Raw genomic sequence first — 72,089 nt, forward strand, 5'->3', positions numbered from 1 at the left:
CTTGACTGAACTTGTTTTTGAGTTATTTTAAAAGCATGTTTAGGGGTTCAAGGAGAGTAGAATATATGTGACGCCCCCACTTCTCCCAAGGGCAAACCCAAGGGTATCCGCGGGACGCCTGCCCAATTCTCGCCAGGACTCGAGACAATTCCAATTCAAATTTAAAGTCTAATACTAACAATGAAAGTCGAAATAAAGGTACGAAATCATTTCCATACATACATATTCAATTTTACATTACAATTTCAAACTTATAATCACTTTCCCCAAAATATACAACACCCAAAAGTGTCTAATCGATTACAATCAAAACAGTATTACAAAAGTGCCTCAAGTCGGCATTTCGTTAACTTCTTCTATTCTAGCTCCTGTTAAGGAAAACAAACTAATGGAATGAGCCAATAGTCAGTGAGGCCAAGAAAGTCATGCAAGCACGTAGTTCAAATATCAATAACATTTGTGCTATAAATAATGCGATAAAATCAAGTAATTCACGATTAACGATTAAACACACTTGAGTAGGATACGGGAGCTCTTAGGAGCTAATTTCCACATGCTTTGCCAATGCTCGATCCACTACCTCCACGAGTTGACACTCCGTTAATCGGATAGGTTTTGAAATCCGTAAAAGCTCCACTTACTACCTCCAGCCAACATTCTACCCTCTCGGATCCGTAACAAAACACGCACGAAAAGGGCGATACTACACGAGTATGCCGAACAAGATCTCAAGAGATAAAGTTTTGGTTTTAAGAACACGCACAAAAAAGGCGATACTCCAGGAGTATGCCGAACAAGATCTCCAAAGATCAAGTTGTGTTTTGTAATAATCCCATGGTTCATCAATCTTCTCGACCAAACCCATGCTGGCTCGAGTCGCAAGATTGGCCAATGAGATTTGGGAATCCCTATAAGTCGAGGAGGTTCACTCCACCCGACAACACGACACGCACGACAACACGACATGCAAACGTAAATGAGTATATTTTGCCGACGAGATTCACTCCAATCGACTTTGAAAATCAAGTTTAATGCAAGTAAAGTTTAAGTAAAGGAGAGCGAGTGCGATAAAGTGCACACTCGTCTCACCAAGTGATATTCACGTATATAAGCAGATAAATCAAGTAAACACAACAAGTCATGCACTTGACACTCACCAATTCAAAATAAGTGAGCGAACAAAGCTTTAGGTGTCCGCACCGAGATTCCCTTCGAAATCTCCTTGAATGTCTGGACAATTCACAGATATTTCTCACTCACAATCACGTATTAGTCAAGAAAGAAGGCACACTTAATTTGACTAGTTGATACCCCAAACACGAACCTTAACCATTCAAAACAAAGGTTCAAAAGTGAGGATTTATTAATATAGGAAAAACTAATTTTCTTCATGAAATCGGGTTTAAAATGATCAATCATTATCAAAGGGTAGAGAACAGTTTCCAAAAACTCATTTCTCATCAAGTTCAAAAATTTCAGTTTTAAGGAGCAATTTTTGAAAAAATCGTCTCTTACACTCTGTAGGTCCAAAATTAGAAAATTTGATACCGTTGGAAACTAGTTCCAAAGTACTAAAAGTTTCTAAAAGGCACATTTTTATGATTCTAAATGGAAGACATTCAAATTTCAGTTTAAAACTACTGACTTGCACTTCCAAGACAGATTCGGGGTTAGTTTTTGGCAAACTTTGAAAATTCGGAAAAATTCACAAAATGTGAACTAGACTCTAAAATTTGAAATTTAATTAGAGTTATAATCAAAGTTTAAGACACAACAAACGAAACAAGAATCGGAGTTTTGAGCACCAAGATATAGCAACTCAAAGTTGGTTCAAAATGAAGACCATTGGGCAATTTTCCAGATTTGAAACACAAATTTTGGGACTTCAGTTGGGCATCGAAATGGACTTGGAATGACACCAAATTTGGTATGATTACACTACCATATAATAGCTACTCCTCTGTCAAGTTTCATGCAAAAATTCGTACGGAAAGTCAGTTAAAAAGACCACTAAAGTTCTAGGAATTTCCAAGGTAATTCTGCCTTATGCTTCCGTTTTCCTTTTTTCAAACTTTTGGTCAATGAAATCATCTCAAACATGATTCATTTATGAATAAAAGGTCTAAGAAACATCCAACATACATTTGGTAGGTGTTTGACACCAAAAGTTTCAAATTAACAAGTCCCAATTCGAGCTAAGCCGTTCGGCTAGCCAAAACTAGGGTTTTCTATCACTGGTGCAGTTCTGTAATTTGGCAATAACTCAGTCAATTCAACTTGGAATTGGGCATGGTTGGCGGCGTTGGAAACTACATTCATAAGGATACAATTCATCAGAAGAAATCATTTTGAAATTCAGTTCATAGCTAGCTCAAATTCAAGCAACAAATCCCAGCACATCATTGACTCTCTAGCACAGGAGTGAAACAGGACAGGTAACTTTGAAGAGCAATTACGGTTGACTCAAGTCGAATCAGGGGATACATTTTACCGTTAGAAAGCTGGAAGTGTCTAGTTTCAAATGCCGTAAACGACACTCGATTTTGACTTCAGAGCAAGGCAAGGAGTTATGATCATTCAAAGTTCGCTGCCAGGTAACCCCTGTTACCCGTTTTCCAACTTTGAAAGATTTTCAAAAATGCAACTTTTACCCAACCAAATCAAATGATTTTTGGTGAAAACTTTCACACAACCTATACAACGTATCTACATTAAAATCAAGGTCATTTGGTCACAAAAAAATCGCACCAAGTGCTCTACAAAAACAGGGCAGAATTCGGCCCTTTCTCATGCAAGCTTTCCTTTGATTTTCTTTCCACTTTTTCAACTTATATCCACTAGTTTAACACTTAATCAACATAAATAACACCCAAAATCATCATATCAGTCCAACATGTTCATTGTGGAATTTCATAGAGCCCATTCAAATGATTTCCAACAAAATAAAGATACCCACATGAAGATACGAGCTTCCAAGTGAAATCTAACTCACTAGAATCAAGTTTCAAAGGTTGGATGATTTACTACCTGTTGGTTGATGAAACTCAGAAATTTCGGCCACTAAGAGCTCCAAGAAAATCGTGGAAATGATGCTCTCTTCCTAGTCCAAGTGTGTCTCCAAATTGTTAGAAGGTTGAGTGATGTTTTTGGTGTAAGGTTGGAGCAAAAATGGTGCAAAGTGGAGTTGGGTTTTCTTCTTCTTCTCCCTTGAGATGGCCAATCAGCATAGGAGAGAAAAGAGAGAGAGTTTGCTAATTGTAAAGCTTCTCTTGGAAGCTTGGTAGTTGGTGGCTTTAATTGCACAAAAGTCAACTCTCAATAGTACGTGGACGCGCGCGTTTCATGCCCGTTTTCTCTCGGGTTTGTTTCACTTGTGCACTAAACCTCTAATGTACTCTCTTTAACACTATTATTATCTACTCTTAGTAGTCCAACAATAATTTTCTAAAGTCTCTCAATTAATCGCGGGCGTTAAAATGCGAACTTCCGACTTGTGCGCGATAAAGTAAAATTTCTAAGAAATTCTTGTAACGATGATATAACTAATTAATACTAGGGTAATTAATCATAAAAATACCTATTTGAAAACTAACGCATGAGTTCTCAGATCTCCAAGGTCACTGTGCTCTCAAATCGACTATTGCCTCCAAACGCGATTTCATTAAATCTCACTAAATGAGCTTCCGAAAATTTAATTTATTAACGGGACATTTTAAAAAATATATGCAAGTCATAGTTCCATGTAAATGGTTCTAAAAGGGTTGAAATAAATTATTTGGAGAAAACAAATGATAAATATTTAAATAAGCTAGTAATATACGATAAAATAAGAAAATTTTCGGGTCCTTACATCCTCCCCTCCTTAAAAAGAATTTTGTTCTCGAAATTCACACTTAGGATAATAGTCATACCCCTTAATAGTTACGCTTATATGGTCAATCAATAACTTACACTCTGCAACCCATATCTCACAATTTTTATTCACCCAATTAACAGTCAAATTTTGATTCTAACTCATGAATCTAGGGTTTTATAAAAGTGTGTGTCGTACTATGGTCACTTAGAATCTTAACTAAACAATAGAAAACAAGAATCATACCTTCAATGACCTTAGCGGGATTGGAAACCTGCTGATAATCTAATGCATAAACCCTAACTGGTACTTTAGATCGACTTCCTCCAGCATTAGACTGTTTCGATACCGACTTGTCTGGCCGTTGAGCACTACCTCCTTCCTTTGGTATACTCGGATAGTTCGCAATCTGATGTTCAGTGCTGCCACAATACAAACACTTTCCTGATTTCTTCCAGCACTCATTCTCTGTATGGTTAGGCTTACGACAATAACCACAAATAACTTGAGGAGCCACAGCCTGACCACTTGGAGGTGTCTCCCTCGGTTGACCTCGTCCATTGTGGCCTCCTCTCGATTGAGTCCTTTTTGGTGTACTAGATGTCTCTACTCCTCCCGTTTCTTTTTCCTTTTTAGAAGGTAGGGCACCCTTATCTGCTTGTCCAAGAGAATGACTAGGAGTGCCCATTTTCTTGACATGAAAATCCTTAACTTGCAGCCTTGCACTTTCGACTCTCTGCGCCTTCTCTAGGGATTCGGTGAAAGTAGAGATTTGGGCTGCTGCTAACCCCTCTTGAATTTTCACGTTAAATCCTTGTACAAATCGTCTTATCCTTCTCCTCTCATTGGCTACCAATTTTGGGGTGTATCTAGAAAGATTAGTAAATTTTTCCTCATACTCGGCCACACTAGATGCCTCCTGCTTCATTTTTATGAATTCGTCCTCCCGTTTTTCTTGAATCAAGGGCGGGAGAAACTTCTCATTAAACTCTCTTAAAAGATTCTCCCAGATCCAAAGGGTTTGTGCTCTTTCCCATTTTTCCCTTATCATATCCCACCAAGCGCGCGCTGCACTCTCAAACTGAAAGACAGCAAAAGTTACTCGCCTCTCCTCCGCATAATTTAGGGCGGTGAAAATGTTAGTCATTCTTTCTAACAAATTCTCTGCAACCTCAAGATCAGGCTCACCAATGAATTTAGACTGGTTGAATTTCAGAAACCTCTCTAAGGATTTATCTTCCCCTCTATTCTGGCCCCCAGGTTGGTTAAGTGGTCCTGGACCCTGCCTCTTAACTAACCGTTCAAGAATATCAGTCATCCTATTAATGGCAGTAGCCATTTGGTTACCCTTTACATTCTCTTATCTTTGGGTCGGTCCAATTGCCGATCTCTGTTCATCCCCTTGAGGTTGGGCTTGCCTAGACCCTCGCTCTCGCCCACGACCTCGACCACTTTTTCGTCCGTCCATAATTCTAATGGTGCCTAGTGCAAAAATAAAAGTGATTACGCGAGAAAATACTCAAAACAAGAGTCAATCAAGAAACATTGGAAATAACAATAATTTATATTCATTAACACTTCAAAGTTCATACAAGTAGCAAGTCATGGGGGAATTACAAAAATATAGCACACAGGTACCACAAAAGTACTTTTAGTCACATACGACTAAAGTAAAGTCAAGGGTCTCAAAAGTAGGCCACACAGTCATACAAAAATACAATGGTCTTGGCACTAGCATCACCCCACCTAATTCTAACTACATCATTCAAAAGGGTCTATCACTCTGGATCTAGTCCACAGTAGGGCTACCAGGTGGAATCTCCTCCTCAAGATCCTCTTCCTGAGCCGAACTCTGAATAATGTTCCTCACCTCATCAACCAACCTACCAGTATCTGCTAGGATCCCAGAACCCCGATCTCAGACCTTCTTACCTAACCTAGTAAGTTGAGCCCTAGTCCTCTGAAACTCATCGCGGGTGACCTCAGCAGTAGCCACCTCGCCTGCCAATACCTCCTCAAGCTCGACAATCCTCTCACTCTGAGCATTCACCATCTGGCTCAGCTCCTCCACCTCCTGGAGTAGAGATCGGTTGGTATCCACCAACTGGCGTCGCTCATCATCAAGAGCAAGTACGAGGTTATTCGAGTAAGCGTACATCGTCCTACAGGGACAACGGCGAAAACAGGTGAGTAACGTACACGAGTTCGGTAGTAAATAGGCCTAAGGAGTCCCACGTGGCCATTTGCATGACCATTACCATTAGCAGCTGGTCCCCCATTTCCATTCTCCATCCCTGTAAAACAACCACAATTTTTCAGGTCAGAAACTTAAAGTCACTAACACGCTCAAACATCGCTTAAGGAATAACTAAACTATCTCATTCTTATTCTCAAAGCTAAAGTCTCTAACACATTTCCCCGAATAGATCTCTAAACCTAGACTCTTTGCCACCAAATGCCATTCAAGAACTAATTAAGTAATTCACGATTTCACGATTAATTTCCACATGCTTAAACATACTTGAGTAGGATACGGGAGCTCTCAGGAACTAATTTCCACATGCTTTGCCAATGCTCGATCCACTACCTCCACGAGTTAACACTTCATCAATCGGGTAGGTTTTGAAGTCCGTAGAAGCTCCACTTACTACCTCCAGCCAACATTCCACCCTCTCAAATTCGTAACTAAACATGCACGAAAAGGGCGATACTACACGAGTATGTCGAACAAGATCTCAAGAGATCAAATTTTGTTTTTAAGAACACGCACGAAAAGGGCAATACTCTAGGAGTATGCCGAATAAGATCTCAAAAGATCAATTTGTGTTTTGTAATAATCCTATGGTTCATCAATCTTCTCGACTAAGCCCATGCCAACTCGAGTCGCAAGATTGGCCAATGAGATTTGGGCGTCCTCATAAGTCGAGGAGGTTCACTCCACTCGACAACACGACACGCACGACAACACGATATGCACACGTAAATGAGTATATTTTGCCGATGAGATTCACTCCAATCGACTTTGAAAATCAAGTTTAATGCAAGTAAAGTTTGAGTAAAGGAGAGCGAGTGCGATAAAGTGCACACTCGTCTCACCAAGTGATATTCACATATATAAGCAGATAAATCAAGTAAACATAACAAGTCATGCACTTGACACTCACCGATTCAAAATAAGTGAGCGAACAAAGCTTTAAGTGTCCGCAACGAGATTCCCTTCGAAATCTCCTTGAGTGCCTGGACAATTCACAGATATTTCTCACTCACAATCACGTGTTAGTCAAGAAAGAAGGCATACTTAATTTGACTAGTTGATACCCTAAACACGAACCTTAACCATTCAAAATAAAGGTTAAAAAGTGAGGATTTATTAACACAGGAAAAACTAATTTCCTTCATGAAATCGGGTTTAAAATGATCAATCATTATCAAAGGGTAGAGAACAGTTTCCAAAAACTCATTTCTCATCAAGTTCAAAAATTTCAGTTTTAAGGAGCAATTTTTGAAAAAATCGTCTCTTACACTCCGTATGTCCAAAATTGGAAAACTTGGTACCGTTGGAAACTACTTCCAAAGTACTAAAAGGCACTTTTCTATGATTCTAAATGGAAGACACTCAAATTTCGGTTTAAAACTACTAACTTGCACTTCCAAGACAGATTCGGGGTTAGTTTTTGGCAAACTTTGAAAATTCGTCAAAATTCACAGAATGTGAACTAGCCTCTAAAATTTGAAATTCAATTAGAGTTACAATCAAAGTTTAAAACACAACAAACAGAACAAGAATTAGAGTTTTGAGCACCAAGATATAGCAGTTCAAAGTTGGTTCAAAATGAAAACCATTGGGCAATTTTCCAGATTTGAAACACAAATTTTGGAACTTCAGTTGGGCATTGAAATAGACTTGGAATGGCACCAAATTTGGTATGATTACACTACCATATAAGGGCTACTCCTCTGTCAAATTTTATGCAAAAATTCATACCGAAAGTCAGTTAACAAGACCACTAAAGTTTCAGGAATTTTCAAGGCAATTCTGCCTTATGCTTCCGTTTTCCTTTTTTTCAAACTTTTGGCCAATGAAATCATCTCAAACATGGTTCATTTATGAAGAAAAAGTCTAAGAAACATCCAACATACATTTGGTAGGTGTTTGACACCAAAAGTTTCAAAATAACAAGTCCCAATTCGAGCTAAGCCATTCGGCTAGCCAAAACTAGGGTTTTCTATCACTGGTGCAGTTCTGTAATTTGGCCATAACTCAGTCAATTCAACTTGGAATTGGGCATGGTTGGTTAATAACACGATTGAGAAATGAATCACGTTTCACTTACCCAAAAATTGAATCGACTTCTTATATAAAAGAAGTGCGCATTGATATCGAAATGAACTCAAGAAAAAAAAGGGAGAATATGTTGTACTTAATTTCAAGTTTGGTCAAAACTCAAAAGAACTTCTTTACTCGTATTTTCTCGCCCGTTTGTCTGCAAGCTTTTTGTATTGAAGCAAATTATTTAGAAAAGAAATGAGCTGCTAATCTTTTTTGAAAATCAATTAACTTCAATGAAACTTTTTTTTTGGCAAAACTTCAATGAAACTTTAATAGCTATTTTTGAATGAAAAAGCTATAGCTCCTACTTCCTATAGATGGATAAGGGTATTTTAAAAACAAATTTAGTGTATTGGTGTTAAAGTCTTCTTATTTGAAAATTGGTTCAAAGTATTCGTCGATTGCATCTTGTTTAGACAATATGCCGCCAATTGACTGGGAGTGTTTGGATACCTCAATTATTTCAAATAATATTTTACTTGCATCACAAATACATTTCCCAATTTACCTTTTTATATTCCCAATCATCTTTTTATCTCACATACATCACATCACAAAAAGTGCTACAGTAATTATTCCAAATAATATTTCAAATAATACACTATCCAAACAAACCCACTGGGTGCAAAGCGCAAATTGGTATAGTTTATAGGTACAATGAACACAGCCCCCCCCCCTCCCCAACCCACCCACAACAACTCCCCCAAGACAAAAAGTGTACGCAAGACCTAATAATGGGGTTTTACATTTTTACTTCTTTTTTAAGATTGCTATTTCATTTTCATCAGAAGTTCGCCAGTTTCACCCGTTCCCCCGCTTTGAGAATTCAACTGGCACAGACCATTCACTTTTCTTGCCTTTAATCCAGAGATGACAGAGTTTGAAAAGAAACCTCAATCCGAAAACAGAAAATTTTTCTTGCTATTTGCCTCTTTTCCTCCTTAAAGATTCAAGAACAGACTGAGCAGTGCAGTAAGCAATGGCTTGTACCGTGACCATTGGATTCACACCTAATGCAGTTGGAAAAACACTTGAATCAGCAAGGTATAGTCCTTCAATCTCCCATGTTTCACCAATGGGATTTGCCACCGATATCTTTGGATCCACCCCCATTCGACAACTGCCCATCTGATGAGCTGAACATATTGGTGTTGCAAGGTCCTTCAGTGATCTGGAGCTTTCTTCCTTCACAAACTTGTCAAACTCTGTGTAACTTACTTTCTTCACATTAATGCTCCTTCCTTTGAAATGCTGAGTTCCGATTTCTTCAGCTCCAGCAGATGCAAGTATCCTCAGGACTTTCTCTAGTCCTCTTTTGATATTCTCTTCATCAATCTTGTCCATATTGTAAGTTATGGAATTTGGATAGACTAGTTTCCCTGATCCTTTATCTCTTGCCAATGCAAAGACATGTGCAGTCCTGGAAAACTTGCACATTCGGTCTTTGAAATCTCGGCCTGAAGTCCAGGGCATTAGGGCTGAAAACATTCCAGGGTGAAGCGCTGGTGTTTGAATCACAGCACCATAGCCTGATCCTTCGAAATTGGCCACAACTGTTGACATTGCAGTCATTATGCCCCCTTCATAGCTTTTCTTCTCTGCTTCAGGCCATGGATCAGGCGTTGTATCAGGAAAATAGCCCCATGCCATAGCTACTGGGTGAATGTGCAAGTGCTTGCCAATGTTAGGATTTTTTAAGCCACTTTTTATCAGTAATTCAGGAGTAGAAAGAGCACCACAGGCAACAATGGTAACTTTTGACTCCACAATGCCGATTTCTTCCACTCCTTGATTCTGAAATTTGAAGGCAACCCCAACAGCATGTCTTCCTTTTTTCTTGTTTTTCCTTTTATGAAGGACTCTTATGGCTTTGCACTCTGGAAGAATCAGCCCATTGCCTGAATTGAGTAGGTCCACCAGCCATGTCTCTAAAGTACCTTTCTTTCTTCCATCTTTACAACCAAAGCAGCACCAGCCACAATAATGATCAGCTGTTGCATTTCTTGGTATAGTATTCACAGGATAGCCTAATTCCTCACACCCTTTCCTCAAAACCATGTTGTTGAACCCTTCATTTTCAATTTCAGATTGAACTCCCATTTTTTGACAGACAGCATCCAAAGCCTCCTCATATAATTTACTATCAAATAATTCCAGTTCATAGCTTTCACTCCATTCTTTGATTACATGGGGAGGCGTTCGAATTGACGATGACCAATTCACAGCAGATCCTCCACCTACTGTTGATCCAGCAAGAAATATAACATCCATTCTTTCGGTTGCCAAGAAACCACTCCCAAGGTACATTTGATCCATTGTAGATCCTTCAAGAAGCGAAAGATTGGTTCTTGCAAAATAATTACCTTTTTCTAAGACAAGAGTCTTGTAGCCTGCTTTTGCAAGTATACCAGCCACAACTCCTCCACCAGAGCCAGAACCAACTACAACAGCATCACATTTGATCCTGAAAGATGGCCTATTGTACTTTGACTTTGCATTCTTCAAATGAGATGATGCGGAAACAGCAAACCCTGCATTTTGCAATCTCTCAAAGACAAATTGTTTAGGTCTGTCAAGATTAACAATCCCTTTGTATAGAGGTCCAAACAACTCTTCTGCACTTGCTTCGTCTTGTTTTTGGTCTTCTGCTGACTCAAACATTTGTTTTAATGTTTTAATACGTTGAGTTTGTCTTTTGAAGTCTGGATCAGGTCCACAATATCCAATTGCTTTCCAAGACAGATTTTCCTCCTTGTCATCCACCTGAAAATGGTAACGATTGGTATAATTTATATTCTGCACTTGCATAATCAAGACCAACGAGAAACATATGGTTCCAGGGAGGCAAAATTCACATCCCATCATATTGAAACACAGCATTGTTAACAAGATTACCCAGTCTTGTCTAGACATTAGAAAATGAATCTGGTGCATACGCTGTTATAAGTTCCAAAAAAGAAAAATCTAAATTTCTTCAATCAAGTGCTTCAAAGTTTCAATGGTCTTTTTTGTACCTCTACTCGTTTGCCATCTTTGAAGCAAACCAATAGAGGAAAAAACATGTTATGGAGGGAAGGGGGAGGGGAAATGGCTATCTATACGCATCTGTGCACAAATCTTCTCGTATAGGAAGTACTCAGGCCTTTGCCTAATATATTGTAATACATTTGTAACAATATTTACAAATCAATGAAAGATGTCAGTTTGAACACAAAAAAAAAAAAAAAAAAAAAGGAACCGAATCAATCTCGAGTGATATACTATTCATACTTATCAAGCTTTTAAACTTGAATTCGAGTTAGACGCGCTTATTATATTAACTTACACGTGCTTGAGTCTAAGCTCGACTGATCTTAGATGATCTTAGTTTAATCAAGTTTAATCGAAGTTAAGCAATATCTAATTTTATTTATAACTTGCACTTAAGGGATAAAACAGCATTTTACATTAATAAATTTAAAAAAAATCATGTATCTGAGGCTTAATCATGTAATCAGCCCACCGTTATGTAACTCACTAGTATTTGTTTTCCGACATACTACTGGTGTTTGGAAATGCTAGCGCACAAATACTTACATTAGATGCCCTAAAATATTCTAACTTAGAGTCATGAGGAGACCGGGATAGAGAGAGATTCATGGGTGTAGTCCAGGAGGTGTGTAAAATATAACAACAAACTGCATTGCACTTTCTCAATATTTATTTATATAAGTCCGATAATTTGTTCAAACCTTGCAGATTTAATAACTAATGAACAAGGAAACAAAAAAGTTAAAATTGATGTTGGTGTAGCATAATATCTGAAAATCATAAAAATTAAAAGGTACCCAGATTTTTGTGATTGATTTTGCACACACACACAAATGTGTGTGTGTATATATATTTGTATTTTTGTTAAGAGAAAATATTGTCGAATTCACTTAGGCATAAATTTCATATTATTAACTTACTCCCATAATTTATTAATGATGATAGTATTGGACAAGATTATAGAGGATTTCCAAATTTTATATTTTTTTTCTAAAGAGGATCAATGATAGTTCCTTAATTACCCCTTGATGAATCAAACCACTGATTTATCAATTACAGGTAAAGCGTCTTACCAATTAAACTGCATTTCATTGTGATTTACAAACTTTATATGCTATCTCATTGTTTGTTGATTTGGCATAATTGTACAATCTGTACCTTTTACTAGTGTTTTGAAACTCGAAGTGGGCTTTGACTTGACCAAAGTCAAGGGTAAGTGGGCTTTGACTAGTATTAAGAGCCAAATGCCATCAATATGATGTCATAAATATGTTAATTAAAATTTTATTATATTATATGCTAGAATACATAAAAATATATTGTTAACATGAATAAAAACATTAATTTAATTTCTTAAGTTTAATTTCGAAATATTTTATAATTCAATATCCTTTAAACCTAACTTAAATATGATGTTTGGAAGCTTTAAATATGAATTAATCAGCTCAGCACTAAATTTCTATGACCTATTTGAAAATGTAAAGAAATTAAACCTACAAATGAAAATTTAGAAAGCTTATAGGAATAATTATAATTAGAATTAATCTTTTCTACACCGACACTATATACATTATCAGTATTGGATGAATGACAACTATGCAAAAGTTGAATTTTAATTTGAATTTAAAATTCAATTTTTGCACACATGTCATGAATCTAACAATGATAGTATATGCACTATCAATGTATATAAAATTTACTCTTATAGTTATCTAGGGGACAGCTTGAATAATGAAAAAGCTATAGATGGATGTTGAATTATTAAATTTATGAGTAAATCTTATATACACTGATAATGCATATATTATCACCGTTGGATTCATGACACATGTGCAAAAATTGAATTTCAAATTCAAATTTTGCATAGTTATCATTCATCCAACGTTGACAATATATACACTATCAGTATAAGAAATATTAATACTAAATTTATTTACTTGTTTTAAGAAGTTCCTGACGTGCTGTACAGCTCATTTCCCTTTCCGTCTTCGTCTTCTCTGCCCTTCGTCTTCCATTTTTTTTCCTTAACTTTTAAACCTTTGCCTTGTCTACATCCTTTGCCAAAAGTAACTTCATATCATCCATTATTTACATTCTTTTTTAATTTCAAAAATTAAATCAGTTTTTCTTTTCCTTTCTATTCCTTTTCATTTTCACATTTTCATGTTCGATGTGTAGCAATCTTTGCTTGAGAGATGATTAAGCATTTTTTTTATTATTTATTTTTTGCTTCAAGAGCATTTAGGAATATAAAAAGCCAAAAAAAATCAGCCAAAAAAAAGTCACCAAAAAAGAAAAAGTGAGGAAAACTGATTTTCAGTGGGTATATCATTCCGGTCCAACCCCTTTTTTGACTGGGTTTGATCAAAATTTTCACAGGCCGGTTTTTAAAAAAACTCGAATCGAATGCTTAATCGATTTTCGATTTTTTAAACTCAGACCAGTCAGTTTGGTCTGAGTTTAAAAACACAGTCTTTTACATAATTTTAATCTGTGTAAATAATGTTAAATATGTGTAGGGTATGCTCCTACTAAAGAAAAGCATTTAAGGGGCATAAGAGTTGCATGCTCGAAAAATACAAGTGCTGAAATATTCGACGGTTGACCTTCCAGCACGATACACAGGCCCATAATTGGTATTCGGTAATGGTAATCTGCAGTGCTTTATTTCTGGCAAAGAAGTGGATAGGCCAAGTATGGAAATTAAAGTCCCCGTTGTAAATAGTTAATAGATGGATCCACTGACCAAGGAACATGGCTAAGGCCGAATTAAATAGCCCGCGACTTCTATTGTGCAGAAGAGTGGGAGCCATGACTGAAACCCAATCATCTAGATGTTCGTCTCACCAAGTAAACGCCCAGAAATGAGACAAGGGATGAAAAAATGGCATGGAAGAAAATGCTGGATGTAGATTGTCTGCAGTTGCAACGGCAGACAACTTTTATAGCATCCAGCAGTCGAGATTGATCTAATCGATGACCTTTATAATAATTAATGGTTAAGATTGGTCCAATCGATCTTGAGCTGATCTCGACTGAGATCAGTTCAAACTCGACTGGATTGATTTCGATCATTAAATACTATCTGCTAATTCAGATCCATCAGGGATCGCGGCATACTTAAAATGTTATGAACATAGTGACCAAGTAATTCTGTACCCAAATTGTTTAGAACTGAAAAAACGTTATCTCATGCATTTGGCCTTGCCCATGAAGCTAAAAAACTAATAATAATAAAATAATCGAATAGTAGTGTCTTGCATTGATAAATTAATTTTATATGACACTCAAAATCCCTTTAACTAAGTCCATGAAAGGTCGAGTAACTAGGAAAACTGGAAAAGTATGTTCATCTTGGCAACAATGAAATAAATAAGATGCACGACTTTACTTGTACACATACTAGTTTTTTGTTTTCACACCCAATGTTTATGCTTATCTTAAAAATCTATGATGATTGCCTTTTGATTTTGTAATTCCTATTTTGTAATCCATATGAAAATTGAGAAGTGGATGTACACTTATATAGAATGATATAGTTGTAGCGGTAAAACTGCTTCGTTTGGATTAGCTGTTTTCTGGGGTGTTTTTGAAAAATTTTACTATAGCAGAGTTTTTAGAGTATATTTTGAAATATTTTTAGAAAATATTTTCAAATATTTAAGAGTAGAGTTTTTAAAATATATTTTGGAATATTTTTGAAACATTAAAAAAAATTTAGACTACTTTATAGAGTACTTTTTAAAAATTTTGTAGTATTTGAAAAATTAGTTTTTGAAAAAATGAAGGATAGTATTGTCAAATCCAAACACGGGGATTAATATTAGATGTACGTTGTGAGATAACCATATTATACATGCTTTGTGTATGGGTGCGTGCATATAAAATAAATAAGACTATTAACAGAAAGGAGTAAAAAATGAAAAGAAACATAATTATCTACATATAAAAAATGAAATAATAAAAAATAAATTTATACATAAAGTTCCAGTCCAAGCTAATTGCCCAGTTTTGATGCAATAGTTGTACTAATTAATTTATAACTAACTTAATAAGGAAAAAATTAAGATCAATAAAACAAAGCGACGAGAGAAGTTAACCTCACAGTCTCCTTCTACTTATATATAGTATAATCACAATTCATTTAGTGTCATGAAATCATCAAAAATTGAAAAGAAGATTTACACGTTTTTCAAACATCTATAGACTACGAAAATGAGAGCGTCCACTTTCACAACCAATAACGGACAATTCAGCATAATTAAGCTGTACTCGTTAATTTGATTGTGTTTTTGTTCAATTCAGAAAAATTAAAAGAAAAAAAAAAGAAAACCAAAAAGCAGCAGTTTTCGTTTTTTTCGTTTGGTAAATAATGAAATTTAACATGAAAGACTTTCGGCAATGTCAATGATAATTGAAATGATTCTATTTTTTATCAAGATATGAAAGTTTGTTGTGCCCACTTGATTCATACTTGTGTAACTGATTACTCATTCATTTTGAATTTTTGTTTTACACTACAAAAAAGTTTAAGTTCTCGTAGTTGTATCTTTCAATCAATTTCATGTCGGTTTAGAACTAAAAGATGCATTTTCCTTGTGTTAATATGAACATAATGAGTAGTAACTTCATTGTGGATAATTTTATTTTTCCTAATAACCAACTACCAATTCAGTTTGTAGCCGTAGATACATTAATAAGGTAACCATAAAAATTTTTAAATTGTCAATGATTCTTTACAGGCATAGTTAAGTCTTTGACAAACGATCAAACGTGGCATCTGACGAACAAAATACAGGAAAAAAAATTTAAAGAAAAATACATTTTTCATCCCCAATGTTTGGGGATTTGGACAATTTTGTTCCTAAAGTTTCAGTCAAAATACCTTTCATCGTCGTAGTTTTGTAATTTCGATCAATTTCATCCCTAAAGTTTCATGCAAACATATTTTATTCTCATAGTTTCATAAATTTGAACAATTGAATGATTGTTAAGCAATTTGGACCGAATATCATCACATGACTAGCATGTCATGTTAATAATTGTATTGTTAATATTTAATTCAGTCACTGATTAAATTACATAAATAATAATAAGCGTGTTTAGATAAGAGTTTTTTAAAAAAAAAAATTGTGATATGAGGTATGTGAAACAAAAAAATTAGATTAGATGATAGATAGATAATCTGAAAAACATGTTTGTGATGCAGCAGAATAAAATTTTGCAAATAAATGAAAATCTAAACAATTCTTGCTTTCATGTTAATATTTTCTCCAATTGGTTGCAATGAGATTGTTTGAAAAGTTTTTCCAATTGGTTGTTTCTTCTCCATGACCTTGTTTTGCTATCAATCTTTTTGTTCAATTTGTGATTAAGACAAAAGTAACAGTGGTTGAAAATTTCTTTTTTTTTTTAAATAAGAAAGTGAATGAAAAAATAATTTTTGATTTTTTTTTGTTGATCCAATGTTTTTTGTATTTTACTAATAGGTATGCTATGGTCAAGTGATGATATGTCATTCAAATTGTTTGACAATCCATTAATTGTGGTTAATTAGTCAAATTTATGGAACTATGAGGATGAAATGTGCTTGCATGAAACTTTAGGGATGATATTGTTCAACACCCAAACAATGGGGATTAAAAGTGCATTTTTTCCAAAAATTTAAATCTTCTCATATTAGTAACTCTTCAAAATTGACCGTGCATGCAAGATGAATTATTTTGTCTAATGACCTTTAATATGTAATATTTCCTTTGCAATTTGAATTAACTCTTTGGTATAACATACTCCACTAGTTTCCTATACATTTCGGTCTTTCTAGACTCAAAAGAATCCAAGTGTGGAGAAAAATGGATTACCTTTTTAAAAAAAAAAAAAAATTTTACACTACTACTATTATCTAATCGATGATAGGAGAGGGTCCAATTGGGCTAATGGAACTCCATTCTAGATTAGAGAAATGCAGTACTGCACGCCCTCTAAATTATGCTGCAGATTTGGATGTTTGGAACTGCTAAGTTTCAGTCACGATGTAACTTGTGCTATAATTTTAGTGGCCAACTCACCTAACACAATTAGAAAAATGCTTTGACTTCACTAATTTCTAAACTAAATTTCTTGAGCAGTCAATGATGTCTTGTGTCATAGAGACAGGATGAGGCAAGTTGGTCATAACTAATGGGGTCCAAGTAAGCTCAAGTGGCTTGAGGTTAAATTTGAAAGCGGCATCTTGTGTCCTTTCTGCAAATTCATATCACAGATTCAAGTCAATTAACTCCTATCCAGATTCAGAAATGGAATCACGACAGGAGTAATTAATGTTTGGTGGCGTACGCAGAAGAATAGACATGGCTTCTGGGTGGGAATCGTGGCAGGAGGAGGGGCTGTCGAGGAATGGAGGAAGGAGGCCGCTATATGTGTATATATATATATATATATGTCTGTATGTATGTATGTAAGTTATAAAATTAGGAATAGTTCCATGTGGTTTCATTTTTCTGAAAGGTAAAATTATAAATCTATGAGTCCGTTTGGACGGTAAGTCTTTTAGTTGCTTGTTGAAAACTTTATTATAACTTATTCTAATTATTTTTAGAAATTATTGGTGTTTATTCAAAACACCATATTTTTTCAAAATACCCCTCGTCCTCTCCTTTTCAACCTCTCTCAAGTGCCCACTTTTGTCAATTCCTTAAAGAATTAAGATTATTTTCCTATAAATCACCTCTAAAACAATCTTCCAAGCTAAGTCTTCAGAATTTTGTTAGAAATAGTTTCCCGAAAAATTTTGTTAGGAAATAGCATTTGGCCCGAATAATATTTTGCTTGCATCACAAATATAATTTTCAATAATTTTTTTTATCTTTTCAATAATATATTTTATCTCACATACATCACATCTCAAAAAGTATTACGATAATTATTCTATCTAATATTTTAAATAATCTCCTATCTAAACACACTGGTTCAGTTAGAGACAATTTAGGAAAAAATTCTTTAGGAAGCAAGTGTTTATCCCTTTAAAATATGTTCGAAGATTGGAAAATAATCTTGAATGAAGCCCGGTGTTGGAAAAATCTTAAAATGTTTTAACCTATATTGCATGAAAGATCCCGTGTATCATTGATAATGGTACAAACATTCAATGCAGTTCGGTCAAAATGAGACTAGACCCAAGCAAGTATGAGCCAGAATGTTTTATTTATTTATTTGGTTTTTTGTATGGACTGTTATGATAGCTTGGCAACTAAGTTATAATATTGAGTATTGTTTGTGACAAATTATAATGCTATAGCCCATATTTTATTTTCACAGTAAGTTTATGTTGAAATGAAAGAACTGTCACTCCTGAGTTTAAATTACATTTGGACTTTCAACAAATATTAATCACACACACCCGGAAACTAAGGTGAATCACAACCATACCAAAAAGGCAATTGCTTAAATTACATTTGGACTTGAGAAGGGCAATTAAATATTTCATGTAAAAGTAGGTGTGGAACTAAAAACACGTGTTGTGGCATTTGCAGCGGTCATCATTATTAATATTTAAATCTTGTCTGATAAAATAAAACTCTTGCCTTTATCTTCTTACTATTTGATAGCCTTTTTATCAGTACTAATTCATTGCATGTGGTGTATGTAATGTACCTTATAGTTTTTCACTACTGGGGCCTAAATCCAGAGAATTAAACAACGCTTGCAGACTGACAGTTTTGAATTAATAAGAGGTTTGTTAACTTGAATTAAATTCCTTTTTTAAGTTTGTTAAGCAGTCGAAAAAATTTTTCGTCACGCAGTCTTTATTTCGTTGGAGGTAGGCCCTTAATGTCTCGATGCCAATCTTTAATTTTGTTGGTAATTCGATATAGTACATGACAAACTCCAACTATCTCAGGATGATTTTGTTTTCTGTTTTTTTTTTTTTTCACTTAGGGGTATCTCAACATTTCAACTAGACTAATCTCCTAAGAATGTGTAGAGTCTTTGTCCAAGGAAACACAACGAGATAGCAGGGATCAATCACGGGACCTACTGATAACTACTAGACTATAAAATCAGTCGGACAACCCGCGGAGGGTGATTAAAAGGGTGATTTTGTTTTTTGTAAGGAAAGGAAATTTTCACATGTTTTGGAATAATAATTAAAAGTTACTATGATTAAAAGAACTCCAAATAAACTTGCAAAATCTTTTTTTAAAAAAACTTTGAATGTTAACTAACTCTGTTTCATAATCCACTTCAGCACTTAAATTTAATGGATTCAGATCTTAACATATTCAGATGCGTTTAAAAACCAAAATTGAACATTTAACTTAATTAAGTGGCATTGACTTCCTTAGGTAAAACTTGCTCCAAAACATAAATGATAAGTTATTCACTTATCACTTAATGTAATATATATTCAAATATATTAGATTTAATATTTAACAATTTAATAACTTAATAAATTCACACTTCAGATTTCGGATTTTAGTTTTTCAGTTTTCGGACTTTAGTTTTATCATATGCACTCTAAGTATTGAGATGCTAGTATATGTATATTTCTTCCAATTATTTTTTTAAAATTTTTTATTAGAAGAGGGATGAGATTTAAGAAGCGGTAAGAAGGAAAAAGGGATTTAAACCCAAAACCTGTAAGTCTTGGGGCCTAAACCATATTTCTTCTGATTAGTTAAACGAAAAAGTAAGGTGGCGTTTGGTTCGCACATTGAAATCGGATTCGGATTCGGATTCGGAATCGGATATCTTGGATTTGGAATGAGGTCATTCATTCCAATACATTTGTTTGGTTCAAGTACCTGGAATGTGTAACATTACTATAGTTGATGTTTGGTTCGTCGACTCTTTCGAAATGGAATATAATAAATATATTATAAACCACATCGTAAATGATAGTTATTGGCTCTTTGTAAATGGAATATAAGAAATTTTCACTAATTAAATATATTAGTATAAATGTATTAGTAAATTTAGTCTAACTAATTAATAATTTCTATTAGTAAACATGTATAATTATTAGTATAATTGATAATATTAATTATATTACATAAATTAATATACATTATATAATACATATAACTAATAATAATATTATTATAAGTTTGTAACTAATTAAATTAAATATTATATATAATTAAATATAAATATACAAATGTTATAATATAAATATATAATTGATAATATTAATTATATTACCTAAATTAATATACATTATATAATACATATAACTAATAATATTATTATTATAAGTTTGTAACTAATTAAATTAAATATTATATATAATTAAATATAAATATACAAATGTTATAATATAATTATATAATTATAATTATATAATATATACAAATATTAATTATACTAATATTATATATAAATATAATATATATTACATATTAAATATAGTTATTATTATATTTAAAATAATAATTAGAATTAGAATTATATAACTTATTAATATTACATACATGTATATATTATAATCATATGCACATATAATATACAATTATAAATATACATATATATTATAAATATATTATTATATAATATTAATAAATTTATAATATATATTATATAGGTATAATTATATTTAACTAAATATTTATAATATATTATTATATAATATAATAATATCATTATTATAAGTTTGTAACTAATTAAATTAAATATTATATATAATTAATTATAATTATACAAATGTTATAATATAAATATATAATTATAATTATATGATATATAAATATTAATTATACTAATATTTTATATAAATATAATGCATATTCATATTAGATATAGTTATTATTATATATTATTATATTTAAAATAGTAAGTATAATTATAATTATATAATTTATTAATATTATATACATGTATATATTATAATTATATGCACATATAATATACATTTATAAATATACATATATATTATAAATATATTATTATATAATATTAATAAATTTATAATATATATTATATAAATATAATTATATTTAACTAAATAATTATAATATATATTTATATAATATACTAATATTTATAATAAAATATTATAATTATAATATATTTTATATATGTATATATTATAATATAAATATAAATATATATATAATATATAAATATTAATTATACTAAATATTATGTAATTATAAGATTTTGGAATCACACTTGGGTTTTGGACAAAAACTACCCTTTTACTAGGGAATGGAGAGATGCCAAATTTTTAGAAATCATTCCAAAATTTCAATTCCCATACCAGTGAACCAAACACCAATTATGGAGTTTATTTCGTTACTTCATTCCGATACCCTTTTACCAAACACCTTACAAAGGTTTTATAAATTAGTTACAGCCAATGTATTCCTTCTAAATTTGCAAATTTAACTGTTTGATTTGCCATTGCTTTTTAGACCGTGGTAATTCGTTAATTTTAACACGAAGTTATGTGGCCGACAATGTAGTAATTAAGTCTTTATGCAGAAGTATTTATGATATATGAACCAAATTTAAAAACTATAGAAGGGTTGCCATAAAGGAAAAATCAAATAAAACAAATACAGAAAATTAATGAGACTTTGATAGACCATTTTCTGTCCGTGACAATTGCACATATTCATGTGAATAAAAACGCAAGGCTAGTCTCAATACCAACTAACAACCTATTGTTGGATTTTACACCAACGGAGATATGGTCCTAAGTGCTTTAAATTCATGAAAACAGAAATGGATGAGGCTTAAAAACGAATCAGATAAAGTTAAAGCAATAAATGGGGAAAGGAAAAAAAGAAAAATAGAGAGATAAATTGATATCATACCTGGCTGAAGAATACTAGTAGAATGAGAACTTTCAAGGCTGTGAAGAGAAGTCTTAAGGGAAATATGATGCTACGGGACCACGAAAGCACTATTTGTTCTCTTTTTTCTGGTGAAACCTGAGAAAACTTCTGCACGTAGGGAAAACTGCCTGACAAACTTGCAATCCCACACAACACAAAGGTTCCTATACTTGTTGATAGAAACCACAGTGCTAGTCTTGCCATAAAAAGCTTTGGATGTTGCAGTCTTTCACTTAGCAATCCTCCAAGCTAAACAAGAGGAATTTCAAGATAAAACAATTAGGAAAATTATGGTTAATGTATTTGCCAGCTTAAGATTATAAATTTATTTTGTAATTACTATTTTTAGGTTATTTAGGTGCTTGAATAATCGTAATAAAAATATAAAGTACGTAAAACAAACTAAAAATGAAAAGAATTATGTCACATATCAATGCAGTGATCATAAATCACCATGCATGTGACATGTTATGATCAAACATTATCAGTAGCCAAAGGTTTCGTTCTTTCTTTCGTTTTTTTTTTTTGTTTTAAACAATCTTAAAACGAGAATAACAATTTTTTTCCCCAACCCTTCCATTAATATGTAGAAAGCTTTGCAAAGATGCAGCATTTTTTTTTCAGTTTTTTTTATCCTCCCACCCTTTTCATACCTAACTGCCAGGTACAAGAGTTTAAATCTAAGATGCCTTCCTGACCATTGGATTGATCCTAGTGTTTAGCTTGTAAAGATGAAGCATGTCATAGATTATCGGTAAAGATGATAAACTCTTACACGTTGTGGAGTTCCGGCCATGGAGGCTGAAGTTTGGTAGAATCTAGCGGTGGATTCATCATGTTTTGTGTGGAAACCATCTGTTGAGGGCAAATAGGTGTCGCATAAGGCTTTAAGGGACTCCATTTGGCGAGAAGAGAGGGAGCTGGAGTAGGGATTTTTCACTCTTCCCATAAGAGGTCTTCCTGCTTCCATTTCAACAAATTCTGTTGCCATGAAATCTTCTTGCTTTTCACGTAAACCCTTGGTACCAATTCCAGTAATGTTGTCGTGTTCCATATTCAGAGGCCTGCTATGATATACTTGTGGAGAATATACTGTAAAATGTGTTACTTATGGTTTTCTCTTCTGTGTTTGTTTTATTTGTGTGAGAGAGCGATAGAGAGATAGATTGACAGATATAGCACCGATGCTAATTTAAGTAGGACCGTGATTATTCAATGTCAACCTGCATAAATTAGGAACAATTTTTTTTTTTTGGGATTGGTGAAAATTAGGAGAGGCATTGCTCTGTGCGTGTGTATGGCCCAGCGTATACCTAGCGTACCCTTAAATATATTCATTTTTCTATGACCCTCCCAATCCCAATTGTTAAATATGGGATTTGAATCCTGAACCTTCCAATCGAGAAAGTTATAAGAGTTCTCTCCTAATCATTTAGCTAATTCTAATGATTAATATATCCATTATTCATGTTTTCCTTTAAAATTTACAATAAAAGAATAAATTTCACGGGTATAATGGCGTTATATGATGAGAAAAAATTAAGATATTATACACGCTGTACTTTTCTGAGTTGTAGACATGTATAAACCATTGGTAATATTCTAATATAAATCAATATTGCAAGTTAATTTTAACTTTGTTCCTAAATTTAAGATATATCAACTCGTGAAAAATGAACACTATATATTAAAATTTTAGGTGTATAGATTTTGAAAATCAAAGCTCTTGAGATGCTTCCAACCGTTGTCCTATATCATAATGTAACTTTAGGTACTATAGCAAGCAAAATTTATGAATGCAACGAACAACATACATCACATACTTAACATTAGGTGACAAGACTAGTAATGACTAAAGTGGCCATTCTTATATTTTTCTTAAAGGCTGGGGAAGTTTAAATTTTTATAAAAATACGGGTGAAAATTTTTTATATTTTAAGAGGGTATGAAACAGCCTTCAACATTTTAGGAGAGCCGCGGCCCTGCCTACCCTTTGACTCCCTGAATATATTGTTCTTACCATAATGCTGATTAGTAATTTTATTTTGGATAAATGGTCAATTTCATCTCTAAACTTTTTTATTAGTGAATATTTAGTTCATAACTTTTATTTCTAACTAATTTGATACGTTCTAATTAAGAACCTTCATGGCGACGCCACTATATAAAATTGATTTGACTTCTAATTGACCAACTAAATAGGGGTATCTTGGGAACGTTAATCACAAGGTTGTAATATGTAAATCTGATGGTCTCTTACATGATTTATTTGTTTTATTACAGTCTTGAAAGGGACGCTTCCATAATAACCCTATTTAGTTTGTAGTGGTACCACTGCAGAAGTCATTAATTGGAAATGCAAAATAAGTTTAAATATCAAATTGATCAAAAATAAAAGTTAGGAACTAAATCTGTACCAATAAAAAATGAAATTGACCATTTTTCCTTTTATTTTTGGTCACATCCCTATGCTGGCATGCAGATATCCTCCGCCAGCTCATGGTTTTGGTTCCTAAATTGAACACGCATCTCTTCCATGTCATTAAAAACAAAACCATCACTTTGTCTGATAATCTTTTGGCCACGACTATAGCTTTGTGTGGGTACCCTTTTATGTTCCTATCACGTCATTTTAAGGTAACTGCAGTAGACCTTTCACAAATTATCGGTCAACCGGAAACGAACTCCACTTTAATGCTCTATATTGTCATTTGTCACCATGAAGCTAGGCATCTATGGCTATAATTACAACTAATCATGCGGTCGGCAATTTATTACGAATTAGATTCTATTTAATGGCTGATACGCATGTGTTAAAACTTCTCATCCATTTTTCCATATAAAAAGACATTTTTCATCCATTTTTTCATATAAATTCAATTTTTTCTATACTGATAATGTATATATTATTAGTCTCGAATGGATAATAACTTATATATACTATCAATATATATAAGATTTACTTAAGACATACTTGTTAACAATATTTGTGAACACTAGACCGTATGTGAACTGATGATGAGCTTCTGGTTCGTGGGTTAACCTGTTCACCAAGCAGGTCAGAGGTTCAACATTTTTCTATTTATTTTAATGTTAAAAATTTAAACGATACTGAATTATGAAGAGGCTAAAAGAAATAAAATACTTCCTCCGTCCCACTTTGATAGTCCTGTTTTTCGTTTTCGTCTGTCCCAAATTGTAGTCCACTTTCCAATTGAAAAATGTAGTTGTATTTTAATTTTACTAAAATACCCTTATTCAATGTAAGTTGTTGTTACTATAAATCTACCCTATTTAATGAGAGTTGATTCTTTTTTTACCATCAATTGAAGTTCCCATAAAGTTGTACTCTAATTAATGTGAGGGTATTTTAGAAAAATAGCTACCTAAATTGATTATTCCAACAAAGTTAACTACCTTTTCTTAAACTGTGTGAAAAAAAAAATCAGGACTATCAAAGTGGGACGGAGGGAGTAGTAGTCAATTGTTCAATTGTCTAGATTTTGTTGGCTTTGACCGATTTAACCAATCTTTGGTAGAGTTTAATTGACTTTTTAAGTTCCAAGGGTTTAATATGCAATCGGGCCAGGGCTGATTCCCAATTCTAACTTTTTTTTGTCGAAACGATAGCTTTTTCATATATATAGCACTTTAAACTGTACAATATTTGGACAAAGGTCCAGAGAAAAGGACAGACGTCCTACAAAAACTTGGTGCCTAGCACCTAAGAGTGGGATTGACCCATTCTTCATCTATCCAGATGGTTAGAGCATGCAAGCTCAATTTAATACTTCCTACTTTCCCTGTATTAGCAAACGAGAAAGAACGTTTATGAAACTGATTACTAATGAACTGGATATCTTCCATTAGAGTAGCCATCATATGGTTGCAGTGCCTCGAACCATTTATACACTCCATCAGCTCCTTGTTATCGAGCTCCACTCTGATACAGCTCCATCCTTGGCTTATCGCATTTAGTAACTCGTTGAACCTTAGGATGCCGGTCCGATTACCAACGCAATGACTGTTCCCAATGCACCAGACCTTCATTTTCCCAGGCACTTCTCCAAAATGATCAAGTCACGAACTGTACTGCAAGTCATATTTTTTAATCATAAGCTTTTTTATAGTAATTTTTTTCACACCCTTCTACCTCCAACTGCCATGACCTTTAGCACCTCAATCACATTAGCTTTTAATGTTATTTTTGAGTACTTACTTCCCACCCTTCCCCCACCATCAAATTTTACCATGATCACTAAGCAACTTGTAGAATGACCCATATGTTGTTCAATAGTCAATTAAAACTAACCAATTAGATGATCAAGAATTTACCTAGCAAAATAATACTGAGTTAGAGTTTCACTTATTGTAACCCATTTTTATCTCCTCCATTCCCCTTCCACTTCTCTCCTTCCCCAGCCGGCCACCCTCATTCATTCACCCGTGGCAACTCTATAATTTGTTTCCACCCCAACCTTTGAGGCGCTCATCCCACATTGGAAGTGGATAGGAAAGGAATTACTCCCTCCCTTTTTTTATAACTGACGTTTAAGAAATTTGCTCTTAAGTACTTTTATCTGTCATTGTATTATTCCCATGCAGCATTAACTATTTTTTCACAATTTTACCCTTTTATCTCTCTTTTTATTACAATACCAGTATTTAATCTCTAGTGACAATTGGACAATTAATGAGGGTACAAAAGGAAAGTAGTGTATAGATTTAAACAATGAAAAACTTTTCTTAATTGGTGTGCAAAACCTTAAACGTCAGTTATAAAAAAATGGAGGGAGTAGTAAATAACGCCGAGCCTGCGAGCTATTAAATAATTTGAATTAATCATTTGATCTCGTGATTTCGCTTGAAAGTTATTTGAGCCAACCAGTAGGTCTGGAGTATTACAAAAGATATCACAGCAAATCTCGCATTCTCTATCCAGGTAAATCTAGACTAGTGTGTTTTGATCTCGACTATGCAAGAGAGTTGGGATGAGTCGGTGTGTTATGATTCCGACTATACAAGGGAGTTGGGATGAGACTATGCAAGGGAGTTGGGAATCTGGACTAGTGTGTTTTGATCTCGACTATGCAAGGGAGTTGGGATGAGTCAGTGTGTTATGATTTCGACTATACAAAAGAGTTGGGATGAGTCGGTGCTTGTGTGTAGTCCTGACTCCTGAGCAAGTACATTGGATTGAACTGTCTCTTCCATTTCCATTAACCATATTTCGCTCACGCAGTTGGGATGAGTCAGTGTGTTATGATTTTGACTATATATACAAGAGAGTTGGGATGAGCCGGTGCAAGTGTGTAGTCCTGAGCGAGTACATTGGATTGAACTGTCTCTTCTATTTCCATTAACCATATTTCGCTCACGCATTGCCAGTTCATTCAACAGAAAAGCAAATTAGTTGGATTTTCCCGAAAGCAGGCATAAAACAAGAGAAAATCGTTGATGAACTATTATTGCCTTTGATAAGAATTTTTACAGCACACAGACATCTTGAATTCCGCAGTCCATGAGAAAAATGGGAATGCCCTGAAGAAAGAAAGGCAAATTTCAACAATTTTGGTCCTATAGATTTTTCCGAAGTGATAAAAAAAAATTACAAATAATGAGTTGGCATATATTATTATAAATGGCCCAATGAATCATCTAATTGGCAAATTTTAATTGATTCTTGAGCAACTTACGACACAACACACAAATTGCTCAATCATCATAGCGAAGTTTACCCCATCCCCACCCTATTTGTCATATTAGCTTTACAAAAAATATATTCTTACATCTTTTTTAAACTTTAGCGCTTCTGACACCTTAGCTCTGTGTGTATATATGCTTATGTGTTTTGTGCCGTTTTTCTTCGCTTACCCAAATGAACATGAAATTGCACGAGTATTATCATTTCCTCGCTACGAATACAGCATGAAACTAAAAACAATCGAATAAGAAATCAACAACATTCAAGAAAAAAAAAATGGTAATACACTGTATAACAAACCCATGAAAATCTCTCAGTTATTGTGTCATTGTATCAATTAATAAACACGTGATTATATACCACAACCATATAAACTCAAACCTTTAAGAAAGAATTTACCCATGAAAATCTCTCAGTTATTGTGTCATTGTATCAATTAATAAACACGTGATTATATACCACAACCATATAAACTCAAACCTTTAAGAAAGAATTTACCCATGAAAATCTCTTAGTTATTGTGTCAATGTATGAATTAATAAACTCGTGATTATATACCACAACCACATAAAATCAAACCTTTAAGAAAGAATTTGAGAAAATTGCAAATGAAGGCTAAATGAGTCTCCAACTCAAAATCAATTACCAATAGCCAAGTATTGCAACAAAGAAATTGAACTAGAGGTGGTGGTGACTAGAGATAATATTCAATATATAGTGATTTAAACCAAAATTGAACTTGATTGCGAAACCGGCGATGTTACGGAGCATCGACTTATCAGTAATCCGAGATATGAAAGTTTAAATTCAAAAAAACTTGTTCAATAGTTCTTAATTTTGTGACATTGAAATGAAAAAAAGAGATATTATTTGAGATAGAAGACTAATGTTAAATTACTATCTATAGAGAAGGATGATTGGTAGAAAAAGGGCCCTGAGAGAACATTATGGACCCATAGCTCTATCTTGGAAGCATGACAGGTCTTTCCAGTAACCCTTAGTTCTTTGGATACCAGGCGTAAAGAAGGCGCATTAATATTATATTCGTTTCTTGCTGTTTGGTGATACTAATAAATATATGTGACCAATGAAACCCGCCATATGTTATCCATCAAATGATGAAAAGCAATCTTTCTGACCTAACACTTTTTTAATTTTATATTCTACATCATTCCAAGTAATTCAACTAAGGACTTCCCATTATTCAAAGATATACATTAAATGATGTCCAATTAGAGTAAAACATAGTTGTTGCTAATCTTAAACTTGTATCTCTTTTATTCAGTATTACAATCCATTGACCATTGACAAACGATCTTACTCGTTGAATACAAGGACTTTGCCCAAATTTCAAGCCAACTTTCAGCATTTGTAGTTTTACTGGCTGTTTTCCTTCATTAGTCATGTTTACTAATAGGGACTGGCCACCTTAATTGCCACAGTATTAAATTAAGTCCCTGGACTAAAATGATAAATCAATTCATGTTGAAAGTGGTTCAAAGTAATGACTGACGTTGTGTTTCAACAAATAACCATTGGCTTCAAAACAAGATACCATACGGCATACGCATAAATTTTGGGTGTGACTGACATGACTAACATGGATAGCGATATATTGGACCAATATTCAAGACATTTCATCGGCTTCAAAACATTGGACCAATATTCAAGACCCTGACTTGAAAAAATGATGAAAAAAAGACCAATATTCAAGATATTTCATGGCTCAAATATTGCTACATCCCATATTTTATCATATGAAATGTTAAGTAAATCTCATTGATACTTGAGATTCTCACCTAGGTACACTAACATTATGCGCCAAAAAAAAAAAAAAAGTGAAGAAAAAAACGTATCTATGTGAAAAAGTGTGTGCTGTCTGCATCTATTTGGTTTCTATGGGTATCACATTTAGCACTTAATAAACACATATATCTAACTTATGTTATACGTTTTCTTGATAAACACATATATCTAACTCACCAATTGCCACTGTACTATTAGATTGAGTCGTTGGACCAAAATGAAAAGCAAAACATGACAATAATTTTACATTTTCTATAATAACGTATGCCTAATGGATTTGCAAGTAGTATATTGATGTCTACATACCAGGCATAGAGCAAAATTATGCGTACAAGCAACGATCTGAAAATTATGTGTAGCCTTTTTCATCCAAATCCATAAACAAAGAACAGGCCACCTATACGGTAGACATGCAAAGAAGGAAAATCAAGGTGCATTTATAGGTGGAGATGATTATAATATGAAGACACGTAATATCTCCATTTTATTATTTTTAAATTACATTTTCTGATATCTTTTCTTGGTTGCTTTGTCGTTCTATTACGGAATCCAAGAAGTGTCAAAAAGAGTGAGTAAAGAAATGCATCTCATTCTTTTGGGACCGTCTATTTTATCACCATCATCATCATCATTATTATAATTATTAGGAAAAGTAATAATTCTTCATTTGGATTGAGACTTCAACGATGGATAGAACCCTTTCTTTCTTACCCCTATGTCCATTTGCCCATCATTTTAGGGAAAGATAGACAAACTCCGTTTGAAAAGAAATATTTCCACTTTTCACCTCTTATTTTCTGATTAATTTTTACTTTGCACCCCCAACGTCAATTTTGGACACACTATAGCTTAAGGTTTCATATCCATGTCATGTTGGCCATTTTGTTAACCGTATTGCGATAATTGACCGGTTTTACACGCTTGTACACTATGGACCTTTAGTAAGCAAGCTAAATTTGTTTTGCACCTTTGACTTATTCTCCTTTCCACTTTGCACCAATCTCTGATTTTCAGATAAATTGTACCGCTAATTTTGGTTTCAACCTTTTGTCAAAGATTTTCTAAATGTGCTGTAAGCGTACATGGATTTTACCTAGTACTTTACCCTCTCTCTTTCAAATTATTAATTTTTTAGATTTTCATACTTCTATGATTATCTAAATATTAACTAAACTACCAAAAGCTAAGGTACAAATGCCTAAATAAGGAAAATGTCACAGTTTCAATTTAGGTTTTTATTAGAAGTGAAGACCAATAAATTTGTTTACAAATGGGTAATATATACCAGTGAATATAACATATAATCAACTTTCTATTAATAGTTTGATAACATATAGCATAATAGAATGATTTCAACAAGCTTAATTCATCATAGGTAGCATAATTTCAAGGTTACTAAAAAAGCATAATGTTTCAAACTTTTATATTCAAATCCCAATTATGCAAGTTATTTGCTGATTATATGTTCATTCATATCCTATTGTACTGAGTTCGTGATTTGCACAGATTTTAAAAGTTTTTTTTTGTTTAACTCTATTGAAAATTGGATCAAAATGGGATGAGCTTAAAAGTTTAGAGTATAACATGCTAAGAATCAAAAGTAGAGGTGAAAAATGGGAATAAATCATAACTTAGGAGTGTAAAGCAGAATTAGTCCTTTTAAAAGTTCTCTTCCAATTTGCGTGCATGCGTGCACTTTACTGACTTCTATAATCATTAGACTCACATTTCTAAGTTGTCTCTGTGACGTGAACCACAAGGTAAAGAACACGCATGCTAAATCACCAGTGTAAACCATTGAAACTAGCCAAAAAAAAAACGAAATTTACAAGACTGCACTAGTTAATATTTCAGTAAAACAATGAGTGGATATCACAATATAAGAACAAAATAACCTCCAATATATTTCGAAATGAACAACAATTGAATTTATGTGGCTTTTGGCTAACCAATTCTGAATTGAATTAGCTGGCCATTAGGATTTCAGCATAACTGATACTAACTGAATCATGTTGGCATATTAAATCAAGGCTCAAAATTAGAAATTTTCATATTATTATTTAATAGTATTTAATCAAGTTAGGATTTTAGTAATTCTATTGAAATTAAGTTATGGTAGTTTTATTAGTTAGGAATTAGTATCTTATTAGGAAATTTCTTGTGGTGTAAGACTTGTTTATCAAGTCATCTAGTCTATAAATAAGGAGTCATATTATTGTCTTCAGTTGAGAAGAGTGAAGGTTTGAGAGTCTTGTTCTTATAATGTGATTAATAAATTATTATTGATATTATTTCTCTTCTCCCACACATATTAATGTGTGTAAATTGTCTCCCCTCATGTTGGTTTTGCCAAATATATCTCTCGTATTTTTCTAGTAGAATGTTTGAGTTCTACATTGGTATCAGAGCCCTAGGTTCAAGAAATTGATCCTGGAGTGCCTATTGACATTGAAAAATTGACCCGATTATGAGGGTTAATTGTGGCTATTTTCCATTGTCAGAGTTAGCGTATAAAAATTGTTGCGAAGAAATTAGTTGATCGAGTTAGACCACAAGGTTGGTCATGAAGTGTCTAGTTTGTGAGGATTGGACCATAAGATTGGTTCGAAAATTGTCAATTTATTGTCTTTATTTATTGCTAAAGAGGAAATGTCTATTTATTGTCTTTTACTTTTGCGAAAAAAAGAGAAAGAAAAAAAGAGAAAAACATTGAAAAAAAAGAATAAAAACTTTTTCTACTCCAATGATTCTTGTGTCAAGTAACCAAGGGTTGGCATTTGCAAATGTCAATGCTTGCTTAAATGTATTAAGAGTATACAAAGCAACTTGAATAAGTGAAATGTTGAGTAAACGAGGGTTCTCAACTAAAAGTGTGACACTTTCACGATTTGAGTAAGAAGTTAGTAATTGTGAGTAAATCCCTCTTTAAAACTTGTATTTGAGGAAAAAGATGATTGTAGGAGGATGATAGTTATGAATTGACTATGTGATTTTCGTGCTTGCGAAATTAGATTAGGGTGAGAGATTAAGTTTCATTTGTTGAAATAGAGCATAATTGTCTTTTCTTTACTTGATATTATGAGTATTATGATTGCATAATGATTATTTGCAGAGTTATGAAGAATTGAATTTGAAAAAGTGCATATACTTTTTCACCTCTTAAATCATTGTAGTTAATTATGTGGAGATTGCTTGAGAACAATCAATGATTCAAATACGGGGGAGTTGATAAGTGACTATTTTGTGCTATATTTGGATGACATTTTATGTTACTTTTGATCACTTTTACAATATTATAACAAGAAAATTGTCCATTTTGGCTAGAATTAGTTCTAAATGCTACTTAGTGCTTAAATGAGATTTTTGTCCCTTTTACTCACATGCTTTTGGTTGTTTTTGTAGGAGTTAGAAATTGACTTCATTTTGAATAAGAAATAAATTTGCATTATATTGATTGAAGTCCTAAATTTTGCAAAGATGATGAGTTTCAAATGTGGCTAGAGTTATATAAGCAAGAAAAAGAAGAAACTTGTCAAAAAGAGAGTTGGATTGAATCCCTCCAAGTATCCGTGTAAGGATTTTCGGATGGATTTTCGGAAGAAATTTTTGACAAAATAGGAAAGGAATCCCTTCCAAAATCCGGTCCATTTTTGGAATGATTGTCGGAGGGAATTCTGGTCAAACATTGTGGCTACAATTTGTGCAACTTAATTTCAACTCCATTATTTCACAAATTTTGAGGGACATTTTAAAGAAGATTTTGTTGGATTCATGAGTAAAGGATTATGTCCCATATTAATCCGAGAGATAGAGATAGATCAGTTAATATGTAAGTAAGAGCCCGAAACCTAATGGCTTAAGATTTTGAATTAGAGTTGGGTTCCTAACTTATATATTGGACTCTTTGATAAACTGTGAGGACTCGCAAATTTCTTATATTTTTCTCAAAAATACCTTTTTATTTAGAAATTATTCATTTATTATAGCCCTACTACCCAATCATTCCCCAATAAGTGCAAATGAACCTAGAAAGTAGGGTTTCACTTTTCGTTTTCAGTTGGAGCAAGTTAGGGTTTTCGCGATTTTCCGAAGGATGATTTTTCGGTACGGAGCAAGGATTCAAATTTGGTGATTAAGAGTGACTTTTAGGTGAGAAATAATATGTGATTAGGAGCAATGATAAAAAGTTAGTGATTGGGAAGAAAAAAACCCTAGTACGTGTGATTTAAGGAAAAACGGTGCGAACCGACGTGTACCGCGCACTACCGATTGAACGCACCACTGGACCACCACTTTCTTACCACATGAGCTCATTGATATTTGAGCAAAATATCCCCTCATTTCCAGCTGCCTTTGACCGAAATTTGTGGCCAAAAATGCAAGGGAGAGAGAGAAAAATTTGCATGGCTTTGGTGGTGCCAAGTGTCACCACCTCATGGCTCCTTGATTAATTTTTTTTCTTGCCTTTTTATCCTTCATTTCAGCCATCTTTCTTCTTCATTTTTTTCTGGTCTTGGCCGAGAGAGAGAGAGAGAAAAAAAACCCAAGAGAGAGTTCACCATTTCTTCTTGAAATCTAGGCACAAAGTGAGGAAACAAAGAAAACAAACCGATTAAAGTTATCTTTGAGTGTTGGTTTAGTGAGGTGTTGGTGAATTTTTGAAGGGGAAAGCTAGGGTTGCTCTTGGTAGACACTAAGCAAGGTAAGGATGATGATTTCCCCAATTCTTACTCTTAATCTTGTTTAAATTAGCTTAGCATCTCAAATTTGTGGTGAATAATGGTTGTTATCATGTCTTGGGTGTTGTTTTTCCTTGTGGATACATGAATTAGGGTTTGATGAATTGCTGCCAAACTTGATGTATGATTAATATATGTTGTATCCAAGATTGTATAGGGGGTTTTGGTAGCAAGTGAAGCAAGAAATGAAGAAAGTTATCATTGAAACAAAAAATTCCAGATTTCTGGAAAAATTTCACCCTGTTCTGTCCGGTTCCAGTTCGTATGGTTAGAGGCCGAATTAGGCTTGAAATAAAACATGAAAGTTGTAGAGAATGGTATTTTATAGTTTCCTACAAAATTTCAGCTCAATCGGAGCAACGTATCCTGTGAAAAGACCAAAATACCCTCACTGCCCTAGGTTGTATTCCAGTGTTCCGCGTAGACAGTTCAGTCTATTTGGCTGTGTTTATCCACTATCATCCGTTCGGATTTAGCCATTTTCCAAAACATGAAAGTTTTAGTACTCTGTTTTAGCTTTTCAACGCCACCAAGAACACCTTAAACGGACCTTGGTAGACTGAGATATGGCCATTTGAAGGCAGTACAGTTAAATAGCCGATTAGTTAGAATTAGGTTATGTGAATTGGGAATTTGATTAGGTTACACTGGAAATTAGACTAAGTTCTCTTCATGAAAACTGTAGGCCTTCGCCTTAGCTTCGAAATGGTATAATTTTCACCTCAATCCGATAAATGTAGCCTCGGATGTGCCCATTCCGCGAGAACCCGTCAAAACTGTCTTTTGTAAACTTCATTTCCGCACTCGATATTAGCTTAATTTTTGTTCTTGTATTGTTTTGATCCTACGGAATGGCTATTGAAATGAAATTGTGTTATGGATAACCTTGGGTTTGATTGAGTAAGGATGAAGCCATAAATGGCTGGAAAATAGGAAAATACAAAGGGCATGCTGCCCAAATTTTCGCTCGAGAACTAAGTTTCTATTTGAACTGGTATACTTACGTTTGGTCTATGAAACCCTAGTTATTTTTGTCCACGGGTCCAAATGTCCTCGTTTCACTTTAAAGTCTTTTGTACGTTCTACTCAATAATTGTCGAGTTTCTTTGATTGCACCTAATTGTTGTGCTAGATGATCTGTAATATTCTTTCTCGTTTAATTTAGGTTTTCTCGGTGACTGAGGATAATATCCGGAAGGATATTTTACCCGTTGTTTTGCGTACATAGGTGAGTGTTTCTTGTTTGTTATATTCTCCATGACTTCATGACTTGTTGTTGTTGTTTGATGATGTGTTAAGTGTTTTCAATGATTTCAAAAACGAATTTTCTAGGCGAGCGTGTACTTTATCGCGCTCGACCTAAATGAAATGTGAAATTTTCAATGATTTAACGATTGAAACATTAGTTGCGCATGATGTAAGCCTTTTGGCTGAATTGGGCCCTGCCCTTCGTTACCGATCGACTCGAGCCAGAAGCGGACTCGGTCGGGCGATATGGTGACCCTGGGTGAATTTGGTATAATCGAGTATTACCTTGTAGTCCGGCCACGTCCGGATGGGTGGAGTCCGATCAACGTCTGGAAGGGGATGAATGAACGAACGAAGGCACGAGGGTTTTACTTCTCAAAAAGGAAATTTTCAAATAATTGGAGGAATAAGGGAAATGTCAGGGGAACGAACGAACGAACGAATAGCTCCATGTGAGCCCGTATCCTTTTAATGAATGTGTTACTATCGCTTTCAATTGTAAAAATTTCTTGAATTATTGATACTCCATGTTTAACGTATCGAATTGACTATCTGACTATATGTTCGGAACCTCACTGAACTTTTAGCTCACCCCTTTAGTTTTGTTTTCCTTAACAGGGGACGGCGAGCAGGATGAGAGCATAGACTAGCCTAGTCTAGTTCTGTTGTTTTTTTTTTTTTTTGTAATGGTTCTCGCCCTAGTGCTTGGCACGGGTTGGACGTATGAAGGATTGAGAACCTCTGTATATTCGATCTTTATACTCCCTTTTGGGATGGCAATGTATATAAGTTCCGCTTTAAGTTTGGATCGCTGCCCTATTTATTCTTGTAATTTATTCCGATTTTAATTGAGAACTGTAGTGAACGACTGAGTCCCGGCGAGAGCTGGGCAGGCGACCCGCCGAACCCTGGGGTACGCCCTAGGGGGAGGTGGGGCCGTCACAGTTGGTATCAGAGTTTAGGCTTCAGATCTCTGTAGTGTATCCTAGGCTTGAAGTTTAGGATGCCGGACTGTGGGATTCGATTTGACATGAAAGTTTAGCGATTGAGGGATAAAACCTATAGCTGCTTCGCGTGGTCTCTGCGCGGTGTGACCCTGGACTAAGTAGTGAATAAGTATGAGGGACTAAGTGAAGCTATAAATTGCGAATGTTATAGGCCTTAAATCTTTCTCATGGTATCTGAGGACCATAGATAGGTATGTCATGTAGGAATTCCGATTGTAGATAGTTTACTCTTGGGACTGCAGCTCGAGATGTGAATTATCTTATTTCGGATTCTCGTGCCTGAGTACTCTAGAGTTCCGGCGCTGCTAAGTACTGGAGACTTACATTTTTGGGAACATGAACAGGCTTTGTCTGACTAGAATGAGCATAAGAGGTCAGGGACATCTAGTTTGGATAGTAAGTGACGTGAGAGACCGGACGGGCTGATACTGGGATGACTTCACCTTTTCCTTTTGATTTACCTGTATATTATTACTACATGACGTTAGTATACCTGTGTGTACATGGTTATCTATCCAACTTGATATGTATTTGTGTATTTGCTTATCCGTCTTCTTGATATGGCGTGTTATGTGCGTATATGTTTATTTATGTATTTGGAATGCTAGAATTTGTTACTGTAGTCAATTTACTGTGTTTATTTACTAAATTACCTTTTGGGGAAAAAGAAAAGAAAAGAGAGAGGGAAAACATATATATGGACGGGAGACGTAGTCGTGGACGTGGAGCTAGTCGTGGCTGTGGAGCTAGGCAAGCTCAAGAACCGAGAGAAGAAAGAGAAACAGTGGCCGAGCAAGAACAGGGACCGAGGGTTGAGGCTGGAGATCAAATGGCGACGGCGATGCAACAAATGACAAATATCCTGGCACGACTGGTAGATCAACATGGTCAAATGCCAGTGAATCAACCCCGGAATCCTGAGATCGGAGAGGAAAAGGCTCTTGAGAGGTTCCAAAAGTTTCTACCTCCGAAATTTCAAGGAGGGCCTGATCCGAATATAGCTAAGAAGTGGTTGGAGGCAATGATTAATATCTTCCCGGCTTTCAATTACACGGAGTAAAAACAAGTAAATTTTGCTGTATTTCAATTCGAAGGACCAGCCCGCGCGTGCTGGAATGTAATTAAGGCCAAGTGGGAAAGAGAACAGACGGTATGGACTTGGGCGAACTTTGTAAGGGAATTTAATGAAAAGTATCTCCCACCTTTAGCCCAAGAAAGGAGAGAGGACGAATTTATTGGGTTGCGTCAGGGAACCCTAAGTGTGGCCGAATATGAGACCAAATTTACTAGACTGTCTAAATTCGCTTCCGAATTGGTGGTTACGGAGCGACGGAGAATAAGACGATTTATACAAAGACTAAATTTGGAAATCCAGGAGGCATTAGCTACAGTTCAAGTTAATACGTTTACAGAGGCTCTTGAGAAGGCCCAAAGAATTGAGGATGTGAAAGCCCAAGTAAAAGCCTTTCAAACGCGGAAAAGAGATACATCCAACAGTATACCTGAGGAATCCGAAGAAAAGATAACGCTCTCCAAAGTGCAAAAAGTGAACCATTCACCCCGCCTACCTTGGACCTTAAGAGCATTAGATGAAAGGTCCATGAAAGAAAATCAGATCGGATCAAAGGACATTTCTCGAGAAGATCCAACAGTAGCTCCTCGATTGGCCTGTGGATACTGTGGAAAGGCAAATCACACTGAGAATGATTGCTGGCGGAAAGGGGGAAAATGTTTGATTTGTGGGAGTAACAATCATCAACTTAGCAATTGGCCGAAAAAACAGCCACGAGAGGGTAGTACTCAACAAGTGGAAGGAACCAAACTGAAACAAACTCATGAAAGAGGAAATCGAACAAAAATATCAACACAAGTTTATGCCGTAGATCAGCACCAAGTTCTGGGGTCCTCCGAGGCGACGGAAGGTATGAATTTCGAGGTCGAAATTCTTTTAAGGGGGAGAGAGTGCGAGGACTCACAAATTTCTTATATTTTTCTCAAAAATGCCTTTTTATTTAGAAATTATTCATTTATTATAGCCCTACTACCCAATCATTCCCCAATAAGTGTAAATGAACCTAGAAAGTAGGGTTTCACTTTTCGTTTTCAGTTGGAGCAAGTTAGGGTTTTCGCGATTTTCCGAAGGATGATTTTTCAAACGGACCTTGGTAGACTGAGATATGGCCATTTGAAGGCAGTACAGTTAAATAGCCGATTAGTTAGAATTAGGTTATGTGAATTGGGAATTTGATTAGGTTACACTGGAAATTAGACTAAGTTCTCTTCATGAAAACTGTAGGCCTTCGCCTTAGCTTCGAAATGGTATAATTTTCACCTCAATCCGATAAATGTAGCCTCGGATGTGCCCATTCCGCGAGAACCCGTCAAAACTGTCTTTTGTAAACTTCATTTCCGCACTCGATATTAGCTTAATTTTTGTTCTTGTATTGTTTTGATCCTACGGAATGGCTATTGAAATGAAATTGTGTTATGGATAACCTTGGGTTTGATTGAGTAAGGATGAAGCCATAAATGGCTGGAAAATAGGAAAATACAAAGGGCATGCTGCCCAAATTTTCGCTCGAGAACTAAGTTTCTATTTGAACTGGTATACTTACGTTTGGTCTATGAAACCCTAGTTATTTTTGTCCACGGGTCCAAATGTCCTCGTTTCACTTTAAAGTCTTTTTGTACGTTCTACTCAATAATTGTCGAGTTTCTTTGATTGCACCTAATTGTTGTGCTAGATGATCTGTAATATTCTTTCTCGTTTAATTTAGGTTTTCTCGGTGACTGAGGATAATATCCGGAAGGATATTTTACCCGTTGTTTTGCGTACATAGGTGAGTGTTTCTTGTTTGTTATATTCTCCATGACTTCATGACTTGTTGTTGTTGTTTGATGATGTTTTAAGTGTTTTCAATGATTTCGAAAACGAATTTTCTAGGCGAGCGTGTACTTTATCGCGCTCGACCTAAATGAAATGTGAAATTTTCAATGATTTAACGATTGAAACATTAGTTGTGGATGATGTAAGCCTTTTGGCTGAATTGGGCCCTGCCCTTCGTTACCGATCGACTCAAGCCAGAAACGGAGTTGGTCGGGCGATATGGTGACCCTGGGTGAATTTGGTATATTCGAGTATTACCTTGTAGTCCGGCCACGTCCGGATGGGTGGAGTCCGGCCAACGTCCGGATGGGTGGAGTCCGATCAACGTCCAGAAGGGGATGAATGAAAGAACGAAGGCACGAGGGTTTTACTTCTCAAAAAGGAAATTTTCAAATAATTGGAGGAATAAGGGAAATGTCAGGGGAACGAACGAACGAACGAATAGCTCCATGTGAGCCCGTATCCTTTTAATGAATGTGTTACTATCGCTTTCAATTGTAAAAATTTCTTGAATTATTGATACTCCATGTTTAACGTATCGAATTGACTATCTGACTATATGTTCGGAACCTCACTGAGTTTTTAGCGCACCCCTTTAGTTTTGTTTTCCTTAACAAGGGACGGCGAGCAGGATGAGAGCATAGACTAGCCTAGTCTAGTTCTTTTATTATTATTTTTTGTAATGGTTCTCGCCCTAGTGCTTGGCACGGGTTGGACGTATGAAGGATTGAGAACCTCTGTATATTCGATCTTTATACTCCCTTTTGGGATGGCAATGTATATAAGTTCTACTTTAAGTTTGGATCGCTACCCTATTTATTCTTGTGATTTATTCCGATTTTAATTGAGGACTGTAGTGAACGACTGAGTCCCGGCGAGAGCTGGGCAGGCGACCCGCCGAACCCTGGGGTACGCCCTAGGGGGAGGTGGGGCCGTCACATAAACTCTTTCGAGGTGTTTCTCCCCAACAAGTGGTATCAGAACTTGGTTGCGAAATTGAGCTGCTCACAAGTATTTGGATCCCAACAAACTGAATGGTTGAATGAAGAACTTGGTTGTTCAAGATTGGATCTTGGTTAACTATTGAGATCAAGTGAGCTGGTGGCTATTACAAATTGAACAATTTAATAGGTGGTATCCTTGTTTCAAGAGCTTAGTAAGAAGCATTGAAGGTGAATGATAGAAAGTCGAAAAGCATGGAGATACTTAACGGTGAATCTAGATTGGTGATTCAAGGGTCAAGAAAAAGATGAAATCCAATGTTGATTTTGGACGTGAATCGGTGGAGACTTTCTCGCACCTTTAACGATTGATATTTCATCCCGGTGGCTTTTAGATTTCAGTTATGTTCTTTCGGTGGTATGGTACGTGTCCCAAAGAAACAAAGAGATTTAATTTCCATGTGGCAAAAGACTCTGACAATTTCGAGTTTTTTGTTTTAAGTGGAGTTTTGAAAATCACACGTGGCGAGATAGTCCTGAGAATGGGAAGAAGTATGGTAATTTTACCACTTGATTGCCTCAATGATTAGGATTAGATCTTACAGAAGGGGATCAGGAATTGCAAGTGGTGGTGAGAAGAAATCCCACAAAGGGAGATGGTAAATTGAGACACCTTCTCGCGAGTCAACTAGAGGTTAGACTCGTAGACTCGGGGTAACTACACATGTTCATTTGCTGATTGAATCAATTTGGTGTGTGGACTGTATTGATTCAAGTGTGTAGTTCAGTATCATATTATTTGGTAGTTGAAGGTAAATAATTACTGAAAGAAATTTTTGCCAAGGTGGAGATTTGTTAGGAAATTGGCTTAATTTCTTTTAGGCAGATTTCTTATTTTGTATGGAAGTAACTAGTTTGCTAATTGGTTTTAGTTACTTGAAGTAGTTGTCAAGGAATTTCCTATTTGTATGAGTTTAGGAATAGGAGTTATTTCCTATTCTGAACCAATGTAGGAATTAGCATTGGTTTCCTATTGTTATTTGAGTTTTGGCCAAATAATATTTCCTATAAATAAGTGGGTTGGCATACTGTAAGGGACACACAAGGGATGCACAAGGGGCACACATAAGGGCATCATATAGCCTTATACATGGGGGGTGAGAGAGGGTTCTTGGGAGATGAGAGATAGTATACAAGGGTTGGGTTTGAATTCAAGTTGTATTTTTGTATTCTTGTACATGGACGTAGGTTCAATGGTAGAGCCGAATCACGTTAAATATTGTGTGTTGTTTATCTTTCATGATTGTGGCTTGTTTGTCATTAAATTGTTGTGTACTTGATATTTCAATCGATGTGTGTTCCGCGCTTGGATCCTAACTAGTGGTATCAAAACTCGATTGTGAGACTGGGCTGCTCACAAGTGCTTGGATCCGAACAAATTGGTATCAGAGTTTTACGTTGTGATATTGGGCTACTCATGGGCACAAACTTAGAGGCTGAAGCGCATGCCCTTTTGGAAGGGGTTACCATGTGCGTTTCGCTGAGTCAATCCCAAGTTTTTGTGGAGATGGATTCCAAGGTACTATTGGAGGTGATTACAAGGAAGGCCTCGTGTTCCTGGCAAATCGATTATATTATCTGCCAAATCTGGTCGGCCTCCCAGGATGGGTGGTTCCTTTTCTCCCATGGTTACAGAGAAGTCAGCTCGGTTGCGGATGCTCTTGCTCAGATCGCCAGCACCAACCGTGCCTCTTGTTCCTATCATTCCAACAACCTACCACGCCATTTTAAGGGGATAGTAAATCTCGATAGGTTTCTTTTTCCTTATCTGCACGTCGGTTGAGCACTATACTCCTAAAGCTTTCCGAATTCAATAAAATCTTCTTTATATATAAAAAAAATATTTCAAGACCCAACCTAAAGTAAGTGTGGGTTTTAAAAGACTTAGTCATTCAGACTTGTGCTTATTTAATTAGGCCTAAGATATTTAAGTATAAGTCTAAAACATTTTAATCTACCATTTGTAGATTAAGTTATACAATATAAGATAGGTCTTAGATTTCTTTTAAATGCTTAAAATAATAACAATATAGATATAGATGAAATAAATTAAAGATATAAACGAAAATAAAATGAAAACAAAAATACAAGTGGAATAAACTAAAATAGTTATAACAAGGACAATAGCAATAATAATAAAATATATATATATATAGTAAGATAATAGTCAAGATAAAAAATATGATTATGAATAATTATTTTCTTTTAAATTAGAAAACTTTACAAAAAGGGAAACTTTCCAAATTAAGAAACTTTCTAAAAATAGAAATCGTCCAATTTAGGAAAACGCTGCTAGGGTTCATATAATGGTCTAGACATGAATTTTCAACTCGCTCAGAGTTTGTATATTTATGCATTTATAAGAAATATCAACTAATTAGAAAACCTATGCATGTGATAGGTACGACACAAGTTTAAAAGGCCTAATGTAGCTCCACTCGAGTAGTCAGACAAAGGTAGGTGGTATTTATCCTTCTGAGCTTTTAAAAGTTCAAAGTGAAATTTTCATTGTCAATCATATTTTAATGTGCTAATTTGAAATGTACTTGATTAATGATTTACTTGAGTATTTATGTAGGTTCTATTTTTGCTATACAAAGATGGACCATGTGACTTATTTGATGCATTTTTATATGTTATTATATACCAAATGAGTGGTATCTTTTGTGAAATCAAAGAACTATGCAAGTGATGCGTGAAATGAATTTATGCCAAGTAAATCTCAAAATAGTCATGGAATAGACAGTAGATACTATAGTCCTGTCTAATAGTCATGGTAGCTTGGTACAGAGTCCGGCCGATTGACAAGGTCATGGTAATTGACCCATGTAAATAATAAGACCAATCGGTAGTCATGAATCTATTGGTAGCCCACCTAGAAGGGGTTTAATTTCTAGGCTGAGTACTTAGAAACCGATCATTGCGTGTACTTGTTATGAGTTGATATGAAATGACTTATGACTTTATGACTTTCATGTACAGTTATCAATTACGGTGTCACTCATTAATATTGATTGTTTTAAAAATAACGTTATTTTCATGATTATGGATGTGAATGATGTGCAAATAATTAGACTTGTATATATATATGTGTGTGTGTGTGTATGTAAAGCTTTGGGTGCATGGTCCAACAGATGGGTACATACTATCTACTAAGCGTTTTGTCACTCAACTCATTTTTTATCATTTTTTGCAAATTTGGAAGTGTATGAGTTGATTTACGTAGAAGACCTTGAGGATGATTTTTGTTAGTTCTAAGTGAATAGAAATTAGCAACCTAGCTGCTTCTAGCTATTAGTTTTATTTATTTTATTTTCCCATTGTTTCAACCAAAGAATAAATGTACGAACTTATTGGATATTCGTAGACCATCTTTCATTTGAGATTTGTACCGCACTTTATTTAGTTATACTATTTAGTACTTTCTAAATTTACTCTAATTTAATGTTGTCTGGTATTCTTGAGCGGGATTTGAGGATACGGCGAATGTCACGTGACTGACGCGTACGAGTTAGAGGCGTGACATTTTTAGTGGTATCAGAGTCTAGGATATGAATAATACCATGAGATAGAACATGTGGAGAAAATGATCGGTAACAACTAGCAGATTAGGCTTAAAAAGATCTGTGTACCTTGGAGAGGAGGAAATCATTACTAATAGTGTTCCTTTAGGCATTGTAGGAGATGGCCGAGCCAGTACAATGGGGAACATCAGGATTGCGACTGCTCAGTTCATGTGACGGGATCTGATGTGACTCGTCTTAGGAAGAGACTGCGGTTCTATAGGGACGTGTATTTCGAGAAATTAGAGCGAGCCACAGACAGAGCTAGGAAGGCTCATGCATTGGCTGATCGAGTAGCTGAACAAACGCACGAGATCTCTATGTTGATAACGTCGAGGGAACACATGGGCAGTGCAAGAAAGGCTGGTGTGAGGAGGCTCTTCGTCTACAGGAGGAGGTCAATAAGTTGAAAGTAAAAAAGGAGGTGCAGAAGGGACTAGCCGATATGTACCATGAGGGATTTGAAGAAATGACTTCCTTACTCCAGGATCGGGATACGGAGTACCATACTTTAGTGGTGAAATATGAAAAGAGGAGTGATAAGTGCATAGCTTACATGTTTTAAGTATGTTTTGTTAGTTAGTTTTGGTGTGTTTTATTTAGTTTTATAACTAATTAGTTAGGATTCTAGTGACAATATGCATTTTATGGTTTAATTGGTAAAAATTGCATTTCTATGGATTTTTATGGTGAAAATTTCATGTTTGTATGGATTTAAAGATTCAATTATCAATTGGAGTGATTTGAGAAGATAATTGGATGATTGATGATGGTTTGAAGTGATATAAAGAAGACATGAAGTACAAAATACTCAAAGGATGAAATGCAAGTTTTCCAGTTTTGACACCTTGTAGTATTTCGGCAATATCTTGAACTACAAGTATCATATTAAGGTGATTCTTATACCATTTTGAAGTTAAGAGATATATCTACATTTGGTATGAATACATAAAAGTCCAGTTCAGTGTTTTCATTGTCAAAATGTCAAAATACAGAAGTGCATTTTCATTGTTGAAAGCTGAAATAGAGTTCTGACCAGTCAAAGGTATTTTGGTCATTCCTCGGTCCACAGAGCTCCAAATTGGATGATTCTTGATGCATTGGAAAGTAACTCAAAGGGCTACAACTTTCATGTTTTACAGAAGAGCTATTTCACCCTCTATCATCAAGAAAATATCAGTTAAATTTGGACAAAAAATAGAGTAAGTAAATTCGAGTTTGGATCTGTACTAAACCCGACCTCGGATAAATTTCTGTAATCAAAAGGCTACATCTGAGAGGAGGATCTGAGCTCGGATCCCCATATTACAGGCCTCGGATCCTAATGTGCAGTGAAGGTAAAAATGAAGAAAAATGAGATCCTATGGGTATTGAGTGGTCTGACCTCGGATCTTGCTCTCGGATCCCCAATTGCGCTCTACAACTTGTGCTCTATTCACACAAGTTTTTTGACTAATTTATCTACAAGAAATTTGACTAGAACTGAGCAAGCAAATATAGAGAATTCAAGAAGCATCTTTTGGTGATTCCAAGGAGCAATTTACATCAACTTTAACAACTCAACATGAGCTTGAATTCCTCTATAAATAGAGGCCTTGAAGAACATTTTCACAACTTTGGAAGACTACAGAAACTCACCAAAAATGTAACTTTCACTAGAGTTTCCTTAGTTCATTAGTTAGAGTAGCATAGTATAGGTAGTGTAGTTTATCCTTCTTGTATTAGTAGTTAGATTTGGATGAAAATTGAGGAGGAAAGATGGAGAGGTTGATCTCATGTGATAAGGGTGATATCTCTTCTACTACTTTCTCTCTTGTATTAGATTTCAAGTTTAGCTATACTATAAGTTTGGAATTGTATTTTTAATATGTGTTTCTAAAATTTATGCCTGGAGTTTTATTTGAACTTGCTATATCTTGTTAATGATGTTTACTTGGTTATTTGATGATATTATTTTGCGCAAGTTATTTATCACTTTTACTTTTCTAATCATGATTAACTGGCCATTAATTGTGATAATCTTAAGGTGTTAAGTTTCCAATGAAAATTGAAATTTAATACTAGTTCAAAGAAGTGATAAACCTAGGGAGTACACTCACAAAAGTAGAGGTGCACCTTTGTGGCTTTAGTGACTTGTTTCATGTAATTTCATAAAAGAAATGAACTTGTAGTTAGTTTCATAACCACGAAAGTAGGTATGAATTAACTATAGGTATAGTTGATACACCGGCAAAAGCGAATATCACGTATATTAGGAAATTACGCCATAACTAACCAAGATAATAGCATTCACTTAACCGATAATTTCATTTGTAAGAGTAGTAAGAAATTCCATACCTCTAGGAGTTTATTATTATTATTTTTATCTCATTGTTTATAGTTTAGATTCAATATCTAGTACATTCGATAGTCTAAATAATAAAAGAGTTCAAAAAACATTGGTAATTGACAATCTTGCTTGTGGGATCGACACTTGATACCTCTATGCTCAATAAATGACTTGTATACTTGCGAAAAATTGTGTGTGGGGTATTTAAGATTTATAAATATAAAACTTAACTGTGGAATGAGTTTAATTGTTATATGTACCCCACGCTCGTCAAGGAGGCAGCGCGTGATGAATTAGATAGATGATCACTTACTACTCGCATCCCAAATGCGTAGATGGAATCACCTGTGGTCTGATAGTGATGCTAAACTAGACAATGACCCGGAGAAGGATCTTGAGAGAGGACCCCTAGTGGACATGCCCATAGATAATCACCCAATGGAAAATGGAGTTGAGAATCAGGACAGCTTTGAGGATGATGTAGGAGATAGATAGTTGAGGATGCAAACCCTCCAACAAATGAGTAGTAGAGTTGGTCTAGGAGAGATTTTTCTTTTATTATTGTTATTGAGTATTACTCCAAGAACAGTAGTACGTAGGTTTCGATGATTATTCACATTGATTAGTTTGTCTAGCCAATCTTAGGACATAATGAGGGATTTTGAACACTAAATTCGTTAGAAATTTTTAGAATAAGTTAGGAACTTGACTTTTGATGTATAAGAAGTTGATTGTTCTTTTATCTTGAGTCGGTGAATAAAATCTCTTTACTTTAAATTTTGTCTTATGGGGTAGTGTGTATAACACATGCAAGTAGATAACTTTAGTTATGTTGTATTAAAAATATATATACATATATAAATAATAATAAATAAGAATAATATACCCACTTTAGTGTGAAACTTATCTGGTTGATTTAGAAAATAACACCAAACTCTAGGCATGGCAGAAATCAAAATGGCAGTTCTCATAGTGAGAACGACCATGGTAACCATAACCAAGAACTATATCAAGAAACAACAATCAGAATATGGGTTACCAAGGGGCTGGACCAAGTGGACATCAACCCTACGTGATGTTACCTATAGAATTAGTGGCTGCACTAACTGGGGTAACACAGGCGTTGCAAGCCCAGGCACAGTTAGCATAGATTCAGACTGTTCAATCCCAAAATCATAGACAGGGGGGACTCAATCCTATTATGAGAAAATGAAAAGGGTCTATGTCCCCACTTTTGATGGGACTCTTGACTCGGATTTGGCAGAAAAGTGATTAGATGAGATAGAGAATAACTTTGCACTTTTGCAAGTGCCGGAGGAGATGAAGCACCAAATCATCAAACTCTTTGTGGTAGGAGAGGCTAACAAGTGGTGGGTGACTCTGGAGCCAACCATTGCCCCACCAATAAATTTGACGAAATTTAGAGAGAAGTTCCTGAAATACTTTTTTCCACCTGCTGTGAGGATGCAGAAAATAGATCAATTTGAAAATTTGAAACAAACACCGAGAATGTCTGTAGTGCAATATTCGAATAAATTCACGGCACTAGGAAGGTTTGTCCCGTTGATAATGATAGATGTGGAGTTGAAGACGTATAAGTTCATACGTGTATTGTCGAGTAGAATCCAAACTAGAGTGAATACCTCTTACACCCCTACATTTAACGATGTGTTGGATGCTAGCGTTAAAGCTGAAGAGGATTGCAATAGGTTAGATGAAGAGGTTAGAAATAAAAAACCTATATTAGAGGATGAACTTGTAGTGTTGGGAACATTAAAGCCTGGTGGATGATTCTGCTTAGTGGAGAAGAGTCGTGGGGCACCTCCAAGGATAACTGGAGGAAACACTTTCCCTACGTGCAAAACTTGTGGAAAGATATATCGGGGAGAATGTCGACTGAGGACGACTTTTCCCACGTGCAAGACTTGTGGAAAGATGCATCGAGAGGAATGTCGAGTTGGGATAAGAGCTTGTTTTGAGTGTGGGTAACAGGGGCATAGAACTATGAATTGTTCAAATAAGAAGGTAGAAGGAGATAAGAGTAGTAATTCCACTGATAAGAAGCCAAAGATTAACGTGAAGGTGCATGCCATGACTGATGTTAAGGCAGAGGCATCAGGCGATGTAGCCACAGGTACCCTTCTAATCAATTTTGTGCCTACATATGTGCTATTTGATTGTGGAGCTAGTTACTCTTATGTTGCTAAGAAATTTGCAAAGTACTTGTGCATCTCTCCTGAGTGGACGGACCACCCCTACTGAGTGGCTGCTCCAAGAAATAGAATACTAGTATCCTATACTAAGTATCCAAACTGTAGTGTGGAATTAGATGATAGGAAATTAGAAGTGGATCTAGTACAGATAAATATGAGTAATTTTGATGTCATTTTAGGAATAGATTGGCTGGCTAGATATTTTGCACAGATTGATTGTAGGGGGAAGAAAGTGTTATTCATGAAACCACATGAGGAGAGCTACTCTTATCAAGGAAATACTAGTGTTAAAAAATTCGTAAGTTACCACTTCTATTTGCTATAAAGACTTATAGGGCAATAAGAAAGGATGTGAAGCATATGTGGCTTATGTGGTAGATACGGAGAAGGAAGAAATGCCTTTAGAAAAGATTTCGACGGTGAAGGACTTTTCTAACGTATTTTCGGACGACCTTTCTGGTCTGCCTCCGGATAGAAAAATAGAGTTTGAAATAAATATTGTTCCGGAGGCGACTTCTATATCTAAGACCCTCTATAGAATGGCACCTGTAGAATTAAAAGAACTCAAAGAGCAATTACAAGAATTATTAGATAAGAAATTGATTAGATCTAGTATTTCTCTTTGGGGTGCACCAGTACTCTTTATGAAGAAAAAAGATGATAGTTTGAAATTATGTATCGATTATAGAGAATTGAATCGAATCACAATAAAAAACAAATACCCTCTTCTGAGGATAGATTATCTTTTTGACCAGTTGAAGAGAGTTAAAGTATTCTTTAAGATAAATTTGAGATCTGGATACCAGTAATTGAAGATTAAAGCCGAAAATATCCAGAAAAATGTATTTCGTACGAGGTACGGGCACTATGAGTTTTTAGTAATAGCCTTCGGATTAATCAACGCCCCGACAGTCTTTATGGATTTGATAAACATGGTGTTCAAATTGCAACTAGACCGTTTTGTTGTGGTGTTTATTGATGACATTTAGTATACTCTCCAAATGAAAAAACTCATGCCGCCCATTTTAGAGAAGTTCTAGAGATATTAAAGAGAGAGAAATTGTATGCTAAATTTAGTAAATGTGAATTTTGGTTGAAGAGTGTGGAATTCTTAGAACATGTGATATCAGTTCAAGGGGTGTTAGTTGATTCAAAAAAAGTAGAGACAATCGTAGATTGGCCACGGCCCACTGATGTAATATAAGTAAGGAGTTTTTTAGGGTTGACCGACTATTATCAAAAATTTGTGGAAGGATTTTCCACCATTGCCATGCATCATATTTAATTGATTCAAAAGAGAACAAAATTTGAATGGACAGATAAATGTAAGACGAGTTTTCAGAAATTAAAGAAGAAACCAGTGTCAGCCCCAATACTTACCCTACCCTCTGGAACGGAAGGGTTTGTGATCTATAGTGATGCCTCTAAAAATGGTTTAGGATGTGTTTTGATACAAAATGGTAGAGTAATCACTTATGCTTTTCGCCAATTGAAACCCTATGAGCAGAATTACCCAATGTATGATTTGGAATTGGTGGCAGTAGTTTTTGCATTGAAAATATGGAGGTATTACTTATATAGGATGCAATGTGAGATTTTTACCGATCATAAAAGTCTTAAATATCTATTTACTCAAAGGAAGTTAAATATGAGGCATAGAAGGTGGTTAGAATTAATTAAGAATTATGATTTGACAATCAATTACCATCCGGGTAAAGCAAATAAGGTAGCAGACGCCCTTAGTAGGAAATCAATGACATCAAGAGAAACCACGGTAAAGAACCAGATAGAAAATTTTGAATTGGAAATGGTGAACTCCACTGCCCAAATGCTATTTACTCTAGTGGTCATGCCTATCTTAATAGATAGGATTAAAGAAGCACAACATTCCGATGACGGATTTGTAAAAATCAAGAAAAAACTTAGAGTGAAACCCTTCGATGGGTTTGAATTGAAAGACGATGGGAGTTGGTGGAAAAAGTGTAGATTATGTGTGTCAAAATTCCCTCACTTCATCAAAATTCCCTCACTTCATCCATTGTTTTATCATCATCAAAAAGGGGGAGATTGTTTATCTTTGTTCATACCTTTTGATGATTACAAAATAAGTGGATAAAACTAATGTTTTCCAAGTTTATTTTTGGACAGAAAATGGAGCAAAACAGGTTTAAAGGCCAAGCATCTGCTAAAACATCTGTCGGACGCACAAATACATCCTATCAGCCGTCCGATAACCGTTGAGTATCTTCGGACGCGCAAAGAATCTTTCCTCGGACGTCCGAAAGTGATAAGTCAGCACTTCTAAGATCTCTAATCACGATCGGACGCATAGTACCTGAGCACCGGACGTCCGACAATCATTGCAACACTTCGGACGACAAGCATTAGAAGCACCGGACATCCGAAAGAATTAATGAAGGATTCCAAGTTTCACATCATATGGTCGGACGCATATTCTGATGCTGCCGGACGTCCTAAAGACTTCAAGAAAATTTCTTACCTGCGTTCGGACGTACAAAACCAGCCTACCGGACGTCCGATACTACTAACGGCTAGTTGACTCTTCAGCTGCCTTGTGTCCGTTAGTAACATTAATTCAAGACGTTTTTTGGTGTATTATAAATAGCATAAAAGTCAACCACCAAAGAGCACTGATACACATTAAGTCTACATCAGATCTTGAGTGATTCAAGCATAAGGATACTCCAAAAAGAAGATTTGTACTCTTAGTTGTGTGATTTTTTTTTGCTTTTCAAGTGTGATTCAATTTCTTCAATAGTGTAGCATGGTGAGGGTTACTCGAGTGTTTGTAAAACTTCCTTGCTTGATCAAGTGTATCTTGAGGCAAGAAGGAAGTGATCCTTCCCATGTACACAAGAGATTGGTTGTATGTTGAATCAACTTGAAGGAACTTACTATATAAAGGGATATTCAAACTCTAGTCGAGTTTGAGATTTGGTTTGCTATTTCATCTTCTTATTCACTGTTTTGCAATATTAACTGTTTATCTCTTCTACTTTAAATTACTTCCGCTTTATCATATCTTGTTCCTTGGCCAGGATCTTTAGATTAAGAGGGCTAGTTCGAAAAAAAATGAGTTATATTTTGGTTAGCTTTTAAACCACCTAATTCACCCCCCTCTTAGGTTGTCTTCGATCCTTACAATTGGTATCCGAGTTTGGTCTCCTAGAGATTAAGCTCAACCGGTTTAGGAGTAAATATGACAACCAACAATGCCATGTTCTTTGAGGGACAATCTGTAACTAGACCTCCTATGTTCAATAGTTTAAACTATGTGAGTTGGAAGGAAAGGATGATTATTTTCTTACAATATATTGATATTGAGCTATGGTTTATTGTCAATGAAGGTCCGTTTGATGCCTCTACTATTGATGCAAATACAAACAGGTCGAGACCAAAAACAAGAAGGGAACTAACTGTTGAAGATAGAACTCATCTCACTCTGAATGCCAAGGCGATGAATGTACTGTACAGTGCTTTAGACTCAAACGAATCTGTTAGAGTCAAGGGCTGCAAATCTGCAAAAGAAATCTGGGACAAACTTCGAGAAATACACGAAGGAAGTGAAAATGTGAGAGAACAGAAGAAGTCCAATCTGGTCACGAAGTATGAATCCTTTAAGATGGAACCTCACGAAAACATCGATAAGATGTATTGCAGATTCAATGATCTTATTAAGGATCTGGAAGTTCTTGAGAAAGACTACTCTCTAGGTGAGAAAAATAGAAAAATTCTAAATGCTCTATCAAAGGATTAGGAGAGCAAAGTGACTGCCATTGATGAAGCAAAAGATCTGAACACTTTATCTATTGAATCCCTTATAAATTCACTGACCTCTTATGAGTTAAAACTCAAGTCTAAGGTGCAGGAAGAAGAAGACACAAGAGTTAGAAAAAGCATTGCTCTGAAGACCTCACAAGAAGAAGATGATACAATCTCACTTGATGGAGATGACATGGAAGGTGATGACAGTGACATTGCACTTATTACACGAGATTTCAAAAGAATACTCAACAAGAGGAGATTCAGAAAAGAAGGACATAGCAATTCCTTTCCAAATCAGTCCAACAACTTCAGAAATAAAGGAAAGCTGGAATTCAACAAAAAGCAATCTGATAAGTGCTTTGAATGCTGCCAACCTGGTCATTATGCAAATGAATGTCCAATGAAGAAAAAGAAGGAGAACAAGAGTGAACAAAAACCAAAATTCAATAATTTTCAGATCACCTGGAATGACTGCAATTCAGAAGGAGAAGTAGAGGAAGAAGAGGAATCCGTCCAAGTGGTTTTCATGGCCATTGAACATGAAGAGGTAACTCAATGCAACTCTCAAACTGATAGTGATAGTGAATCTGATGTTGATGTTAATTATTTTCTAGAAAAAATGCATAACAGCTAAAAAGAATCCTATGTTAGAAACAAGGAACTAAAACAGAAAATTAGCTTTCTTATACAAGATAATGCAAATCTTTTTCGATAAAACAAGGGTCTTAAGCATGAAAATGAGAACCTGAAAAGGATTGAAACTGATGTGCTTGTTGAACTTAACAAAAAGACAAATCTCTGTGACATACTCAGAAGTGAACAATACAGCCTAAAAAGGAGGATGGTTGATTTATGTCAATTGTTACAACATATGAAACAGAACCGCCTTCAAAAGAATGACACTGAACCTCATCTTAATACTCATCAGACAAGATTGAATTATAGTAAAAATGAGTTTAATATCTACAAGAGAAGGCAAATCAGATTCATTAAACCTGTTCATTTGATTGATCCAATAACTGTATGCAACTTTTGTTGTCAATTTGATCACATGAATAGCAACTGCTATGTTAAGAAAAACATGAGAAATTGAATGAGATGCATATGGATTGTTAGACATAATGCTAACCATGAAGGACCCAAAAAATTATGGGTACCAAACATTATATTGTGGACTTCTGTGTAGGTAAACCTGGTGAACATTGTTAAAGAATCAAAATGGTTCATAGATAGTGGATGCTCAAGACATATGACTAGTGATGCATCACAGTTCATCAAGCTCAAGCCAAAAACAAGTGGAAAGGTTACTTTTGGAGACGATAATAAAGCCAAAACTATTGGAATTAGTGATGTTGGTAAGAATGGTCAGACTTTTGTTCATAATGTTCTATTAGTCGACAACCTGAGTTACAATTTGCTAAGTGTTAGTCAATTATGTGATAGGAACCTGCTTGTGTTATTTAAGAAACATGAATGCCTTGTTCTTGACTCAAAGTTTAACATTGTTTTCAAAGGAAAAAGAGTTAATGATATTTATGTGGTGTTTCTTGAAAAAGTTGATGCTTCCAGCCTTAGTTGTCTCAAAGTTGCAAATGAGGATCCCTGGTTGTGGCACAGAAGGCTTTGTCACTTCAATATGGATTTGCTAAAAGAGATTTTCAAAAAGGACCTGGTTAGAGGGCTACCAAAACTCAATTTTTGTAAAGATCGCATCTGTGATGTTTGCCAATTTGAAAAACAAGTCAAGGTATCTTTTAAACCAAAAAAATGTGTTTCTACCTCAAAACCCTTAGAACTCCTTCATCTTGATCTTTTTGGTCCAACTCAAACCAGAAGCCTTGATGATAAGAGATTCTGTTTTGTTGTTGTTGATGACTATTCTAGATACACTTGGGTGATGTTTCTTGCACATAAAGATGATGCTTTCAAGAACTTTGTTTCCCTGTTTGCCAAGGTTCAAAATTTGATTGGCTTAAAAATCATAAAAATAAGAAGTGACAATGGCACAGAATTTCGTTTCTGTGAATTTCCTGAATTTTGTGACAACAATGGCATTATACATGAGTTTTCTATTGCTAGAGTACCTCAGCAAAATGGAGTGGTTGAGAGGAAAAATAGGACTCTTCAAGAAACTGCTAGAACCATGCTTAATGAATGCAATTTACCGAAGTACTTTTGGGCTGAAACTATAAACACTGCATGCTATACTATGAACAGAGTTCTCTTAAGACCTATCTTGAACAAGACCTCATATGAGCTGCTGTTTGATAAAAAACCTGTAGTTGGTTATTTTAAAGTTTTTGGTTGCAAATGCTTCATTCTGAACATCAAGGAGCATCTAGGTAAGTTTGATAAAAAATCTGATGAGGGGATCTTCTTGGGATATTGTGAAAATAAGAGAGATTTTAGAGTGTATAATCGTAGAACTCTGGTTAGAGAAGAAGCTATACATATCACTTTTGATGAGTCTAATGGTGACACTTCCATGAGTTGTGGTGAAGATGATGATGCAGGTGTTCGAGAAGAATTAAAGAAGCTAACAATCAGCAATCAAGACACAGCTCCATCAGAAAATGACTCAAAGGAAGATGAAAATCTAGACAGTCCTGCTAGAGAAGACAATGATAGTGACACTGCGATTCCTAATGATCTTCCAAGAGCCTGGAAATTCGTACAAAATCATCCTAAGGAACTTATCATTAGGGATCCTTCTGAAAAGGTTAGAACACGTTTCTCTTCTAGACAATTAATAGATAACTTTGCTTTGGTCTCACACTTTGAGCCCAAAAATGTTGTTGATGCATTGAATGATGAAAGCTGGATCTTGGCCATAGAAGAGGAGTTAAATCAATTTGAAAGAAATAAGGTTTGGACTTTAGTTGCTAGGCCTCAAAATCATCCTATTATTGGCACCAAATGGGTCTTTAGAAACAAAATGAATGACAAATGTGAGATAGTTAGAAACAAGGCCAGACTGGTAGTTAAGGGTTACACTCAAGAAGAAGGAATAGATTTTGATGAATCATTTGCACCTGTAGTTAGGTTAGAATCTATTAGAATGTTTTTAGCCTTTGCATGCTTCAAAAATTTTAGATTATTTCAAATGGATGTTAAAAGTGCTTTCCTAAATGGTTTTATAGACCAAGAAGTATTTGTTGATCAGCCCCCTGGTTTTGAAAATGAGAATTATCCAAACCATGTTTTTAAACTCTCAAAAGCTTTATATGGTTTAAAACAAGTTCCAAGAGTATGGTATGAACGCCTGAGTGGTTTCTTGATTGAAAATGGGTTCAAAAGAGGCATAGTAGATACTACTCTTTTCACTAAACAAAGTTCAAGTGATCTTCTAATTGTTCAAATATATGTGGATGATATTATTTTTGGTGCTACTAATGAGAATTTGTGCAAGAAATTTTCCAAAATTATGCAAAAAGAGTTTGAAATGAGCATGATGGGAGAATTAAATTTCTTCCTTGGACTCCAAGTGGTTCAAACCAGAGAAGGAACGTTTATAAATCAAACAAAATACACCAAAGAACTGCTCAAAAGATTTGGAATGGAGGACTCAAAGCAGGTTGGAACACCTATGTGCACATCTACCAAGCTCGACAAAGATGAAGAAGGTACAAAAGTTGATGAAAAGAAGTATAGAGGTATGATTGGTAGTTTGCTTTACTTAACTGCTAGTAGACCAGATATCATGTTTGCTATATGCTTGTGTGCTCGTTTTCAGTCCTGTCCAAAGGAATCACATTTGTATGCAGTAAAAAGAATTCTTAGACATCTAAAAGGAATCTTGAATTTTGGTCTTTGGTATCCTAAGTGTAATGAACTCCCATTGAGTGGATTCTCTGATGCTGATTTCGGTGGTTGTAGAGTTGATAGAAAAAGTACATCAGGAATATGTAGCTTTCTTGGAAACTGCTTAGTATCTTGGTTCAGCAAGAAAGAAAATGCTATTTCTCTTTCTATAACTGAAGCAGAATATATTGCTGCTGGTGCTTGTTGTGCTCAACTTTTATGGATGAAAAATACATTGAATGATTTAAGACTAATATATGAATGTGTGCCTATGTATTGTGATAACACTAGTGCCATAAACTTGACAAAAAATCCCAATCAGTACTCTAGAACTAAGCACATAGACATTAAGCATCACTTCGTTCGTGATCTTGTCCAAAAGAGTGAAATCTGCGTTCAGTATGTGTGTTCGAAAAATCAAATTGCTGATATTTTCACAAAACCACTTCCACTGGACCAGTTTGTGTACCTTAGAACAAAATTGGGCGTCTGTGAAAAAGTTCTCTAAAAAAAACTTCCATCGGACGTCCGATGTGTTAGAATGGACGTCCGACAGTGTTCTTCATCAGTTTTCCCAGAAAATCCTTTGTTCGGACGATTGTGTCGGACATTTCACTTCGTTCGGCCGTCCGACACTTAATTTACTACGTCTTATAAAGAAGCCATCCACTTCATTCAGTTCAGTTACCTCCATAGACTCGGACGCAACTCTTCAGTTCTCTTTCAAATTCAAAATTCAAATTAGTCTCTCACGCATTCAAGTTCCAAGGAATTGCTCCAACCAACTTCATTACACCTCCATTGGCCGCCTTACTTCACTCATAACACCCCATAACCCCCAACTATCTCACAATTTCCAATTCATACTAGAAACCCTAGCTTTTCCAAATCCACTACCTGTAATCATCTCAAGCATCCTCTGCTGCCCTTAACGCACTAGTAGTCTATCTGACACGCATCTGCACTACACTGCATCTTAAAAATCAACTGCATTACATCATGGTGAGAGTTAGAGGCGGATCAACAAGTGCCGGACGCACGTTTAGACTCAGGGATGAAAATGTCGAAATCGTAGAACCTTCCACCAGGGTATCCAAAAAAAGGACAGGGACTCGTGGTGGAAAGGCAAAGCAACCTGCAAAGAAGACACAGGATGCTCCAACTGCTGATCCATCTCCTGTACAAGTGGAAGCACATCAAACTGAGGAACAAATTGCTGAGGTTCAGCAAACACCTGAACCTTTCACCAGAAAATCACTGAGGACAAGGTCTGGTGCTCAGACTTCTGGGTCATCTGCCAAACAAAGTGCAAAAAGGAAACGAACTTCAAAGGAACCAGAGACTCAGACTGCTAAAGAACCTACACCCCTGCCAAAGTTCATTGATGACGAGGCCAGAGATAAATTTGAGTTAATCTCTCAAAAAGAATTCATCGTTCAGAGGTCTGTCATCCCATATGAATTTCATAAGATTGATTTAGAACCTGTCCTTGAGCTTTTTGAGTTCCAAAAATGGACTCACCTTCTGACTATCCCACACACCTTCTACCCTGACATGCTATACCAGTTTTTTGCAAATCTTAGGAAAGGAAGCTCGCACACCGAGCTTATCTCTAGAGTCAATTCTGTTGATATCACATTAACTCCTGATGTCATTAATTCTGTTTTGAAAACTAAGATTGAAGATGGCTTCAGAGGAAAAATTACAAATTTCTTTTCATATGAAGAATTCCCCTCTGCTTACCATCATTTTCACATATCCAAGTTAATGACTTACTTTCGCACCCACTTCAACACTCCTGCTGAGGCGAGATTAGAGGATCTCAATCCTCAGAACTTAATCATCTTCACCATTGTATCCAATCTGTTGGTACCCACTGATGGTCACAGAACCGATACAAACAAAATGGAATTGTATCTGTTTTACTGTTTTGTTGAAAAGATCAGAATCGATTTTGATTTTGTGATGTGCAAATTTCTGCTTAAGATCAGTACTGACAGTCGTAGGAAGCTTTCCTATGGAAAATTCCTGACTCCCATCTTTGCTCACCTTGAAATTCCCTTCACTGGAAAGTCTCCTAGAGATAGTGCCTCAACTGTTTTCTCAAAAGCCTATTTTGAACAAAAAAATTTGAAGTTTTTTGAGGGTCACTGGTGTCACAAGGAACCTCTGTCAGAGTTCAGAAGAAAAGCCTTCACGAAACTCCAGTCACTCCTAGGACCTCTCGGGATCAATCCATGTATATCTCTCCTTTCACCATTCATCCTAGAAAATCAGCCAACAAGTCCTTTGTATACAACTTTGAGGTCATCACGTGCTTGAAGACCTCAAGCAACATGTTATGCTCATTGAAGATGGTCTAATGTCGACCATGACACCTGACCAGCAGGCCTCCTTCATTGAGAAACGAAATCTTCTTGTGCCTCCCTCTCCTGTGAACAATGAACATGCTCATCAAAAAGAGCCCAAAACTAAGCCTACTGAGCACACTCCTGGTACTGAAGCTACTCCAGAAGCTCATGCCTCCAGTTCTCAGCCCAAGAATAAAGGAAAAGCTCCCATCTCTGAAGAGGCGACTGAAGTTGATCCTGAAGATACTGAAGATGAAGATCATGTGGATCCTAAGCAATTTCGTTTGACTAGAAGAAGGCCTGGATCATCCAAGATCACCATATAGGCACTACTAGGCCACTGCACTTCATGAGTAGTTCTCAATATTTTTTGCATATTTTGCTCTTAAAAGACATATGGTGTGTTTGCTAATTTTAAGGAGTTTACTCCTCTATTGGTCTGTAAAATATTTATGATAGTTGTTAATCTTGGTGTGTTTATTTTGGTTGTGTCTCTCCTGTCTTAAATGGATGTCTTATATCCATTGTTAGCTATCTCTCCTGTCTGTTTATGTCAGTTCTTGTTGATTACTGTCATTTGTTGCTGCTCTGATCTCATCTATGATTTATTTTGGTTCTGATATGGAGTATGCCTATTTGCTACAAAAGGGTGAGGGAACCAATGGATGGAATCAGGAATATGTAAGTCTGATCATTATAATGTGAGGGAGTCAAGAAATACTGACTTCTATACTGTAGGGGATAGTCAAGTAAATTTTTTTGTGGGGTATAAAAATTTTCTGAGGGGGAGTCACTGAAGGGATGTGGATATCATTCTGAGGGTGAGTTGTAAAGGGAAACTATATCAAAATTCCCTCACTTCATCCATTGTTTTGTCATCATCAAAAAGGGGGAGATTGTTTATCTTTGATCGTACCTTTTGATGATTACAAAACAAGTGGATAAAACTAATGTTTTCCAAGTTTGTTTTTGGACAGAAAATGGAGCAAAACAGGTTCAAAGGCCAAGCATCTGCTAAAACATCTGTCGGACGCACAAATACATCCTATCGGCCGTTCGATAACCGTTGAGTATCTTCGGACGTGCAAAGAATCTTCCCTCGGACGTCCGAAGGTGATAAGTCAGCACTTCTAAGATCTCTAATCACGATCGGACACACAATACCTGAGCACCGGACGTCCGACAATAATTGCAACACTTCGGACGACAAGCATTAGAAGCACCGAACGTCCGAAAGAATTAATGAAGGATTCCAAGTTTCACATCATATGGTCGGACGCATATTCTGATGCTGCCGAACGTCCTAAAGACTTCAAGAAAATTTCTTACCTGCGTTCGGACGCACAAAACCAGCCTACCGGACGTCCGACACTACTAATGGCTAGTTGACTCTTCAGCTGCCTTGTGTCCGTTAGTAACATTAATTCAAGACATTTTTTGGTGTATTATAAATAGGATAAAAGTCAACCACCAAAGAGCACTGATACACATTAAGTCTACATCAGATCTTGAGTGATTTAAGCATAAGGATACTCCAAAAAGAAGATTTGTACTCTTAATTGTGTAATCATTTTTGCTTTTCAAGTGTGATTCAATTTCTTCAATAGTGTAGCATTGTGAGGGTTACTCGAGTGTTTGTAAAACTTCCTTACTTGATCAAGTGTATCTTGAGGCAAGAAGGAAGTGATCCTTCCCATGTACACAAGAGATTGGTTGTATGTTGAATCAACTTGAAGGAGCTTACTATATAAAGGGATATTCAAACTCTAGTCGAGTTTGAGATTTGGTTTGCTATTTCATCTTCTTATTCACTGTTTTGCAATATTAATTGTTTATCTCTTCTGCTCTAAATTACTTCCGCTTTATCATATCTTGTTCCTTGGTCAGGATCTTTAGATTAAGAGGGCTAGTTCAAAAAAAAAAGAGTTATATTTTGGTTAGCTTTTAAACCACCTAATTCACCCCTCCTCTTAGGTTGTCTTCGATCCTTACAATGATATCTCTCAGCAAAGTACACAACAAAGTACTTATCCCAACAGCACACAACAAAAGGGATTCAACTCAAGTCATGTAATCACCCCCATCAGCACACAGCAAAAGGGTGATACTCAACAGAAGGCAGGTATTCTCACATATGAAATCAAAACAAAGGATGGGTTTAGATCGAGTGAGATAAAGTACACTTTCGTCTAAATATCCATTTAACATATACAAAGCACTTTAATAATTTCACATCAATAAACAACTCAATTACTCACTTGATAAAACTTGGCATGAAAAACGATACAATTAATTGAGTTTGACTGTCACAGTCAAAAGCCTCACAGTCTGTATTGACAGATTATATACACACATAAGTGTAACGGCCATACAATAGCAGTTTATAACTTAAATGATCGAAAACGGTCAAAAATAATAAAAAACGGTCAAAATGATATTAAGGCCAAAAGGATGTCGAAATCGGCCGAAATGACCGAAATGGTAACAAAATAACAAAAATAGTCCTAAACGGTTCAAAACGGCAAAAAACGGTTGAGAAATGCACGTGCGCGAAAATGAAAACGGTCGCGCGTCCGCACCCCAAGGCGTTTCCGGCCGGATTGTGACGTGGCACTTCGGCAGCCAAGTTTGACCGGCTGATTTCCTATGTTATTATCTTGTTTCTTGGTTGATATTTCTTCATTCTTTTCTTTGGCTTGGCCGAACCATTTGAGAGGGAGAAACTCCATTTTTTTCCCTTTGATTTCCTTCACAAAATCTTGAGTTTTAACAGTTAGTTTTGCAAATTACTCCATACAAGGGCTCACTAAGGAAGTTTAAAGGTGTTGATGGAGTGATTTTGGAAGGGCAAGTTCTAAGCTACCATTTTCTTGAGGTTTCAAGGTAATCTTTGCTAGAAATCCTTCTTTACTAGTAATACTAGTATAGTTGTGATTTAAAGTTGTAAAATATGTGGTTTATGAGAATATTTCATGGGTTGAAGTAGTTTATGGTGAATTTCAGTTTTATGATGAAAATTCTTCTCTCATGTGATGCTTGAGGGTTGTTTATGTTTTGATAGTTTTGTTATGTGAAATATTGAAGGTTGATACTTCGGCAGCCAAGTTTGACCGGCTGATTTCCTATGTTATTATCTTGTTTCTTGGTTGATATTTCTTCATTCTTTTCTTTGGCTTGGCCGAACCATTTGAGAGGGAGAAACTCCATTTTTTTCCCTTTGATTTCCTTCACAAAATCTTGAGTTTTAACAGTTAGTTTTGCAAATTACTCCATACAAGGGCTCACTAAGGAAGTTTAAAGGTGTTGATGGAGTGATTTTGGAAGGGCAAGTTCTAAGCTACCATTTTCTTGAGGTTTCAAGGTAATCTTTGCTAGAAATCCTTCTTTACTAGTAATACTAGTATAGTTGTGATTTAAAGTTGTAAAATATGTGGTTTATGAGAATATTTCATGGGTTGAAGTAGTTTATGGTGAATTTCAGTTTTATGATGAAAATTCTTCTCTCATGTGATGCTTGAGGGTTGTTTATGTTTTGATAATTTTGTTATGTGAAATATTGAAGGTTGATAGGCTAGTTTATTTTTGCTAAAGAAATTCCAGCTTGGGGTGCTTTAATTTCAATTTAGGGTTTCGAATTGTGGCTTAATTGTGATTGATTTTGGAGCTATCAATTGGCTTATATTGAAGGGGGTATTGAGGCCTACATAGGTGTGTTATATATCTTATGATTTGTATGTGTAATTGTGATTGAATTGAAATATGATTGGTGACGTATTGTAGGATGGAAAATGAAGAAATTAAGGAAAAATGCTGTCCAATCTTTGAGAGCATTTGATTGCTTTGAGTTTGAGTTAACATTTGGTAGAAATGAAGAGTTTGGATTTGATCGAGAAAACTGTCTATGATGAATGAGGTTCGTGAGTTGTGGTTGGTAAGTGATTCCAAAACTGTTTCAAAGTTACTCTTGAACTATTTCTTGCATTGTTACTCGATTTCATATCATGAGTGATTGCATGTGGTTCATGACATGTTTTGGCTCCATTGAGTTCTTGGGAAGTCTTGTACTTAGAACCAGCGTCTCCACCATTGTTTACTGTTTATTTGGAGCACAAATGGCTCCCTATTTCTGTTTCACTGTTACTGGATCTATTTAAGCATTGGAAGTCTAAGTACCATGATTTCACTGGCTCACAAGAGTAAGAAACGTACATTTGAACTCTGATTCATGACTCATTTAAATGAACTATTGTGAAACTCACTTGATTACTGATTTTACTGGATACTCACTGAACTTCTAACTCACCCCAAAATATTTTATTTTCCCCTCCACAGGGCTCGAGGCTAAGAAAGCACTTGTATTAAGTTATTCATGGGACTGGATGGAATATCTCTTGTACAGTTTGAATTTAGTTTTATCTTTTGATATTGTAAGTGTAATTTGTTTGGGAGCTGAGAACTTTTGTCTTATTCGGGGAATTAGTATTCGCTTCGCTTTTGATATGTATTCATAGAGAAATTGATATATATTTGAGATTTATATTGTAATTTAATTGAGGACTGTAGTGAGTGAGTGAGTCCCGGCGAGAGCTGGACAGGCGGTCCGCCGAATCCTATGGTTCGCCTTAGGGGGAGGTGGAGCTGTCACACAAGCACCAAAGACTTGCTGACTTATTGCAACCCTAGAAATTCCCCAATGGAAGTGGGAACATGTGACAATGGATTTCGTGGTAGGTTTGCCTCGAATAATTAGGAACAACGATGCCATCTGGGTTATACTTGATCGGCTAACCAAATCTACCCATTTCTTACCAATGTCAAATGGGGTAACAATTGAGAGGTTGGTAGAGATGTATATGGAGGAAATTGTGTGTCTTCACTGTGTCCCAGTGAGTATAGTGTCGAATCGGGACCCTAGATTTACGTCTAGATTTTGGTTGACCTACCAAGAGGTTATGGGGATTGATGTGAGACTAAGTATTGCTTTCCCATGGACAGTCAGAAAGGACCACACAGACATTGGAGGACATGTTGAGAGCTTGTGTTCTAAACTTTTCGGATAGCTGGGATGAGTTGGTGAAACTAATGAAATTCTCATATAATAATAATTATCATAGCAGGATAGGGATGATACCGTTTGAAGCGTTGTATAGGTGAAAGTGTAGATCTCCCTTATATTGGGATGAAATAGGTGAGAACCTAATCACTGGCCCCGATTTGGTGAAAAGAACCTTGGAGAAAATTAAGGTTATTCAAGAAAGACTAAAAGTAAATTTGGACCGAAACAAGAGTTGGGCGGATTTAAAGAGAAGACCTTTAGAATTTCAATCAGGAGAAAATGTATATTTGAAGGTAACCCCCACCAAGGGAGTGATGAAGTTTGGAAGAATTGGTAAGTTAAATCCAAGGTATGTAGGACCTTACGAAATACTAGAGAGAGTTGGACCTTTAGTGTGCCGATTGGCCCTTCCACCTACTTTGTTGAAGATACATAACGTTTTTCATGTCTCCCAACTAAGAAAATATGTGTTAGATCTGAGCCATATTTTGGAGGATCAATCCATCGAGGTAAGGAAGTTCCTTTGAGAATCGTAGATCGGAAGGATTAAGTTCTAAGGAGAAGAACCATACCCTACGTGAAGATGCAATGGACGAACCATACACTGCGAGAGGCAACGTGAGAGATAGAAGAAGACATGTGAAATAAATATCCCTATCTTTTTTATCAAGGTACGTAAGTTTCGAGAACGAAATTTTTTATAAGGGGGGTAGAATGTAAAATCCACGTTTCTTCTCAATTTTTATTTGGCTCAATTAATTAAATAGTAATTTGCTATGGGTAAAAGTAAAAATATTTATAGGATAGGTTAAAGGGTTAACTTGGGGTTAGGAAAGAGATAAAATAGGATAAGCGTTCACTACAAATTAAAACTTTTATCTAAACCACCAAGTAGTGGGAAGTATTAGGGATCTAAAATACCTGTCTAAGGATTTAAAGAAACCATGATACTCTTATTTCTCATTATCGTTGTTTTCTTAGAGTTAGAGTCGTCAGAGAGTAAAGAAGGAGAAGAAGATGTCACTATCAATCAAGCAAGCAACTAGGCACCTAAACCTGTAATTTTCAAACTCACGTTAAAACTTTTCTTTTAAGTGTTATTAGTTTCATAAATTATTTGAAGATTTTACGGTTATGTATATTACATTATATATATATATAGGCTTGTATGAGAGATTTAGAAGGATTCATATATGGGTTAGTAGGAATAGGGTATTAAATTTTAATTATGGGATGAATAGGGTCCACCCAAATCTGTTGGAAAGTTTAAAAAAAAAAGGCAAGGGGGAGAGTAGCGGCTGGTCGCCACTGCTGTTGTGGTTGTGCGTTGCTGAAGTTTCAATTTCAGCAATGCAACAAAAAAACAAGAAGCAAAGCAGAGGTCACTAGTGCATTAACCAATTAGAAAGGCCAGCCAAAGGGAAAAAAAGTGGGTTGCCAGCACAAATAAGAAAGGTTGGCCAAAAGGCCAACCAAAGGAGGAAAAAAAAAGGAAAAGCAAAGGAGGGTCATCAGACCCTTCTCTCTTAACTAGCCAGAAGGGCAGCCAAAGGGCTGGCCAATAGAAGGGAAAAAATTTAGAATTAATAATAATAATAATAATAATAATAGAATAAAAAAAGGCAAGTATATTTGGGGCCAAAAATATAGTATAGGTTTAGTAAATGACCAATAGTTAAATTCTAGATATAACTAGCTCACATTTTTATGGACTAACATGAGAAGTAAACTTCAAGACCCAACCTAAAATAAGTGTGGGTTTTAAAAGACATAGTCATTCAGACTTATACTTATTTAATTAGGCCTAAGATATTTAAGTATAAGTCTAAAACATTTTAATCTGCCATTAGTAGATTAAGTTATACAATATAAGATAGTTCAATAATAAGAATACTAATAACAATATAGATATAGATGAAATAAATTAAAGATATAAATGAAAATAAAATGAAAATATAAATACAAGTGGAATAAACTAAGACAATAATTATAATAATAAATCAATACATATATATATATACACACACATATATTCATAAATAATAATAACACCTACATATGTGTAAAAGTGGAAGTAAAACAAAAGATAATAGTAACTAATTAAAAAAATCTATAAAATGGTAATAAACTAAAATAGTGATGACAATGACAATAACAATAATAATAAAAAATATATATGTATAGTAATAGTCAAGATAATAAATATGATTATGAATAATTATTTTCTTTTAAATTAGGAAACTTTTACAAAAAAAAGGGGAACTTTCCAAATTAAGAAACTTTCAAATTTAGGAAACTTTCCGAAAATGGAAACCATCCAATTTAGGAAAACGCTGTTAGGGTTTATATAATGGTCTAGACATGAATCTTCGACTCGTTCAGAGTTTGTATATTTATGCATCTATAAGAAATATCAACTAATTAGGAAACCTATATATTTGATAAGTACGACATAAGTTTAAAAGATCTAATGTAGCCCCACTCGAGCAGCCAAACAAAGGTAGATGGTACATACCCTTCTGAGATTTTAAAAGTTCAAAGTGAAATTTTTATTGTCAATCATATTTTAATGTGTTAACTTGAAATGTACTTGATTAAATGATTTACTTGAGTATTTATGCAAGTTCTATTTTTGCTATGCAAAGTTGAATTATGTGACTTATTTGAAGCATTTTGATATGTTATTATATACCAAATGAGTAGTATCTTTTGTGAAATCAAAAAACCCTGCATGCGATGTGTGAAATGAATTTATACCAAGTAATACTCAAAATAGTCATGGAATCGACGATAGGGACTATAGTCTTCTCTAATAGTCATGGTAGTCTGGTATAGACCCCGGCCGATTGATAAGGTCATGGTTGTTCGGTATAGAGTCCGCCCGATTGACCCATATATATAATGAGACCAATCGGTAGTCATGAAATCTATTGGTAACCCACCTAGAAGGGGTTTAATCTCTAGGTTGAGTACTCAGAAGCCGGTCATTGCATGTACTTGTTATGAGTTGATATGAAATGACTTATGACTTTATGATTTTCATGTACAGTTATGAATAAGGTGTTTATCAATTGTGGTGTCACTCATTACTACTGATTGTTTTACAAATAACGTTATTTTCACAATTATGGATGTGAATGATGTGCAAATAATTAGATTTGTGTGTATATATATATGTATACATGTATATGCAAAGCTATGGGTGCATGATCCAACAGAGGGGTAGATATTACTTACTAAACATTTTGTCGTTCAACCCAATTTTTACTATTTTTTGCAGATTCTGAAGAGTATGAGTTGATTTACGTAGAAGACCTTGAGGATGATTTTTATTAGTTCTAAGTGAATAGAAATTAGCTGCCTAGCTGCTTCTAGCTATTAGTTTTATTTATTTTCTTTTCTTGTTGTTTCAACCAGAGAATAAATGTACGAAGTTATTGGATATTCGTAGACTATCTTTCATTTGAAATTTGTACCACACTTTATTTAGTTATACTATTTAGTACTTTCTAAGTTTAGTCTAGTTTAATGTTGCATGGTATTCTTGAGCGGGACTTGAGGGTATGGTGGATGTCACGTGACTGGCGTGTGCGGGGTAGGGGCATGACATATGCACTAGTTACTAGAATAACTTCCATTAGAGTTCATTAGAGTGCTAATATCCTTAGTTTCATTATACAATTTGTTTGTACATTCAATGGATGTTAATACATCCATTTTAAAATGGTGACTTCAATGAAGAGGTATATATGAAACAACCCAAAAGATTTGTTTTGCCTGGAAATGAGAAAAAAGTTTGCAAACTAGTTGAGTCATTATATGGCTTGAAACAAGTACCTAAACAATGATATGAAAATTTGAATATGTATTACTCTCAAGTGGATTCAGGTATGACAATGTTGATAAGTGCATTTATTTTAAATTCAATCAGAAGTATAGTGTGATAATTTGTCTCTATGTAGATGACATGTTAATTGTTAGTAATACTATGAAAAGTTTTGAAGACACTAAAAAGTTCAAGGTTTAAAATGAAAGGACTTGTGAGGTGGATACTATCTTAGGTATTAAAATTAGGAACGATGGTGGGGGTTATGCTTTGCATCAATCTCAATATATTGACAAGATATTGAACAAATTTTAACATCTTAAGGTCAAAGAATTGAGTACTCCTTTGATCCTAACTTAAAATTTCATGAAAATTCTGAGTATCCAATTGCGCAACTTGAGTATGCTAGTGCAATTGAAATTTTGATGTAATTTAGGCATTATATAAGACTAGATATTTCATACGCAATTTGTAGACTTGCAAGATACACTGAATATCTGAGTGTAGACCATTGGAAGTTTATTGAGAGGGCTTTTAGTTATCTTAAAAGAACCAAGAGTTTAGAACTATTCTATAATAAATTTCCAGCAGTACTTGAATGTTACTCAGATGCTAGTTGGTTCACTCGTGTGAGTGACAAGAATTCCATCACCGGGTGGATAATTACTTTGGGTAGTGTCGTAATCTCATGGTCTTCTAAGAAGCATATGGTGACTGCTTATTTTACCATGGAAACTTAATTCATAACTTTGGCTACTGCTTGTAAAAACGCAGAGTGGCTTAGGGACTAGTTACTTGATATCAAGTTGTGGCCACAACCTATGCCTCCGATCTCTTTATATTGAGATAGTGAAACCACTATGTCTACAGCTTTAAATAAGGTGTACATTGATAAATCTAAACATATTAGTCGAAGACATGAGTATCTTATATAAATGCTACAAGATAGCGTCGTGACTATTGGATATGTAAGAACATACAACAATTTAGTGGATCCATTGACTAAACTCTTGCCAAGGGATTTAGTGAATACGACGACGTTGACGAGATTCTACCATGTATCAAATTTTAATAAAATCTAAATACCCTATTTTCTGCAAGTATACAGATCATTTATCGAGTATAAGGTTATTAGATGTCGATCGGAAAGATTGTCAATTACCAATGGTTTTTGAACTCCTTTATTATTTAGATTACCACAAATGCAAGAGATTAAATCTACACTACACACATGAAATAAAAATAATAAAAATAACAATAGAAAGTTCCCAAGGTTGTGGAATTCCTCACTACTCTTGCAAGTGAAATTACAAGTTTAATTGAATGTTATTATCTTGACTAGTTATGGCGCAATTTCCTCTTGTATGTGAAACTTAATTAACTATACTTGTAACTAAACCATACCTACTCTCCTAGTTTTAAAATTAACTACAAAATCATTTCTTCTATGAAATTACTTGGAATAAGCCACCAAAGCTACAAAGGTGCACCTTTACTCTCGTGAATATACTCCTTAGGTTTAGCACTTCTTTGAACTAGTATTAAATTCCAATTCTCATTGCAAACTTAACACCTTAAGATTATTACAATTACTAGTCAATTAATCATGATTAGAAAAGCAAAAGTGCTAAATAACTTGGTCAAAAATATAACTCAAATAACTATGAAAAAAGTCACATAACAATCATAGAAGTTCATCCATACCTTAAGTATAAAAACTAGCTAAACATGAAAGACATGAAAATAAGCTCCAAACTTGTATTATAACCAAATATTAGAATCAATACAAGAAATAAAGTGATAGAAGCTAACGGGTTTTTTAATATAAGTACAAGTTTAAATCCATTTATACCCGTTTTGACTGCGACTATACAAGTAAACTAGTAGTTTATGGCATATATCGGGTCGATTCCACGAGAAAGATTGGACAATTACCAACACTACTAAAGCTTCTCTATTATTTAGAGATCAATAAATTAAAAAAGATAAAACTATGCTAAACTTATGCACGAAAATAGTAAATAAAAGCTCCTTAGGCTATAGTATCCCTAACTACTCATGCAAGTGCTACTTTTGGATCATTGAGTACTACTATTTTGGCTAGTTATGGCGTAATTTTCTTATGTATATGAGACCTACTTTCGTAGTGAATCAATCTATACTTATAACTAATTAATACCTACTCTTGTAGTTATGAAATTAGTTACAAGTTCATTACCTCTATGAAAATACATGAAATGAATCACTAAAACCACATAGATGCACCTCTACTCTCGTGAATGTGCTCCCTAGGTTTAGCACTTCTTGAACTAGTGTTAAATCCCAATTTTCATTGAAGAAACAACACCTTTAGATAATACAATTAATGATACCAAGTTAATCATGATTTAAAGAACTAAAGTGCTAAATAACTTGCTCAAAATAATAGCATCAAATAGCCAAATAATAAATTATAACAATCATAGAAAGTTCAACCAAATCCAAGGCATAAACTTTTAAAGACACATAATAAACATAAAATCCAAAACTTGTATATTAACTAAACTTAGAATCCAATACAAAAGATAAAGAGTTGGAAAGGTAAAGTAACCCTTGTCACATGAGCTCTTTCCTTGCCTTCTTCATTTCCATTTTCATCTTCATGTAGCTAACATACAAGAAAGGATAAACTATCTAAAACTACACTATCCTACACTACTCTACACTGAAGAACCAAGAAACTACATTTTTGTGGTGTTTCTTGCACTTTCCAACTCTCTTGAATCTTGCAAGTCCATGACTATATATAGATGAATTTAGTCAAGAAATGAGGCTTCAAACATCACTTTTATAGCTGCAAAGTGGTTGTCACACGTCCATCAATAGTTGTGAATTATTGGAGGAGAAAACAACTTGTGTAAGTGGAAAGCAGCCATTTCTGACCAGAATCTAGCAAAAAATCAGGCCATAATCCAGCCGGATTATCGGCCGGATTTCTCCCTGCCTTTCTTTGCAATTTCTGTTCAGCCTTCAAGGCATTCCAATTTTGGATCAACTTCAACTAAACTTTTCTTGATGATAGAAGATGAATTAACTCTTCACCAAAACACGAAACTTGTAGCCCTTTGAGTTATCTTTCCAATGCATCAAGAATCACCTCATTTCGATTTGTGTAGGCTGAGAAATGGCTGAAATACCTTTCACTACTCAATGCCTTCTTTCAGCTTCGACCATAGAAATTGGCTACTGTAATTCAGATTTTTGACCTGGAAAACCTTCAAACTGGATTTCGATGTCTGACATGAATTGTAGATCTATCTCTTATCTTCAAAATGGTTCATGAATCATCTCAATCTGATCATTTTAGCTCAAGTTATAGCCGAAATACGAAGATGTGTCAAAGCTGTCAACTTCCTTTTCATCCAAATGAAGTATATTTCCAACTCCTATACAAATTATGGACAAAATGCAAGTAAAAAGTGGCAAAAACCTCATTTAATCACTTAAGAACATTTTTCACTAATTATAGTCAAAATGATCCATTTTCTTCCTATAATATAGCAAAAGTGACTAAAAATAGTATAAAATATCATTCAAATATAGCGTAAATTAGTCACTTATCAGAAGCAATATCACCCCTGTCACATGAGCTCCAAGCTCTCTATTTTCATCATCAACTTCATCTATGCTTAGTTACATACAAGACTTAAATGAAACAAACTATACTAATCTACCTTAAACTAATGAACTAAAGAAATTCTAGTGAAAGTCTATATTTTTGTGTAGTTTCTCTAGGCTCCAAAGTTACCAAACAAGCTCAACAAAAGTCCTATTTATAGAGAATTAAAGTTTCAAGCAATCAGGTTTCAAGTTGTGCAAATTGTGTCTTGAAATTCCCAAAAGTTGTTTTTCCAAATTTCCAAAATGTTTCATGCACTTTCCAACTGAAATTCATTTAGAAAGTAGTAGAAAAAAGTTGTAAGTTGAAATACAACTGGTTCCAGCTGTAAAGCAGCCAAAATATGAATACTCAAGTTCAAAACGCGGGTTAAGGATGCGTATTGTACCTGCGTATTGCCTTCCCTGCAGGTTTGTACTTTTTTTATCAGTTTTCAACTTTGCCCTATTTTTGCACCAAATTCAATTGGTATTTTATTGATGATGAATGTTGAACTAGCTCTTGTACAAAACATGAAATTTGGAGCTTTTTGAGTTAGCTTTTTAATGTATCAAGAATCATCTAATTTGGAACTCTGTAGACTGAGAAATGACCAAAATATCGTTAATTGGTCTATCCCCTATTTCAGCTTTCGACAACAAAAATAGCCAAGTGTATTTTGACTTTTTGACTAGTAAAACTCATGAACTAGATTTCAATTCTATAAGAAATATAGAGTTAGGTCTTAACTTCAAAATGACTCAAGAATCACCTCAATCTGATACTTGTAGTTCAAGATATAGCAAAATATCAAAAAGTATCAAAGCTGTCAAACATTTCTTTTTTAGAACTTAATTGTATTTCATCTTTTGAATATTTTGTACTTCATGTCTTCTTTAAATCACTTCAAATCATCAACAATCATCCAAATATGTTCTCAACTCTTTCCATTCGATGATTGAATTATTAAAACCTATAAAAACATGAAGTTTTTATCACTGTAATCCTTAGAAATGCAATTTTTCACACTTAAACCACAAAATATAAATTTCACTAGAAACCTAGTTAATTAGCTATAAAAATGATT

At 35.0% G+C, this 72,089-nt stretch overlaps 1 protein-coding gene across 1 annotated transcript; it reads right to left on the reverse strand.

The window, feature by feature from the left end:
- Nucleotides 1-8,891: 8,891 nt before the first annotated feature.
- Nucleotides 8,892-23,137, reverse strand: LOC113781173 (long-chain-alcohol oxidase FAO4A). The gene is made up of 3 exons (XM_027327044.1): nt 22,824-23,137; nt 22,028-22,297; nt 8,892-10,946 (listed from the first exon to the last, which is right to left on the reverse strand). The coding sequence occupies exons 1-3, from the start codon at nt 23,100-23,102 to the stop codon at nt 9,105-9,107; spliced, it is 2,391 nt and encodes a 796-aa protein (XP_027182845.1). The 5' UTR covers nt 23,103-23,137; the 3' UTR covers nt 8,892-9,104.
- Nucleotides 23,138-72,089: the final 48,952 nt, after the last annotated feature.

This window comes from Coffea eugenioides, chromosome 8, assembly GCF_003713205.1.
Source record: "Coffea eugenioides isolate CCC68of chromosome 8, Ceug_1.0, whole genome shotgun sequence".
Taxonomy (NCBI): Eukaryota; Viridiplantae; Streptophyta; class Magnoliopsida; order Gentianales; family Rubiaceae; genus Coffea; species Coffea eugenioides.

Bases quoted from the DNA above. Each gene is read 5' to 3' on its own strand.
- LOC113781173 (XM_027327044.1), bottom strand. From the start codon at position 23,102: ATGGAACACGACAACATTACTGGAATTGGTACCAAGGGTTTACGTGAA. The intron at 22,298-22,823 runs GTAAGAGTTTAT...CCTCTTGTTTAG, and splicing joins TGGCCGGAACTCCACAACGT to CTTGGAGGATTGCTAAGTGA. The intron at 10,947-22,027 runs GTATGATATCAA...TACCATTTTCAG, and splicing joins TACTAGTATTCTTCAGCCAG to GTGGATGACAAGGAGGAAAA.